This window comes from Euphorbia lathyris, chromosome 9 (assembly GCF_963576675.1).
Source record: "Euphorbia lathyris chromosome 9, ddEupLath1.1, whole genome shotgun sequence".
In the NCBI taxonomy this organism is placed as follows: domain Eukaryota; kingdom Viridiplantae; phylum Streptophyta; class Magnoliopsida; order Malpighiales; family Euphorbiaceae; genus Euphorbia; species Euphorbia lathyris.
The window spans coordinates 38,110,718-38,171,665 of record NC_088918.1 but is presented as its reverse complement, the minus strand read 5'-3'; the positions used below and the strand labels follow the sequence as shown (position 1 = coordinate 38,171,665).

The 60,948-nt window shown below is 32.9% G+C and overlaps 3 protein-coding genes across 6 annotated transcripts; 2 read left to right on the top strand and 1 right to left on the bottom strand.

Annotated features, from left to right (window-relative positions):
• The first annotated feature begins 4,556 nt into the window (after positions 1-4,556).
• On the top strand, positions 4,557-9,240 carry LOC136207205 (growth-regulating factor 4-like). The gene is made up of 4 exons (XM_065998514.1): positions 4,557-5,061; positions 5,937-6,291; positions 8,410-8,819; positions 8,915-9,240. The coding sequence occupies exons 1-4, from the start codon at positions 4,812-4,814 to the stop codon at positions 8,920-8,922; spliced, it is 1,023 nt and encodes a 340-aa protein (XP_065854586.1). The 5' UTR covers positions 4,557-4,811; the 3' UTR covers positions 8,923-9,240.
• An 8,861-nt stretch (positions 9,241-18,101) lies between these two features.
• Positions 18,102-30,654, top strand: LOC136205824 (GPCR-type G protein 1). Of its 4 annotated transcripts, none has more exons than XM_065996623.1 (15): positions 18,102-18,525; positions 18,869-18,969; positions 21,868-21,975; positions 22,490-22,610; positions 23,577-23,706; positions 24,793-24,871; positions 25,481-25,569; positions 26,281-26,373; positions 26,890-26,916; positions 27,039-27,125; positions 27,337-27,408; positions 27,792-27,922; positions 28,376-28,541; positions 28,933-28,985; positions 30,263-30,654. In XM_065996623.1, exons 1-13 carry the CDS (start codon positions 18,311-18,313, stop codon positions 28,527-28,529), a joined length of 1,407 nt encoding a protein of 468 aa, XP_065852695.1. In that variant the 5' UTR covers positions 18,102-18,310; the 3' UTR covers positions 28,530-28,541; positions 28,933-28,985; positions 30,263-30,654. The 4 variants fall into 4 exon arrangements, with proteins under 4 accessions (XP_065852695.1, XP_065852697.1, XP_065852698.1 ...); XM_065996625.1 differs by having other exon boundaries at positions 30,115-30,654; XM_065996626.1 differs by having other exon boundaries at positions 28,919-28,985.
• Positions 30,655-44,011: 13,357 nt separating this feature from the next.
• On the bottom strand, positions 44,012-46,232 carry LOC136206402 (F-box/kelch-repeat protein At5g60570-like). Its single transcript, XM_065997436.1, has 2 exons — positions 45,899-46,232; positions 44,012-45,621 (listed from the first exon to the last, which is right to left on the bottom strand). Exon 2 carries the CDS (start codon positions 45,613-45,615, stop codon positions 44,266-44,268), a length of 1,350 nt encoding a protein of 449 aa, XP_065853508.1. The 5' UTR covers positions 45,616-45,621; positions 45,899-46,232; the 3' UTR covers positions 44,012-44,265.
• Between the last annotated feature and the right edge of the window lie 14,716 nt (positions 46,233-60,948).

Below are 60,948 nucleotides of genomic sequence, written 5' to 3'. Positions count from 1 at the left end.
AGACAAGTTTTACATAGAATATTCTCTGTTGTGAAATGTCTTGCTAAACATAATCTTGCATTTCAAGGGTCCAATGAAAAATTATATCAAGATAACAATGGTAATTTTTTAGGATTGATTGAAATGATTGTTGAATTTGATATGATTATGCAAGACCATGTTAGACGCATTCAGGATCGAGGAATTCATTATCATTATCTTGGGCATAAAATTCAAAATGAATTTATTTCCCTTTTGTAAAAAAATGTTAGAAGTTCTATCATTAAGTTCATCAAAGAGGCAAAATATTTTTCCATAATTATTGAATGTACCCCTGATATAAGTCATCTAGAACAAATGACTCTTATAATTTGATGTGTGAATATGTCCAATAACCAAGTTAAAATTGAGGAGTTTTTTTGGAGTTTTTAAAAGTGGGTGATACATCAGGATTAGGACTTTTTAATGAATTGAAAGATGTTTTGCAATCTCTTGATCTTAATGTTGATAACGTGAGGGGTCAAGGTTATGATAATGGTTCTAGTATGAAAGGAAAATATCAAGGTGTTCAAAAGCGGTTTCTCGAAATAAAACCAAAAGCCTTATACATGCCTTGTGCTTGTCATAGTCTTAATCTTACTCTTGGTGATATGACACATTCTTGTGTTAGAGCTATTTCTTTTTTTTGGAGTTGTTCAACGAGTATATTCATTATTTTCAGGGTCTACAAAGAGATGGAAAATTTTACTTGATAATGTTCTTGGGTTAACTGTGAAATACTTGTCAAATACTCATTGGGAGAGTAGAATTTACAGTGTCAAAGCTATTAGATTTCAATGTCCCCAAATAAAATTAGCTTTGTGGGAATTATTTGATTCTTGTGAAAATGATGCAAAGTCAAAGAGTGAAGCAGAAAGTTTAGCTAATGCACTCTCTAGTTATGAGTTTTTGCTTAGTATGGTGATTTGGTATGAAATTTTATTTGATGTTAATGTGGTGAGCAAAAAATTGCAATCTAAGTCCATGTGCATAGACACTACCATACAACAAATAGAAAGAGTGATATCGTACTTCAAAAAGTATAAAAGTGAAGGATTTACAAATACTATTGATATTGCTAAAAGTCTTGCACTTGAAATGGATGTAGAGCCTACTTTTCCCACCAAGCGTCGTGTTATTAGGAAAAAATAATTTGGGGAGAACAATGAGAATGAAGTAGTTAACTCGCTTGAAGAGTCATTTAGAATTGATTATTTTGTGGTTGTGGTGGATATGACAATTAAATCGCTAAATGAAAGGTTTGAGCAATTGAAGACATTTGAAAACATATTTGGATTTTTATATGATTCGAATAAGTTAAAGTCATTGGATGATAGTGAGTTGAGAGGATGTTGTGCTCATTTTTACTCTACTTTTTCTCATGAAAATTTACGAGATGTTGATTTGGAGGATCTTTATTCTGAATTGAAAATGTTACAAATGACTCTGCCTACAGAATTGTTATCCGCCACTGAAATTCTTATGTTTGTCAAATCTGCAGATTGTTATCCTAATGTTTCAATTGCTTATAGAATTTTATTAACTATTCCTGTACTGAAAGAAGTTTTTCAAAGCTTAAATTAATAAAAACATACTTGAGATCATCAATGTCGCAGGAAAGGTTGAATGTTTTAGCAACTTTAGCTATTGAGAAGTATATGTTAGGAGCTATTGATGTTGATGCTACCATTAATGATTTTGCATCTCAAAATGCTAGAAGAACCCGCTTCTTATGAGAAATTATTTCTTGTTTTGCAAGTGAGACCGTAGGAGACGATGATTTTTAGAAGAACAAGCGATGATTTTTAGAAGAATTTTGTATAATAAACGATGACAATAGTAGAATAGTGATCCGAATGCAAAAAAAATTAATATTTAAAAATCGATTTTTGAAGGATTTTATTATGTATAAATTTTTTATTATTAAAAGGGCCCCGATTGCTTATTTTGCCTAGGGCCCCTAATTTCTCAAGACCGGCCCTGAAAAGTGTAGATATTTTTTTTTTTAACTTGGAGTAATTTTGAATCAAAATATATGGTTAAATTTTGGACTTACGTGATAAGAGTATCTCCAACAGTCTTTTAGTTTGACTCTTGAGTTAAAATTTGAGGAGATAGAATTAAATCCAAACTCCAACAGTATTTTAGTAACTTATCAAATTACTAAAAACTTCTTCATCTTCTCTATTATTGAGAAGCTCATAATGTCTTTTTATTTTATTTTTTATTAATAATTTATTATTGAGTATTCTCTCTCATTTCACTATACAGTACTTACTAATTTTAATGATAAAATAATAAATAAGGAGTGGATATGATGAGTATTGTTGGAGATGATTTGTCTTAGTCACTCATCAAATCACTAAAAGTCAATTGTTTATATTATTTTTAGAAAGTGAATTAATAGTCTCTTGAAGATGCTCTAAGGCTCTGTTCTTTATCGCTGAAAAAAACTGAACTGAACTGAACTGAACTGAATTGAATTGAATTGAATTGAATTGAATTGAATTGAACTGAACTGAACTGAATTGAATTGAACTGAACTGAACTGAATACTGCTGAATACTGAACTGAATACTGAACTTAACTGAATGCTACTGAACTTAACTGAATGCTACCGAACTTAACCGAACTTAACAATAATGATGATATTAGACTTTAAAATAATTTCATGATAATATTGGACATTAATGAACTTATAATAATAATAATGGTTCTAATAAATTTAATAATATCAATAATAAATAAATATATTATTAAAGATAAAACTAAATTGAATATCAAATAAAAGCCCGGGATGATAAAATCTTGGCTCGATAAAAGCCTATGAAATTAAATAAAAATAAGTCTAATTTAAATTAAAAATACAAATTACATACAAACACAAATTTATATATAATTTAAAGCCTATGAAATTAAATACAAATCTTCATATGAATACAAACTCTTAACTTTTTATTTTAATTAAGGGTTAAAGTGCAAAAATAACGTTTTGGGTCAGAAGTAATTTTACCTCTAACGTCTAAAATGGTGGAATTTTATCCCTAACATTGATAAATTTGAGAAATTTGAGAAATAATTCATAATATGGATGCAATTCCTAATTTTTAAATATGTATGCATACTTTAGTTTTATTTTTTTTATTAAACCATATATACTTTAATAAACTATCATTTCTTGACTTTTATCTAATTTATAGATAATGATAAACTATAAATAATAATAATAATAATAATAAATAATGATAAATTATAGATAAATAATAATAATAATAATAATAATAAATTATATATAAATAATTATAATATAATAAATAATGATAAATTACTGAATACTGAAACTGGATGCTGAAACTGAATGCTGAAACTGAATGCTGAACTGAACTGAATTGAATTGAACTGAACTGAACTGAATTAAACTGAACTGATTGTTACTGAAATTAAGTGATAAAGAACATAGCCTAACACCTTTAAAACATGAATTTTCCTTATATTTCGAGATAGAGATAGAGGATACAACGTGTCGACACATCTTTGGCCATTGGAAACCACCCATATCAAATCATCGACCTTCATTAATAGGGTGGTGATTGTACTTTCGACTGATGAATGAGTGTACGATTTTTTTAGCTCTAGTCTAAGTCAACAAGCATTGTCTAAGTTAACATGCATTATCTTGATTTGGGTAGATATTTTTTTTCCTAATACATGTGGATTATGTTTATCTTTTTTACTCTACATAGTCAAATTTTAAATGATGAAAGATTGTATTTTTTTTGCTCTAATCTAAATCAACCGACATCGTTTTACAGTTGTTTTTCTAGTCTAAGTCAATGGTGCCTTCTATGCTTACTTTGTTTTTGACAAAGTAAGTTTTACTTTGTTTTTTCTATCATTGGATGAGCTTACTTTGTCAAAGTTCATCACCATCTAATGGTGGAAAAAAACAAAATAAGGCTTACTTTGTTAAAAACAAAGTAAGCATACCCTAACTCCTAAGTCAATAGATATCGTTTTGATTTGGACATAGTTTTTTTTTCTAACTAATCTATACGAATTATGTTTATTTTTTTTACTCTAAATAGTTAAAGTTTCGACTTATGAAGGATTGTACGGTCTTCTCTTGCTCCTCTTGCTTTTGTTTAGATCAACATGCATTGTTTTTGTAGGGTTTTTCTCTCCATTTTGTTTGTTCTTAATCTAAGTCAGCAGGCATCGTTTTGATTTTTTTCCTAACAAATTGACAGGGATTATGTTTTTTATGTTTATTTTTTTTACTCTAAGTAGTAATGACTTCATTTCGTTATCTCAACCACTGCACATTGAAAATATTTTTAAAAAAAATCACCATTTCTCATATTAAGAGTGTATTTCCACTTTTCGAAAAAACATTAGTAGCACATTTATAGTTTATTGATGTAATAATAGAAAAATTCCAATAAAAAAATTCGGACAATAATTAGTTGAGGACAAAATTGATTAAATAAAATAAATGGGTCCTCCAATAAAATGAGACCAAAGTTGGGGTTTGAGGATCCCATCCCCTCTTTCAGAGACACTGCCCCCTTTCTCAACACACACACAGAGAGAGACTGTGACACACACGCACATACATATATACATCACTTGCTCTTCCTTTTAAATGTTTGAGACACAGCCTGATCTGTGTCCCATCTTCCTCTCCCTGTCCCTCTCCATGTTTAATCTTCATACTTACTTCTACTACTAATTCATACTACTACTTGTTTTTCACTACTTCTCCCGGTGGCGGCGGCGGCAGCGGCAGCGGGCAGATGAATACTGGCGGTGTCGGAGGGGGCGGTGGGGTTGGGGTTGGGGTTGGTGTTGGTGTTGGAGGAGGGATGGGGACAGGGGTTTTGGGGATGAAGTCTCCTTTCACTGTTTCTCAGTGGCAAGAACTGGAACACCAAGCTTTGATTTTTAAGTACATGATGGCAGGTCTGCCTGTTCCTCCTGATCTTGTGCTTCCTATTCAGAAAAGCTTCGAGTCCATTTCTCATAGATTTTTTCACCATCCAACTGGTATGCATCCAAACCTCTTTATATCGACATGTCTCTTTCTCTCTTTCACTATTCTTCGTGTTTCCAATCTTGATTGGATTTTCGTTCTTGCCTTGCTTGATTTGATTTGTGAATAGTTTTTAGTTTTTTTCTCTGTGTATGTGTTTCCTTTTACTGAGGAATAAAACCACGCCTTTTTTGTTTTTTTCTGATTACAATTTTGTTTAAAGAATAAATCTATCTTGTCCATGGAAAAGCTTTCTTTTCTTGGCCTGCATCTGTGTTCTTTTTAAGGCTGGGTACATTAAAGAACTGAAAAATTAGCGGTTTTTAAGTATAACTTTATTAAAAATAGGGATTGATAACACCCTTTTGCACTTGAAATTTGTTGGCTCCGGAAGATAGATGAGGGAGCCTGGTTTAACCATTCGTCGATCAATTAATTAAATCAACTTTTCAGGGACAAAGACTGGAGATTGCTATGCTTTATCAAAGATAAGGATCAGCTTTAGTTGTTTTATGGTATTGTGTCTTACCCGATACTTTTAGTCCATTCCAATTTGTTCAAAGAGGATAGGATTTTATTCTTTATTCCAAGAATTTAACTGTCATGTTTCTCTCTCCCTTTCTGTGCCTTCTTATCCTTGATCATATAAGATGCTTTCTGCTGATTTGATTCCTTTTCTTTAGCATTTATCTAGCCATCCATGTGTTATTGATATTCTCTTGATAATCAAGTGTCGTACCTGATTGTCATTCCTTTCTTAGAATAACGAACTATCAATTTTCTAACTCTTTCGGGTTTTATCTGTCACCGAATGCTGCATAGCATATTATCTCTGTAGTTGTTCTATATTTGCTTTACATAGTATCACATGTTTGGCACACTTTTGCAGTGGGTTATTGCTCCTTCTACGGAAAGAAGGTTGACCCGGAGCCAGGACGATGCAGGAGGACGGATGGGAAGAAGTGGAGATGCTCCAAAGATGCATATCCAGACTCCAAATATTGTGAGCGCCACATGCACCGTGGCCGCAACCGTTCAAGAAAGCCTGTGGAATCACAAACAATGTCACAGACATCATCCTCTGTGACATCGCTGACTGTTTCTGGAAGCAGCAGTGGGACTGGAAGTTTCCATAATCTTCCATTAAATGCCTATAGTAATCTCCAGAGCACTGCTTCTGGTACTAATCAGTCCCATTATAATATGGACTCAATTCCCTATGGAATTCCTAGCAAAGATTACAGGTATTGTTTCTTGTGTGAATGTATCTAAGAATCTGTGATTACAGGTTGTAACTTATTACTGGTCTAACTAGACCAGTTGATAACACATCTTGCTTCCTAAGTTTATAAACATTAATCGATATAATCACCATTAGTTAATTAAGAAAGAAGCCATAAACTTACAATTTAAGTAGATCCTTTATGATCTAGATTTTGAATATGTCTAGTTGTTGCATGCGTCACGACACTTTCCTTCATGATTGTGGGTGCAATTATGATGTAGAATTTGGATTGTGGAATTTTATCATTGGGCTACTATATATTTTACAAACAATTGCAAGGTTCTGGGCCCTAGTGTCTACAATGGGAACCAATTATGGCACAAGAGAATGTATGTTTTTCATTGTCATTTTTTCTCTTTTGGTCTGGCATTGTGCCTCCTGTTATCTCTAGAAATAATGCAGCAATTCTGACAGTCATTAGCAATTGTCTCCAGCATATCAGTGGTGTGGTAAAGCAATTAACTATTTTCGTTTGTGTCGGGAAAAACTGATGAGGGGGACAAAAGGGCAAGTCAACAAGGCTTTGGAGACAAGTTTCTGGAAGAACTGTCTGCAATTTTCAGGATAAAAGGAACTGCGGTATCCTGCCTGAGTTTTTCTTTCTGTAGAAAATTATGCATAATTTAGTTGTTATTCATTGATTCGTGGGCATTGTAGGCTGTGCACTGTTAAACAATTTGAAAAGGCTTATGGCTTGTTCTAGTTATATGGGACAAAACCCTTTTTTTGTGTGTTCTCAAACATGATGCAAATGCAGTAAATTTTTCCAAATTGAAGACTTGTGTTCTCTAAATAGAGAATGTATTCCTGGAACTTTTCAGTTATGTGTTACGTTCAAATTATGACAGTTGTCAACTTCTATTGTGTTTGCAGAGCATGTATTCTTAGTCTTCTGTCTAGTCTCTGAATATCTACTTTCCTACTTCACCTTTTTTTTGCTGTAAAACTTGTAGAATTTCTGACTACCACTCTGAATTGTCTTCAGTTGTGTATGCAAAGCTAGTGATATTGCCCTTTGCAGTTTACTGTTGAAGTAAAAAGTGAAAAAAATATTTGAGAAGGATTAGCTACCTAGAACATTTTGCAGAAAGTAGGATCAACTTTTTGTTCTGAATGTTTTAAAAATGATTGTGTATTCTTTAACATCTGTCTGCAACATATAATTGCTGTGTCAGCAATTAGTCTAGATATTTTTGCCTGTTATTCTTGACCCTTAACTGCTCTCTTTTTTAGCTAAGACCGTTATCTGCTCTTCTTTCTGCCATTTGTTACCTTTTTTTTTCATTAGAACTGCTTTTTTGAATTGGGAGATGCAGAACACTTGAACTGCTTTATTTGTGTCTGAGAATACTACACAGCTGAAACCTCTGTTGAGGACGCCTACAAAATTCCTACTCTTAGTATTAAGCTTCTCTCTCATTTTTCTTCTTTCCTTTTTTTAAGATCATAATGTCTGTAAATCTTGTGTGATGGGTAAGCAACAGAAACGTTAGGTATCAACCAGATAAAATTGTTTTGAATTTTGATTATTAACTTTTGACCTTATATTCTGATGTTTTCTTTTCTGGTTATTAACTTTTGATTTGTTTTCAAATATTGAAATTGTTCGTATAGAGAAATGAAATATTTAATGTTACTGTGGATAGTAATTTTTTCTGCTTCACAGTATATATATTTCTCCTCTGTGATAGATTCATACTTCTCCGATGGCACCTTTTTGTTGATTCATTTATTTGTGTGGAAGATATTCCATTGAAGTTTACTGTCTGAGTTGCCTCTGTCTGATTTCTTCACATTAATTAGAGGTTTGCTAAATTCTGTGAATTATGTATGCTTTAACACATGGTATACAGAAAAGTCAGAACTTGAAGTGGAATCATGATATGGTTTAGGACCAGAGTTAGCAATTTTAATGTTATCCAAATTGTCTCATTCTTCTGAGCCTGTTTACTGCCTTTTATTTACAATTCTCCAGCTGCATTCCATGCTCATTTCTTCGATTCAATGTCTCGTCTCTATTTGAATATATATTACAATGAATGTTTGATGAAAATTTCTGTCAATGATGGTGAAACAGGTATGTCCAAGGACTTAAGCCTGATATTGGGGAACATAGTTTCTTCTCTGAAGCTGGTTCAGGAAGCAACAGGGGTCTCCAGATGGACTCCCAGCTTGACAATGCGTGGCATGGAATGCAGACCAGAGTGTCATCATTCACTATAACGAAGTCCAGTGATAACTCGATATTGCAGAATGATTATCCGCAGCATTCGTTTTTCAGTGGCGAGTATGCTGCTGGGGAACCTGTGAAGCAGAGTGGTCAGTCTCTTCGACCATTCTTGGACGAGTGGCCTAAAAACCGGGACTCTTGGTCTAGCCTTGAAGAAGATAGATCCAACCCAACGTCGTTCTCTACAACCCGCCTTTCAATATCCACTCCTATGGCATCTTCTGACTTGTCCACACCGAGTTCTCGATCACCGCATGGTAAGTGCCGTGCCGAACAAAGATTAGATTTTTTTTTTTTAACGAAATGTCAAATCTTTGTTTCTGATTCCTGTCTGTGTGATATTGTGTTGCAGATAACTGAAGAGGGCAGGCTAAGAATCTGGATTTGTGAAATGTGTGGGATGTAGTTTGGTTTTGAGACATGATTAAAGTGTTGTGGATTATGTGCACAGATGTTTGTGTAATGCTATACATTGGGAAAGCTTAAACAAAATCTAGTTTTAGTTGTGGAATAAAAACAAACTCAGAAACCCAAGCCAGAACAGTGAGTGTGGATTGTATCAAGTCAGAGGGGGCAACAAATCTATTATTATTTCCTTTAATTTTTGGGGGGTTTTCCATATTTGTTTTGCTCCATGATTTTGATATACAGTAGTAGTAATTAATTAGAATGCTGGAACTTTTGGTTGCAAAATTAAGTTGGATGTGCATGTGTCTGCTCATGTTATTTTGTGTTCCCATAAACTTTCTATTCATTAAAGTTTCTAAATTGAATGAATGTAACTCACCCATTCATTTATTGATTACTTTTGTCCAACAAAAATATTTCACATTTTTTTTCAATTTATTTATGGCTTAAAACATTATTTAGTCCTGATCTATCCAAAATTGTGTTATTTGGTCATTGGTCTATTATTTTGTCATATTTGGCCTTTGACTTATCCCATTTGGTGAAATTTCATTCAATTTGTATGAATACTTAAAGGAATCGTTATCTCATTGATAAGTAACGATATTTTGACACTTAAACTTGAAACGTGATATTTCTTAAAGTTTTTTTTTTCCACATTATGTGAAAATAATTAATTAGATTAAAAAAACAAAAAAACAAATCCTAAACTAAAATCTATTAAGTTCAAGTGTCAAAATATCGTTACTTATTCAATGAGATCATGATTCGGTTAAGTTTGAATTCAAATTTGGTGAAAGTTCACCAATTTGGGATAGATCATGGACCAAATATGATCAAATAATAGGTTAGAGACCAAATGACAAAATTTTGGATAGATCAATGACCAAATAGTGCTTTAAGCCTTTATTTATTTATCGTTACAATCCATATATTTACTTTTTTTTTTAAAGTTTTCTAATATACTTTGGTAAAACAATTTTCCATATACTTAGGTCATGTTTTTTTATCACTTAATTTCAGTAACAATTAGTTCACTTCAGCATTCAGTTTCAGTATTCAGTAATTTATCATTATTTATTATATTATAATTATTTATCTATAATTTATCATTATTTATAAATTAGATAAAAGTCAAGAAATGATAGTTTATTAAAGTATATATCGTTTAATAAAAAAAATTACAAATTTACATTTAATTTCATAGGCTTTAAATTATATGTAAATTTGTGTTTGTATGTAATTTATATTTTTAATTTAAATTAGACTCATTTTTATTTAATTTCATAGGCTTTTATCGAGCCAAGATTTTATCAACCCGAGCTTTTATTTGATATTCAATTTAGTTTTATCTTTAATGATATATTTATTTATTATTGATATTATTAAATTTATTAGAACCATTATTATTATTATTAGTTTATTAATGTTTAATATTATCATTAAAATTATTTTAAAGTCTAATATCATCATTATTGTTAAGTTCGGTTAAGTTCGGTAGTATTCAGTTAAGTTCAGTAGCATTCAGTTAAATTTAGTTCAGTTCAATTCAGCGATAAAGAATAGAGCCTTCTTATTATTTTCAATAGGATAAATTGTCGAATTTTTACTGAATTTTTCAAACTAGGTTGAATATAAAAATGACGTGGAGAAGTTGTTTCGACTTGTGTGGAGAAGTTGTTAAATTGACTCTATTCATGAATTTATTTTGCAAATAAATGAATGCAAGAGTGATATGTTTCAATATTCTAGTACTATTTTGGAAAAGAGAAAAAAGAAAAAGAAAGATGAATGTCGGCGAGCGTGAGCATAGGGAAATGTGAGAGTGACGTCAAGAAGAAGTGGGGCTCGAAAGACAGCTAGAGGGAGGGGGTGTCACGTGGTTTGAGTGGGTTCAAACCGTACATATAGCGTAATTGGGTGCTAGTGTCCACGTCATACAGCTGTGTCTCCCCCGCAACCCCATGTCTCTCTTCCCTCCCTCTATTTCCTTCCTCTTCTTCTCCCATTTATGTTCTCTCTTTTCCATACAAAAATGTCTTTTTATTTTTTAAATTTAAAAATTGACTTAATATAAGGGAGGGATTTTTGAATAAATAATTCATTAGTCTCTCAATTTGTGCGTATTACACTAGTTAGTCTATCTGTTTTTAGAAACACGTTATAACGTCTTTGACTTGACAAGACTAACTAGGGGGTATTTGTTTACCTACTTTTCACTTCCTGTTTGTCTTTTCATTTTAAAAGGCAGAGTTTTAGGTGTTTGGTTAGACTCCTCCTCCTATTTGCATTTCCAAGTTGAAAAGCAGCATTAAGTGATTGGTTAGTGACCTCCTGTTTGTCTTTTACATCTGAAAAACAGTCTTTTACAAAAACAGAGAATCTCTGCTTTTTGGAAAAACAGCTTTTTCCAACAGCAAACCATAACAGTAAACAGCAATAACAAACAGTAGATAAAACAAACGGGTCCTTAGTCCCTTTTATATAAAATGACGCAATTAATATTCATATATGCTTAATTAAAAATCAAGTTTTATATAGTTTTATTTATTATATTAATACAATAATAATACAATTATATTATTATTTAGTATATTTTTAATTAAAAATAAATAATCAATTTTATAATAATTTACTATTTTAATTTAAATATATTATAATATCTATTTTATATGACATTTTTTATATATGCACCATCAAATTTCTAATTTATTAATTATTAATGGATTAAAACGAAACCTAAGCTAAATAGTCATTTGTAACCTAATCATGTAAAATTAAAATTTATAAAATCATTACTAATTAATTTTAATAATAGTATTTTAGTATGAAAATATTTTTTTATAATTTATCTGATTGTTTGGTTCAAATTTTGTTAAAAAGTTTTTAGATGGATCATTTTTCAATTAAAATTTTATACGTACACTAGAGCTCGAACTTTAGATCTCAAATTTAAATGACTTGAGGTCATTAACCACTAAAATCAATATTAATTCATTTAATATAAATAGTTAAATATTATATTATTTATTTTTAATATATTATTGAACATTATGAAATATTAAACTAATTTATGATAAATAGATAAATTTCTTATTTTGTTTATAATTATTTATTAAAATAATTTTAATATATTATTGATTATATATATATTAATGGTATACAAATTAGAAATACTGCATCAAAAAAAGTATCATATGAAAAATGGATTAACTATTATTCAAATTAAAATATTATATTGTTATAAATTTGCTTACATATCTATACTATATATAATAGTGGAAGCAAAGAGAAAATGAGAGAAGTGTTTTAGATGCTTATTTTATGAGTTGTCAAATATTTAAAAATCAACATTAAAAAGGATTTTAATTAATTAAAATTTTATATTTAATAAAATAATATAATTAACTTGATGATTTTCGAATGAGTTATGATAAATGAAAAGTCAAGTAACTTGAATGGGTGGGACTTGATGATTTTAATTCATTCAAGTGAGTTGAATGAATTAAAAAATAATAATAAATTTAATCATATAATAATTAGGGTAAGTGAAGATATTTTGTATTAATTAATTGTATTTAATAAGTATTATTATTACATCAACTGTTACAATTTATTGTACTATATAATGTAAGGAGTTTGTGATTTTTTTCTTCACAAATTTACATCTCCACAAACTTAAATCTTCAGGTACAACTATGATGAATTTTGTTAGAGTTATATGATCTTTTTTTTATGAATTGTTTTTTAATGAATTTATTTTCATGCAGTATGGCAATGTTGCAAATGAAGGGTTGTTTCAACCAAATTAATTACCTCTCTGTCGAAAAAGACACGTGGAGAATAAGAGTCAGAGTTATTAGGTCATGGGAAGCACTTATCACAAAAGATAACAATTCCATAATGAGTTTGGATATGATATTGCTAGATGAATAAGTATTTATGTAATATTTTTATATATTCATTAAAACTGAAAATCCATTTATATAATTTTTTGTTGCAAAAGGGTAGCATCATTCATGGAAGTATCCGTAAAGCTCAAATTGATAAATTTCGAAGCAAATTACTTATAGAGGGAAAATGATTAGAGTCACATTGTGGAGGGAAAGTAGCCATAAATTTTGATGGAATGTCAATTTCTACAAAAGATCAACCATTGGTTATTACTTTAACATCAATTATCGTGAAGAAGTATTTGGATAAGCATAATTACTAAATAGATACAAATATATTTATGTATGTAATAAATAAAATATTTTTTAATTGTAGGTCAATATACACCATCTTCGACTACATCAACCAAAATATATTTGAATTTCAACATTCCCAAAATCGAAGAAATTATGAACAAGTAAAATTATTTTGTATATTAATGATTTTGTCATTAACCAATTAACTAAAGTGTTTTTTTTTTATTATTTATAGGAATGTCAGAACAAAAGAATCAATTCGAATCATACCCAATGAAGACAACAATGAGGATTTGGAGAAAATGATATTTAAAATAGATAATTGTGACATTAAAAAGTTATTAAAAGAAAGTAGATTAAATATTTAAGAATTGCAAGATTTTTTAGAAAAAACATTACGTAAAAATGGAAAATGACATTGCAAACATGTCAATATGGACAATAGATTACAACTTCAACGACTTTTAAACACTATTATCAAACAATTATAAAGGTATCTTTATAAATTTAAATTATTTTAAAAACAATATTAATATCATTATATATGTAAATGATATAAAATTAAAAAATTATTTACTGTACAAAAAATTTAGCCACCCTCGCAACGTGCGGGCACAATACTAGTTTTAATTAAAATACATTAAATAATATTATAATATTATTACTAATATTACTTTTCATACTTAAATTAATAAAAATATATAAAACTTAATTAAAAAATATTTATACAAATTAATTAATGGTAGAAAGATAAACTTATCATTTATATAAAATTCATGGATGGAAGGACCAATTAATTAATTTTGTCAAAACTTAAAGACTTTATAGTATATTCCTATAAAAAAACTTTATAGTATATTTTTAAAAATAGATAGACTAACTATTATAATATGTATATTAAGTATATGTTTTTATAAAAAAAACCAATAGATTAGTATATAATTTTTAAATTTTTAAATTTTTAAATTTTTAAATAAATAGTTAATTTTCTAAAATAAAAGTTAATGGTTTCGGTTTTATTCAAAATCTAATAATCGGTTAATCGACTCAAATATACACACATATATAGGTGAATTATACAGTTGCTTTTTTTCCGTGAAAATACGGTTACTTTGTTTTGATATAAAGCGATCATATTTATTTTAAAAAACCAATGTTTATGATAAAAGCCAGCCGGAAGCCCATCAATACCCGGGCATTGATGGGCTTCCGGCTGGCTTTTATCATAAACATTGGGGAACAGTGAAGGATGGGGTTTGCAATTTTGTCGAGGGGGTGTTTAGAGGTTCTGAGGATATTAAGCCGGTTAATCAAACCCTCCTTGTTCTGATACCTAAAGTGGAGAATCCTTCTTCTTTCTTACAAATGAGGCTGATTAGTCTGTGCAATGTTCTTTATAAGACGATCACTAAAATTGTGGCTAATAGACTCCGTTGTATTCTCCCTGATATTATCAGCAAGAATCAAGGTAGCTTTGTGCCTGGTAGACAGATGATGGATAATATCGTTATTGTGCAGGAAATGGTTCATTCGATGAAAGTTAAAATGGGGAAGCGTGGTATTGTGACTTTAAAACTTGATATGGAGAAGCATATGATCGGCTTAACTGGAGTTTTCTTCTTGAGAGTCTGAAGCTTGCTGGGATCCCGGAGGATTGGTGGATGTTAATTGAGGTATGTATTACTTCTTCAGTGTTTCAAGTTATGATCAATGGGGATATATCGGATGATTTTGTTCCTTCCCGGGGCATTCGTCAGGGTGACCCTATGAGCCATTTCTTGTTCGTTATTGCTATGGAGAGGTTGACTCACCTTATACATGAGGCTGTGGCTATTGGGAGTTTCCATCGTGTGTCCATTAACAAGTTTTTCCCCCCTGTGACGCACTTGTTACGGATGATGTGATTATTTTTGTCGAAGGGAGTGAGGAGTAAATTGGTGTGATTATGGATATTCTCAATTGCTTTTGCTCTGCTTCAGGGCAAAAACTTAACATCTCGATACATGTTGTTGTGTAATTGACTACTAAATTAGTGAACCTAAAATATATTGTAACAAGTAAATCAATATATAATATATTAGTCATTTTAGATTGAATATATATTAACTGGTTTAAGAAAAAAAATTAAAATTATAAAAAAACAATCATATAATAAAAATAAAAACAATCATATAATAAAAATAAAGAGAAAAGAAATTTATATAATAATAATAATAAACATATTTTTCTTATTACGAAGGAAATGAGGAATAAAAAAAATGAGAATCAAAACATACAAATTCAGGGATTAAACTTCCACCCTAGCAAACAACTTCACTATATCTTTACTATGTAGCCTAGCACTATATTTTGTTATAAATCCAAGTCTACATACTTTTAACGACAACAATCTTAATAATTATCAAATTCGAAACAAATTCTGATCAGAAGTCTCCGTAAATCGGAGGCTCTAGGCGGCCGCCTATACGGCCTGCCCCTATAGCCGGCCCTCGACATGACTTTCTAAGGTATTTATTTTGAATAGAAATTTTTATAAATCCTTCTTTATAGGTTTCTATCCTATATCTCGACTCCCCGTATTAACAAGCACCATGAGTTTAATTCACCTAGAAAATGGCATACTAGATGCCTTTTATGCTTACTTTGTTCTTGATAAAGTAAGTTTTACTTTGTTTTTTCTAGGCCTAATGCATACCCAGCCCCCTAAAGTTGTCCGTTTTGTTCATTTAACCCCCTCACCTTACGGGACAACCCTTTAACCCCCTAAACTCCAAAAAAACGCTACTTTTAACCCCATATCGTCCGACGTGGCATTGACCTAGTCAACGTTTGTGTCTCAAACACAGGAGGCGCGTAGGAGGATTTTGTTCTTGCCTCCAACGGTAAAAAAAATACATACCCAGCCCCCTAAAGTTGTCCATTTTGTTCATTTAACCCCCCACCTCACGGGACAACCCTTTAACCCCCTAAACTCCAAAAAAACGCTACTTTTAACCCCATATGGGAAAGTCCTTAATATTAAGGACTTTCCCATATGGGGTTAAAAGTAGCGTTTTTTTGAAGTTTAGGGGGTTAAAATGTTAGACAAACGATTACGTCTGTCTTAAAAATGTTAGATGTGATTAACCAAAAAACAAAACGAACACAGAAAAATATATGAACAATAAAACTGAAAATTAAAAGAGAGGAGTTAGACAAATCTGAGGCCTGTATTAGCAGTTTCCTTAAGACAGATGTCGTCGCTATTGACGATCGTCTCCCAGGATACAACAGATTACGCAAGCGAACTCAAACCGTGTGTAGCCTAGTTATCACCGGAGTAGGAAAACAAGAAGAATGTGAACAGACAAAGAGTGTTTTGGAAAAACTTCAACAACAGCTTTTAGCTGCTTGTGAATTTTGACAATCCATTCTATATAAATAGAATATGTCATTTCACGAACAAACACGACTGTACACGGACAGACACGACTGTTTACGTACGAACACGACTGTTCACGAAGGACACGACTGTTCATGAAAGGAGATGTTTGTTGGTATTAAAATTAACAAATAATTTTATTCAAAATTTTCCAACAAAAGGGTTGTCCCGTAAGGTGAGGGGGTTAAATGAACAAAACGGACAACTTTAGAGGGCTGGGTAATGCGGGATACACACGTGTCACGCGCGTGACACACACGGACAACATTATATCTCGGCAGTCTAAAATATGGGGTTAAAAGTAGCATTTTTTTTTTGGAGTTTAGGGGGTTAAAGGGTTGTCTCTAAGTTGAGGGGGTTAAATGAACAAAACGGACAACTTTAGGGGGCTGGGTATGCATTAGGCCTTTTTTCTACCATTAGATGAGTTTATTTTGTCAAAGTTCATCACCATCCAATGGTGGAAAAAACAAAGTAATGTTTACTTTGTCAAAAACAAAGTAAGCATAGTCTAACCCTAAATTTAATAGTACTGTGTGTATATTAATGGGAAATATCCTTACTTTCTTTAGACCCCTTTAAACATGAAAACCGGATATAAAAGGTTTTGAAATCTACTGTTTTACTAACATAAAATAAAAGTCTCTTAATCAATTACTGCAACAATAGGCAACCCTCCTTTGTAAAAATGACAGAAATAATATTATAAGCAACTTTAATTTTTGAACTTTTTGGTTTTGAAATATTATATGTGTTGCTCGGTTAGAAGAGATAAACTGATTGTTTAGAGATAGAAAACTTCAAAAAAGATGATTCAAAACATAAAAAAACCGTGGTTTGTGGAAGTTACAGTTCTAAATAAAACTTTTTAATTTTATAGTTGTCAACTTTATAAGGCTTTTATATTAAAGTTTATGAATTTTACAGGAGTTAAATGCACTGGTGTGTGAATTTATATGATTGTCTCAAAATAGTCACTTAACTTTAATTTATTTCAATAAAATCACTCAATTTTAGGTTTTATCTCAATTAGGTCACTTCGGTGATTTCAATGGTTAAAATGGATCTAAATGATATCATGGATGACATGTGAGCGTGATTTAACTTAAATGTCTAACCGAAATGATACATGACAGCCACATGTTGGTTATTTTTATGAACAAAACTAATTTTTTTTTTCCATAAAAATAACCAGCACGTGGCTGTCAAATAGCGCATAAATGAATGTCATATGTCGTTTTGACTACATATCTAAGTTGACTCATGCTGATGTGTCACTCATGTCATAGTTCCGATCCATTTTAATCACTAAAATCGTCGGATTAACCTAATTGAGACAAAACTCAAAGTTGAGTGATTTTATTGAAACAATTTGAAGTTGAGTGACTATTTTGAGACAAACATATAAGTTCAGTGACCAACGGTGCATTTAACCCATTTTTATAGCCGTATTTTGAAGTTTAGAGGCTATAAAGAATGTAATACAAAGTGAGAGGCCATGAATGTAATTTACCCATAAATCAATCGAAGCAGCCGTCTCGTTTCATTTCAGCCAGTTTTCGTTCCATACCCAGATTAGGTAGATCAGGGAGAGACATGCCCGAAATATAGAAGCGTGTTTCTCTGCAGTGCACTACATATTCACTGAATAACTGCAGATTTTAGATCCAAAACACTAACAGTTAACTGACTGATAAGCACAGATAAAAGAGAAACTACAGCAAGGGAGATGGGGTGGGGAATGGCTATTTACGAGGGGGTGGTGATGGTCGGGTCGCTTTGTCTCTTAGGTTGGGCTGGGCTGTGGTTCTTGAACAGGAGATTATACAAAGAGTATGAAGAAAAGAGAGTACTAGTGCAGATCATATTCAGCGTCGTCTTTGCTTTCTCTTGCAATCTCCTACAGCTAGTCCTTTTCGAGATTATTCCTCTTCTCTCTAAAGAGTAAGTAACTATTTCTTTATAAATTGAGCGCTCTTTGTTTGCTTAGGCAATGGATAATCAAGATACATGTAGATAGAATTAGGGGAAATCAGAGCTGTAAAGCTAGTTTCTGGAGCTAAAGCAACTCTTCTGTTTGTTATTGAAATGAGTGAAAACAAGGTGGTACTTACAGAAGTTCTGTTTGTTTTCTAGGAAAAGAAAGAAAAAAATTGGACTCAAAAGAGTAGAAGATTTTTTTTTTAAATGGTTATACTCAATGGACATTCTGAAGAAAATGCTGTACGGTAGAGTTGATTTACTGATCTCAGATAGTTAATTTTGTTGCTTTATTTTCTTACTGTAGGTCAAGATGGATAAATTGGAAGTTGGATCTGTTTTGTTTGATATCCTTGTTGGTGTTCATGTTGCCTTATTATCATTGCTACCTAATGCTTTGTAGCAACGGTATGTTGATTTAATTTTCATGTTCTCATTTATTTGAATGTTATTTTTGCAAGTTCAGTTCAATTATTTTTTATGTCTTTCATTATTCCCTCTTACAAAAATTCATTATTGGGCGGTGCAGTCTTTGCTCTAGTGAATGTTATTTTATATGCATTCTTTATCACATGTATATCAACTTCAAGGGAACTCTCTTACTGAGCACACATGATAGTATTCCCCTTGCTTGTCTCTGTTCACTCTTATTTCTGCATTCTTAATATTACAAGAGAAATAGCTTCTATAGCTGATCAATCTAGTATAAGTTGAAGCAGTTTTCCAACATCAATCAGACATTAAGCAAATTTGAAGAGAAGGAGAAAGATTCCAAGCTATCCTTAATACACCCTGAAATTTCCATCACCATTTCCTGTACACTCACATCTTTACCTTGAAAAACAAGACGTTTCTCGACTTCCAAACCACATACGCAATGGGGTCGTGTGTAATTTTGCCGCATGTACCTCCAAAAGTCAGCAGTTGCTGCATCAGTTTCTCTAATATCCACCTCAGTGAATAACCCAACCTAACTATACCCCTCACCCAAGGGTCAGACCAAAATGAAAACTTTTTCCCATCACCTAACTTGTAAACAAAATGATGCGGAGCATTTCCTCAAGGGTTCGAGTCGCGGCAAAAGGAATCGTCGAATCGGGCGAGACACGAGGCGAGATCGGGCGCGTGGGGCAAATGGCCAAAATGGGCCAGATTTGCCCCCACACGGCGTGTGACATGTCCCACACGCCGTGTGGGGCTGCTCCTGCCCAAAGCTTCTAAGTTAGGAGCTGGGCGAGTGGCTCCATCTCTGGCAACAAAACGTTTCTTTTCTGCGACAGCAAATTCACTTTCAACGACGGAATGCTGATTTTTAGCGACGACGAATCAGCTTTTCAGCCCAAGAAGAAGACACACAAGGCTAGGGGACAAGGGGACCAAGACTGCCACAATTACTTACATCTCTTAATTACAATTATGCCATTTTAACCTTATTGTTTGTCCTTTTTGTTCTAATTCCCTAAATGCCATTTTGGCATTCCCTTCCTATTCTACCCCTCTCACTCTCTATTATTTGTAACCCTAGCTAGGTATTTTAGTCTTTGTCTTTGTATTTGAGAGAGCTATATAAGCCTCACTCTTTGTAAGGAAATACAACTTTTATCAATACAAATTATCATCTTCTTAATTGAAGCTTTTGTTAAGGTTTTCTAACCTTCAACAATGGGGAATGTCTATTTCCTATGGTTTTAGTCCGTAAAACCTGGGATTAACTCCTTCTAGTTTAGCTAGAGAAGAACTTCTTTGTTAGTTTACAATCAAAACTAACTCGTCCCGAAACTGATCCGCATCATAAAACTCTCACTGAAATCATCTCTTATCTTCAATATGTTCCTCCAACTCCAACAACTGGCCTCCAGAGGTTTTGTAATGCCCTAAAAACTCAACTTCTTAAGCTTATTAAAAATAACCCAAGAAGCCCAAAGAGTTTGTTTCTGACAAAGAATGTCCTATATATATATTTTCCTATGGGTTAATTAAACCTATAGCCACTCAACTTTGCCCTTACTAAGGTGATGGTCACTCAACTTCAAAACCGGACATAAAAATCACTCAACTTTTCGATTTACTAACATAAAAGTCTGTTGACCTTTGACCACTCCAATAGCAGGCAACCCTCCATTGTAAAGCTGATGGAAATGATATTCTGAGAAACTTTAATTCTTGAATTTTTGGGTTTTGAAGCCATTTAGGTGTTTTTTGGATAAGGGATAGAAAGTGGTTGTTTAGAGAGCGAAATCTCCGAAAATGGTGATTTGAAAAATCGAAAACGTGGTTCCATGTGAATTGTGGTTCTAAACAACTTTAGTTCTTGGAATTTTCTATTTTGAGGCCGTCAACAATCATTTTGAGGTTGTTTACTTTCATAAGGGACTTTTATGGTAGTAAACGTCAAAGTTGAGTGGCCATCATGTTAGTAAGGGCAAAGTTAAGTGGTCATGACTGTAATTTTCCCATATTCCTATAGCAGCCTTATTCCAAACACTAAGCTCTTTCACTCCCAAACCGTCTTCATTCTTAGGTTTAGAAACATTTTCCCAAGCCACAACAGCACTTTTGAGCCCGTTGCTCCCGTGTCAACAAAAAGCATCTATATTTTCTGTCAATTTCCTGAACAACTGAAGCAGGCAGAATAAAGATGGATGTCCAATGCACATGCATACTTTGAATCGCAAAATTGACTAATTGAACCCTCCCTGCTTAGGAAAGTAATTTAACCTCCCAGGAGTCGATTTTAGCTGTGATTTTAGTTATCAGAGGACCGTAATCAGCTTTAGTAAACCTAGTAGAGATCAAGGGAACCCCCAAGTATGACCATAATTTGAGAAATAGTAAATATTCCTGTTAATTCTATTTACATGATGAGTGTTTTTAGTGTATGTGTCTAAATCACAGTCCAGAAACATTCTGCCATTGGGTACTCGGCTTCTGTATATGTCAGTTACTTTTGAATTACTTCCGAAATTCAGAAAAATCTTCTATAACTGAATAGTTCATCTATCTTCTCTTTTACATCTGCAATATGTTTGGTTTATTTTTTACCTTTTCAATTCTAATGAACAGCAAGTTATGTTAAAACCTGTTGTCATTTGGCTTGCAGTTTCATTGTCATTCAGTAGGGATATCTTTGTGTTGATGCATGGGAGATGTTTCTCTCCTTTAGATGAGTAACTATTATTTGCATATACTTGCTGTTTTACTAGTATGAGTAAGTAATTTCACCAGTCGTTTTATCATGATTGAGAAGTTATTGGGTTATTGTTTAACTGTCCTTGTCTAATTTACACAAATTGGGCTTCTCATCAGGTGTAAGGAAGGAACGGGCTGCACTTGGAGCCATCTTATTCTTGTCGGCATTTCTTTATGCTTTTTGGCGCATGGGCATCCACTTCCCTATGCCTTCACCTGATAAAGGTTTGTACTTTTTCCATGTGTTCATAGCTGGTTCTCAATACAGGTTGTTTTATTTTTACAGATCAGAAACTAAATTATCTAATTCTATTTTGGTGGTTTATAAATTTTGATGGGAGGATGAACTCTTCTAGTTCTATTTACATAACCAAATCCTTGTAGCCTATATATCAGGACAAGGTTGAGCGTATTTATATATGGAACACCTAGTCATTGTTAGCATTGGTTTGCCTTGTGGCTGCTATGTTAAATATTTAAATACGATTTGATTTATTGGTCAGTCAAATATTAGCTCTTTATTTCCCATCTTTATATGCTGTATAGTCCAATATGAATTTTGAACAATTTTCTTCATAATGCATATAAGCAGTGTACTTATACATGCCGTGTATGTTAGGCGGTTTCCTTCTATAATTGATTTATTGTTTATGCAAACCTTTCATGATCATTATTTTGGCCTCTTAAGAATTCCATAGTGACTTCGTATTGTTTATCTACTTCCAATTTTCCATTATAGGTTTCTTCACCATGCCTCAGCTGGTCAGTAGAATTGGAGTGATCGGTGTTACTGTCATGGCTGTGTTGTCAGGATTTGGAGCTGTAAATTTGCCATACAGTTATTTATCTCTCTTTATTAGGTATGTACTATTGATTATTGTTGTCATTCTATGAGACTGCCTTTTTTTCCCCTATCCTGTTGTTTTTTCTTTTTTAATTTGATTGTATGTATTTTGGCATTTCTTTTCATTCACTCCTTAGCTCAATGGTTGACTTTGAAGGAGTCGTTTTAATATATTTTAGTAGTAATTCATGAGGGGATGAAATAATGGCTATAACTTGGGAATTTTTAACTTGAGTATATCACAGTTTGACGATGGTTGAGTAGTGGAGTGATCTATAGGGATGGGTTTCCACTCCATACACACACCCTTGCACATGTGCACGGCAAGCTCCAATTTTGAGTAACATGATGAAAGTTTAAAATGCTGTGGGATGGAAAGCTGATAAAGGAAACCTGGGGGTTCAAGAAACATTTTGACCTATGATCAGCCAAAAATCATATGTAAAGATTGATCATGAAAAAAAATGATATCTTCCTTTGCTGAAAATATATGGGGAGCTGGTAGAGGTTCTTGATTAGAAAATAAGAGAATTAAGTAATATCATTATGAAGCAAAAATAGGCATTGATTATTGGACGTTGATTGCCAGTGAATTACAGAAGTGAAAAATGGTAAAAGCCAATGAGCAGAAATTAATTATGCAAATTCCTTTCACTAATATGGTACTGAATTTTCTTAAATTTACCACCCTGTGTATTAGCATGTAAAAAAATAAGGCTTTTAGTTTCAAGTGTTTGCTCCTCACCCTCACCTCCCTAGTCCCACCAAAGACTTGGGTATTTTAAGGCTACTCCTTTCTGCTTGTGGCAAGATCACATAAGATTTTTTTTTTCATGCATATCATGATTTTTACTACTACTGTGGTATTGACTAAATTTTTATGGTTTTAGATGAGCAAAGGTAGATGCTTGCCCTCTGATTTGTTGCTGGTAGGATAAAGTGATTACTAACTTCTTGCAAATTCATATTTTTTGCATGGCAGAGAAATTGAGGAATCGGAGATCAAGGCTTTAGAAAGACAATTAATGCAATCAATTGAAACTTGTATTTCCAAGAAAAAGAAAATTATTCTTTCTCAAAAGGAGATGGAACGGAAACAGGGATCAGAGGAGGTTTCTTATCTTACTATCTTCACTTATTTTTACTCTTGTGCTGTTGCTGCATCTTTGATTTGCAATATTTGATGGCAAACTCTTCACATTTTCATTCAACTTGTCTATGCTTTTCTTTGAAATCTTTGGTTTTTGCTGCATCTTTTTAGTCTGTGAATTTGATTTACTCTATTTAATGTCGGGCAATTGTCAAAAGCAGTATTTACCACAATGCATGGAATTGTGCTCCTGATGTACATATGTGATATCTATCACATATATACTTTTACGACAGAAGTGGGTCAGAGAAGTATAATCTATAAACTGAAAGTTCCTTTTTGTGGAGGCTTTGCATTAGAGATAGCAAGTCTATTGGCACGATAATTGCTTTTTAATGCTTAAACTAGCTGATTTTTTTCTCTCTGTTACATGAAGCTTCTTCTTCTTTGCTTTATTGAAGGCGAACATGATGCTTCTTATGATCTATCACTCCTACTACTTGAATCCTCCCCTTCTTTCACGTTAGTGCTTCCTTAGATATGCATAATGTCTGATTCTGTCAACCCTTTCTGGACTTCTCCTCAAAGGGTGGTTCCCTCCATCCTCCTATGAATCCATTCATCTTTATTCTAAGTTTTCTCCTTTTTCCTGTATCTCCATCATTCCCAGCATCAGAATTATTATTTTTTATAATATTAACATTTTTCCATCTAATGCCAAAAGTTGAACAAGAAAATAAAACCACCAGCGATTCAATTCAACAATGATTTACTTTATGGGAAACATAAAGATGCATTATCTCATAAAAATCCTGAGATCTCAGTCCTGATTTTCAAAAATGTCTTTGAATAATCTAAGAACCATTAATCCTTTACAAAGATGTTAATTTTTGTTACTGTTTCCTGGTATTAATTTATAGGATAGGATTCTTCTGCATCTGTAGAAACATTAACATGGTTCAATTGAATGCATATTTAGGTTTAAGATGTAAATTCAACTTATCTTCTCAAAACTTTTCATCCACTGAACATTTCGGGGTTGCTATCTATGATTAGTGTAGTGAATCTCAATTCATAGATACTACTAACTCAAGAGTGTGCAATGCAGAATTTAAACGCTAGATCATTCTTTAAGCGGATAGTTGGAACAGTGGTACGAACAGTTCAAGATGATCAAAAAGAGCAAGGTCACTATTATTACCTTTACTTTGGCAAATATATGTTTTTTACAATTTTGTTTTTGAATTTGATAGTTCGTCATACCCTTTTTCTTCCCAATTTATTTTGCTGTTAACTTTTGGTGCTATGTGAATAAATATTGTTGCCATTTCTGGGTCTTCTTTTGTTTCAAAAATTCTACCCCATATGTGGTTTTCCATTAACAGGGTGTTTCAACATGTATACGTATTTAATCTAAAAAAGTTTATGTGCGAAGGCATCTGAGTTACATATTAGGCTTCATTCTCAAGCTTGTTAAATAAATTTTAACAGTGTTTTGATTCTACCCCATATCTGTTTTCCCATTAACAGGGTGTTTCAACATGTTCACGTATTTAATCATTTTTTAATGTGCAAAGGCATCTGAGTTATATATTAGCCTTCATCTTCAAGCTTGCTGAATAAATTTTAACATTGTTTTGATTTATGCATTATTTTTAACATGTAATTTTGTCATTTAGTGCTGCATCACTTGATATTACTCAACATTACATGTGGTTTCTTTTTTGTCGTGCATCTGTTACAGGTTCCTGTTGTCTTTCTTTGGTTCTTTGATATCTTCCCTTTCTCTTCTGCAGATATAAAAAACATGGAAGGTGAGGTGCAAGCTTTAGAAGAGCTTTCAAAGCAGCTTTTCTTGGAAATATATGAGCTTCGCCAAGCTAAGGTAGCATAATACTGTTGCTATTTATTAACTCTATTTCCATTACCTTCAAGAGCTAGGGTGCAAAAAAGGAAGTATATTATTCAATATTTTGAAGGCTTGTTGCAGACTTAATTTGCATGTGTGGAATAATTAAGACTTTTGATAATAATGCATAAATGCTGTGATCTTAAGTATCTTGAATTCATTGTAATACATGTCAGCGATACGAGTCTGAGTGATTGAAATTATGAAACATGCTACCCTCCTTGGAATGGGAAAATTTTATTCTTCTGCTCCATGTTTGACAATCTGCGTTTCCTATCTAGAGGGGGGAGTTGGTTCAGTTTTATGGTTGAATTGTGCATCTCTGTCTCTGTCCATTTCCTTTTCATTGAGTATCATGTGATACTTTCTGTGTTAAGAATATGATTCGCTAGTATAGAGTTCCACTGAACGTCCAGTAAATCTTAGTTCTTCTAAAGTCATTTGAATAATATCTCTTTTCAGTCTGTTGAATAAGATATTAGGGTCATACTAATAATGCTCCTTGTGGCAGTGTATTTTTTCTAGTCCATTTCTTTTGACTTCTTGCACTTGTTAAGTACATGTATTTTTCTGTGCATTATTCATTTCATGCTAAAATGATAATAGTGTGTCTGTATGTGTTTAGTGCTGCACTGATGTTAGTTTTGATTCTTGTTAACCAGCTCTCAGTTTTGTTCTTACTTGCAGGAGGCAGCTGCTTTTTCTCGAACCTGGAGGGGGCACATGCAGAATCTACTCGGCTATGCATGTTCTATCTATTGTGTGTACAAAATGGTTAAGGTATGGTTCTCACTGGCTTGATGATTGTTCAAAATATTCTTAAATAAAATTCTTTCACAATACATAGTCATTGCATGATATATTAAGGTATGGTTCTCACTGGGATTGATGAGAGTTCAAAATATTCTGAAATAAAATTCTTCACAATACATTGTCATTGCATGGTAATATTATTTGAGTGATTGTTTTTCATGGAATGAGAAAACTTTACTGGATTACCCCTTTTGCAACTGCAATGTTTTTTTCGTTTACCTCTCAACATCTTTCCCAGACAGAAAAAGGTCTGATTCGTTGGTAAATTTTTGTGTTCCTTCTGGTTTTCCCTTGCCATCTACTTAGAGAATCTAAATTCCTGCCTTTTTGTTGAATCAAAATACAATCTAGTTATTGCTTGCAGACCATTTTGCTAAGGCAATGGCGTAATGCAAATTACTTTAGTTTTTTTACACTGGTGCTTTGATTTCTTTTGAATTTTAAGTGAGCAAGAAGTGATTAATTGTGTGCTTGTTTATGCAGTCTTTACAAAGCATTATTTTCAAGCAGGTAATTTCTGTCCCTCAGTGATTCCTTGTGATATGCCTGATTTTGTGTTTCTTACCGTTTCAGATCCTTGAATCATTTGTGCTGTCATTTGTTTCCGTTTTTGAGATAATGCTGTTTTCCAGGCTGGCTCAGTAGATCCTGTGACAATGACTATTAGCATATTCTTCCGGTTCTTTGACATAGGAATAGATGCTGCATTACTGTCACAGGTCAGTTAGATAAAATTTTAATTTAGACCTCAAATTTTGTGAAGTTTTCTTGCAAGAAAGATGGATAATGTTTACTTGTATTTTGGGAGAAAATATTCTGAAATCCAATACCAATTGGAGTTCTTTGGGTCTTTGTTTTTCGTATTCCTTAATGTTGTAAGGAATATTTCTTAGCCAAGGTCATTGTCTTACATTTGCTTTTGTTGTACAGTACATTTCATTGTTATTCATTGGAGTGTTGGTCGTTATTTCAGTTCGGGGGTTCTTAACAAATCTAATGAAGGTAATTGTGGCTTCTTATTAGTTTGCTCAATTTATTTGCTGGGGAGTTATGATCATTGCTCTCTGTTGTTTGTCATGCTTATTTTATATAAGAACTCGAACTGTAATAGTTATGAGCCTTGTTTATCAAACTGGACAAGTTAGAAATCTCTAAAAGAACTTAAGACTAACCGCTTGCTGAGTTTGTGATAAAAAAAAGGTTTGCTGTATGATTGGATTTAAGTCAGCATTAGTCCCAATTAGTTCAGTTTAACTATTCTATATGCATGCACCTCTCGTTGTCTCCATTTTAACTTGGTCACTTGCTCTAAGATCTGTTCCTGGATAGACTAAATTGAACCTATTTATATTAATAATTGACTTGCATGTGTTTCGCTGTGGTAGTTTTTCTTTGCAGTTTCTAGAGTAGGAAGTGGATCTTCAAGTAATGTTGTACTTTTTCTATCCGAGATTATGGGAATGTACTTCCTCTCTTCCATTCTTTTGATAAGGAAAAGTTTAGCAAATGAATACAGGTATGATAAACTATTCATGACTAAATCATTTTTCGTTTTTAAATTTCTGATTCTAGACTTGTACATGTTTAATTAGGTTTACAGTTTATAATGAGCACTTTAAGCCCAGTAGGATTTGTATATGAAAATATAGTTTTCATTTGGCTACCTAGTTGCAAATGTAGTTTCTAGCAATTGCTTCTGAAGGCCCATTTCCCTTTTTTCTATTTCTGGTTTGATAACAGCAGCTATATGGTTTCTAAGACAAAATTCACAAGACTATTTGAATAAAGAGGAGATTCCTCTCTTAGTCATACAGATCAACACACCAGAACACTAGGATTGACAAATAGGACAACGTTACTGTTTGTTAATTGTTCATTGCATCATACAAAGGGTTAGGATCTGATTTCCACACTATTATACAGCTCGCGAAGTATTCTTCATTTTATCTGAGATGGTATTTCTTGACAGGATGATCATAACAGATGTGTTGGGTGGAGATATTCAGTTCGACTTTTATCACCGGTGGTTCGATGCCATCTTTGCAGCAAGTGCTTTCCTTTCTTTGCTTTTGCTTTCGGCACACTATACATCACGACAGTCTGATAAACACCCAATCGATTGATATACTCATTGTGTAAGTTCTGTCAATGCAATTCTTGTTTCCTCGGTCAATTATAGTATTCTAAAGCGGAACTATTACACAACAAGTTCCTTTGTCTTTAATCAGCTTGATAGTACAGAAATTTGTGGACAGGATACAGTGAAGTCTATAATCTATTTGTTTTGTTCTGGTTATCAATTGATGTATTACTTAGTTAACCAATACTTTTAGTATGCTTGAAAGCAATTCTTTTAGTATTCCCGAAAGCAATACTTTTAGTCTAAGCCTTCGAGTTAAAATATCACCTAAAGTTCCTTTTCTTCGAGATACCTAAAATTTCTACACTGGTCCATGATGTGCTTTTACCTCTGTGGTTGTTGTGTTGCTGCAAACTATTTACCATGTTATAGCATATGTGGAACAGGGACCATACTTGTGAGATTCTGATTACCCTTCCAACTTCCAAGGCAAAAAGAGGTACTTCTTCATATTCTTTCTATTTTTTCTAGATTTTTTTCCTTGCTATATTTTAGAGTCAAGTAGGAATTTATAAGCTTAGGCATTTCTCTTGCATATAAGGCACCTTTAGGGAGTGGAGTTGTGCTTAAAGAAAAATTAATATTGGAAGCAAAAGTGGCATAAATAGGACAGAAAGGCAAAAGATAGGGCATGATGAAAAATCCCTCATTTCAAGAAAACAAAGGCATTCGCTATGAAAATGAGAACTGGGCATTACCAAAAGGGCTTGCCATTTCGGATCTCTGCACATTAACTTAACTCCGAATAAAAGTCCCAAGGAATAGCCCAAGTCCATGAAGAAATGCAGACCGCATTCTTCCAAAGCCATTCTCTTAATAACAGATTGACCCCTAAAATTTTAAACAACTGATATCGAAGTTGCCTAGTCCAATGTTAGGCCACCACATACTAATCTAAGCATAAGAGCTGCAAGGCCACTTACAGATGTCAAGTTCTACATACTTTATACTCCAGATATCCAAATCTAAGCATAAAAGGGGGATCAAAAGGCCACCTGCAGTTGTCAAGTGCAACCTTTATACTTTAGATATCCAAATTTAACCATAAAAGAGGACACAGATGGAGTTGGTGTTGAGATATCTCATATTGACTAGATAATGACCCGAATACCAATAATAAATTTAGGTGATTCTCTCTTATAAAATACTTTTTGAGAGTGAGTTGGGGCACATTTTTGTTAATAACTTAAATATAGCTAAACTCCTACAGCCTTTAAATAACTAAAACTATCGGTCATATATATGTAAGAATTATTATGGTATAGAATTCTTTGTCCCAAACCAATTTGGCTGCATCAACTGAACAAGCTTGATCTTGCAGCAGATTTAGCTCTCTATGGATAAATAGAATTAAGATAAATTCAACAAATGAGTTTTAATATATCCTGTTTTGGTTGACTTAGATTGTAATCAGTATGAATATAATAGGCAACAACAACAGAATTTGCACGACTTGGTTAGATTGATACACTATCATGCTATTTTTTATATTTGAAATGCAACACCATATTGATAATTATCTGTATGGTGAGATTGTTGATTTTTACCCTCTTAAACTTACTGGTTAGGTTCCAGTGGTTTTCAACATCGAAAGTTCAGATGAACAACCTAGCTGATTCTCGATATCTCATCTATCCACAAACAGAAAACACCCCACTCCATTTTGCTCAAATTTCTTTTGTGGTCCAAAATTATATATTTTGTGGGTTATTGCAGATAGAGGAAATAACCGAAAGATAGAATGAGAAATATGAATGAAGACAAGGACTTTCTGCAAACAGCAGAGCAAACAAGGAGTGTAGGAATATACAATATAGAGATTGATGTTATTTTTGTGAATAGTTTGTGTGCGATGATAGTTTAAGTAATTGAAGTGATGATGTTTACTAGGACACACTATTCCATTAATTCATTAGTGATAGTTACTAGCGATATCAACATGATTTTGATTTGTTTTCATCCGATGCCTTGCGTTGGGCTGTCCGGTTGCCACTTATAATTGGAATCCAAAATCCTTTTTCCAACGTAATTCATTTATTGGTTAACTTCTTTTGTATCAATTTTATCAGGTTTCGTGTTGTAATTAATATAAGAGTTTGTTTTTATTTCGTGCATCTTTTTAAAAAATTGTTGATATAATAATAATGATGATGTATGACGATGTTGATGACTCAAGCTAATCTCTCTATAATGTAGGAGATTGATGAGATATGAATTAAGGATAAATTTGAAGTATAATTTGACTTTTTAACTCGACATTTAGGATCAAATTTAACTTAAAATGATGCGTGTTTATAAATGATTGATAGTTATTTGATATATGTTACTTTTTCATTAGGATACATGTCATTTTGGACTTATTTGACTCTAGATGTTAAGTTGAGAGACCAAACTGATATTCTAATTTGATTTTGGACTAAATTGATTTTACTAAAGAACTTTTAGAGGCTAAATTGATCCTAATTTTGATGAAATCTATACCAAAGTTTTGTACTTCTTTTCATTTTTCATTCAAAAAAGTGAAATTCTCTCAACCACGAAGAACAAAACGAAGAAAAATCATGCCTCCAAAACAAGGAAAAATAATTGAACATCTAAGTTTCGTATTTATCAATACCAATAATCTGAAATTTAACGAATTTAACTTAAAACGAAATTTTTTTTCCGTTGAATTTGCACTAAACGGGTAGTCCATACGGTCCGGTCCATGGACCGATAGCATGAACTACCCTATTTCACCTAGGCAAAACTAGGGGTGCACACAAAAATCCGGAAAACCGAAAAACTGAAAAACCAAACCGAAAATAAGGTTAACCGAAACCGATGGATTAGTGTACGGTTTTTAATTTTAAAAATAGTGGTTAATGGTTACGGTTACGGTTTTTGTATTTCAAAAACCGTGGTTAACCGAAACCGACCGAATATCAATAAAATATTAAAAATATATAAAAAATCAATTATATTAATAATATTAATCCACTCTATTCCACCGATTATATTATACAATCCATCCATTATTAATTTATGGCAAAAAGCATCCTGAGGCCCCTGATCTTTCATTGTTTGGTGCATTAAGCCCTCGATCTTTTATTTAGACACATTGAGCCCCTGATCTTTCACCATTTGATGCATTAAGTCCTCAATCTTTCATTTAGACACATTGAGCCCTTGATCTTTCATATATGAGTGTATTAGGTCCTTCCATAAATCAATTAATATATAGGTTTATTAAGGGCATGTTTGGTGTGACAACAAATGATGTTCTAAAAATAACAAATTCTAAAATAAAAAATATATTATACAAATAGATATGTTAGGTTAAAAATAAAAAAAAAATAGATAAAAGGACCACAAGGTTAATATTGGTAAAAGATAGGGATCTTAAAATGTGTTTTTCAAAATAAGGGGACTAAACAGTGCGTTAGATAAAAACTAGGGGACTAATAAATTATTTACCCTTGATAAAATTACCCTTCTTATTTCCACAAAATGTGCTTCAATTTTAACATTATTTTTATTTTTAGAACATAATTATCGAAAAACAAGGTTTTATTGTGTTCAATAAATTTTTTATTTTAGAATTTGTTATTTTTAGAACATCATTTGTTGTCACACCAAACATGCCCTTAATAAACCTATATATTAATTGATTTATGGAATGAACTAATACACCCATATATGAAAGATCAAGGGCTCAATGTGTGTAAATGAAAGATCGAGGGCTTAATGCACCAAATGGTGAAAGATTAGGGGCTCAATGTATCTAAATAAAAGATCGAGGGCTTAATGCATCAAACAATGAAAGATCAGGGGCCTTAGGATGCTTTTTGCCTTAATCCATTAACTATTATATCATACGTTGAAATGGAGTTTATAGAAATTTTAATTTACATGAGGCAAAAAAATTAGGTTTCATGATCATTATTCTTTTATAGTTTTAATTTTTGGGATAGAAAGTTCTGTATATGTCTCTACTTAGATAGAATAAAACCTTACCACATTATGTGATTTGATATTTTCAGTTCATATTTATGAGTCAGTTTATTAAACTTTGATTTGGTTGGTAGTTAATGTCATAGACTTTAAAATGCATCAGTTTATTTTATTTGGCAATAAATTTTAATTTGAATTCTTTTATTATTTTTATGTTTAGTTACTAATGGTTAGAAACCGAAATAAAAAGGTTAACCGACCGAATAATTGGTTAACCGATTAGTGGTTAACCGAATTTAGTGGACTAGTGTATGGTTAGTGTATTTAAAAAACCGATAAAATGATTAACCGACCGAATTAACCTTAATGGACTGGTTAACCGACCATGTGCACCCCTAGGCAAAACGGGTAGCCCACCCTATTTTGCCTAGGCAAAACGGGCAAAATAGGGTGGGCTACCCGTTTTGCCCAGGCAAAATAGGGTAGTCTACCCGTTTTGCTTTAGAAAAAATGGGTTTATTTATTTATTTTTTTAATTATAGATAAATTATGTATTGATTGGAAATAAAAAATACGTATTGAAGTGTCCAATTAATTTTTATTTAGTAAATTATATTTATTTACCTTTTAGAACGTAAATTTAATTATACGTAAATTATAATAAATATTAATTATAGATAAATTATGTATTGATTGGAAATAAAAAATACGTATTGAAGTGTCCAATTAATTTTTATTTGGTAAATTATATTTATTTACCTTTTAGAACGTAAATTTAATTATACGTAAATTATGTATTGACTGGATAGAAAAAACGTATATATAAATTATTGATTGGAAATAAAAAATATGTAAATTATGTATTGCACGCGTTAATACGTAATTTATCTATAATTAATATTTATTATAATTAAAATAAATAAATAAATAAATCTATTTTCCCTAAAGGAAAACGGGTAGCCTACCCGTTTTTCCTAGGCAAAATAGGGTAGCCTACCCGTTTTGCCTAGGTGAAATAGGGTGGTTCATGCTATCGGTCCATGGACCGGACCGTATGGGCTACCCGTTTAGTGCAAATTCAACGAAAAAAAAAATTTCGTTTTAAGTTAAATTCGTTAAATTTTAGATTATTGGTAAATACGAAACTTAGATGTTCAATTATTTTTCCTTGTTTTGGAGGCATGATTTTTCTTCGTTTTGTTCTTCGTGGTTGAGAGAATTTCACTTTTTTGAATGAAAAATGAAAAGGGCAAACAAAAATGTCAAACAGGAGGCGACGGTAAGGAAAATAGGGGCGACGAATAGCAAAACCCTTAAAATATTATAAGCATTTAATAGGGTAATATATTTATATTTATTATTGTATTATTTACATTTATTATTACATTGAAGTTTTAAATATAACAAAATCTATTAATGTAAATATTGGAAGTATACAATTGTATTTAATTTATTCAAAGTTCAATGCAATAATATATACAAATATTAGAAATACACATAAATATACTACCCCATTAAATGCTTATATACAGTCCTAAGGACTGTATATATCATAGCCCTTTAAATAATTAGTTATTTATTATTATATTATATTGATCATAATAATTATCATTATTTTTAATAATAATATCTAGATTATTATAAGAAAATATTATTATTTTTTAACACTATTTTTTAATATAATATATAAAAAACAAAAAGTACACATTAAAAAATAAATACTTCACAAAATAAATATATTTATAACAATAAAATACTCATGTTTTATATTAAAAAACTTATCGAATGCATGTATCACGTTTAAAGAGAAAGGAAAACCCTCAACCCATACTTCACATCCATAAGATGTCGGTGGCGGAGATGCGTATGTTGAGATGGATGTGTGGTCATACGAGAAAGGATCGGGTGAGTAATGAAATAATTAGGACAAAAATAGGGGTTACATCTATTGAGAATAAAATGAGAGAAAACCGACTAAGGTGGTTTGGCCATATGAGACGTAGAGCGCTTGATGCGTCGATTAGGAGGACCGAAGAGTGGCAAAAGGATGTAGTGGTGAGGGGTAGGGGAAGACCTAAGCAAACTTGGAGGAAGGTGATCGAACGTGATATAGGACGGAGTGAAGGGAGCGAATTTATGTCGCTGACACGACTTGATTTCACGGTTTTATATGATGGTTCATGTTAGCCGATCTCGAATCATTTCGGGACTAAGGCTTTATTGTTGTTGTTGTTGTATAACAATAAAATACTCATGTTTTATATTAAAAAAACTTATCGAATGCATGTATCACGTTTAAAGATAGGGTCATAGGTAAACTCTCAACCAACAGGCTAAGAGTTTCGTTATTGACAGAATTATCCTTCTTATTTCCACAAAATATGTTTATTCTTTAACATTATTTATATTTCTACAACATAATTACCGGAAAAACAAGGTTTTGGTGGGTTCAATAATTTTTTTATTTTTTATATAGATTATTTTTATTAATTTGTGTAACACATTTTTTATTTTATAATAGGATAAGGTGCAAAAATACCTCCAACATTTATAGCTATGAGCAATTTTACCCTTAACGTCTAAAATGGTGCAATTATACCCCTAATTTTCGCAGCCAAAAGCAATTTTACCCATAACATTGATAATTTGGATCAATTTGAGAAATAATTTATCAAACTGTCTTCTTGATCAGGAATATTGTCATCTACACTTCACATGTGCACTATTTTATCATCGTTAGTAACAGTGTCACACCCAACCCTAAACGACCTCAATCGGCATCGGGCGTGAAATAGAAAGATCATAATCAATACTTAGAAGTCTCCAATCATCCAAATATCATTATATTACAATTAAATACCAAAGTTCTAACCATAATTCTAACTATAAGCAACAACTTCCGATCCTTGCCTAATCGGTCGGTAACCTTCTCACTATCATGTACTTTCTCACCTAAAAACATTAAAACATTTAAAAAGGTGAGACAAAAATCTCAGTAAGAAACTATCAGCTATAAAAACCAACTTTACTTCACATAGCTACATATATATACCTTTATAAAGGGATTTAATCAAAACCTTATAAAATATACTCAAAACTTAACGTTCATATAACTTTACTAATATAAGGTATCTTACGTAAAACTTTATATCAAAATCAATCATAACTGAAAACATAATCCAAATGAATTTAAAACATTGAATCCATCCTCGAGTTTCTCCCCTTAAGTATCAATACATAACCACATATATAATCGAGACGTCTCTTAACATTGCCTATCCCATATGGTCTTACCCAATACTTCGCTGCCATACCCAATAGGTCTTAAGACTGTGTACACAGGTCATGTCCCTCACTGAACATGATCTTCAAATATAAAACCACCGATCCGGATAACTCTCGATGGATATAAAATCATTAAATCATAACGTGCTCAAATTTCCTTTCACAATCAAATTGCAAACTATTTCATAATCATAAATCATTTGGCTTCAATTAGCCCTTTGTATCATAAAAATCATATTTGGACTTCAATCCCAAAATAATAACAATAATAACCGCAACAGCTTTCTCAATCCAAAAACAATTCGTAAGAAATCATCAAATTCATTTTATTCAATATATATATACATTGAAGCCAAAAACATATATGTATATATGTAAATCAACCAAATTAAGCCTTAAATCAACGTAATCAAGTAAAATCTGAAATTCACATAGAAGTATAGTCAATAGCTTCATTTGAACCATAATTTCATACTCCCTCCATTTCAAAATAATTGTCACTTTTGATCAAATTTTTCCATTTCATATTATTTGTCAGGTTTAGTTTCCAATGCAACTTTTTCCTATTTTACCCCTATTAATGAGCTTAATATTAATTACACTTTTTGCTATTTTAAGTTTTCAATGTATGGAGGGAGTAATAAAAAACAAAATCATGAAAAACCTCAATTTTACAAAATTCCTGCATCACCCTAACATATCAATTTCTGAAAACTCTTTGATTATATATATATCTATATACATAAAACTCAAAATATAGTTGATGGTTACTTACCTTGGTCACTAATTGAACAAAATACACCTGATCGATTCGCCGCTAAATTCTATCTAAGACGTTTCCCTCCAAACACTTCCGAAACTCAAAAACTCTTCGGTTAGGACTTAGATCTATGCATAAGGATGCTATGGTTTCAATTTCGAGTGATTCGGACGGTCGAATCTCCGTAAATCAAAGAAACGGTGGAGAAACGGTCCAAAAACGATAAAAATGACGAAGAAGATAAAAGAAAAAGAAACGAAAAAGAAAAAAAAATCCATCATCCTCATCTCCCACCTCTTATTCCAAATCTGGTAAATATCCAGTTTGGTCCTTCATCTTTATATAATCTTTTAAAAATTACTCTAAACCAAATAAAAATCATATACCTAATAATTATAATATATACTAATATCAAAATATAAATTTTAGAAATTTAGACACGGACGTGACAATTCTCCCCACCTTAAGAAATTTCGTCCTCGAAATCCACGTTCTCTAATCTAAATTTTCTTTCTCAACTAATCTCTAAGATCACAAAATTATTTCACATTATCAAGATTCCTCAAAATCATCATAAGACCACAATCCTTCCATTAACTTCATCATTTATCCATATCCACATCACTGTACCTCTCAATTTCAACCTAGTTAATTTCATTACCAATAAATCCACAATAAAACTTCAAATATCATATATTCAATTTTATATGATATAATATTAACTTCATCATTTATCCATATCCACATCACTGTATCTCTCAATTTCAACCTAGTTAATTTCATCACCAATAAATCCACAATAAAACTTCAAATATCATATATTCAATTTTATATGATATGATATTAACTTCATCATTTATCCATATCCACATCACTGTACCTCTCAATTTCAACCTAGTTAATTTCATCACCAATAAATCCACAATAAAACTTCAAATATCATATATTCAATTTTATATGATATGATACACTTTATATTCGTATTTTCCTAATATACACAAAATCTCACTTTAATAAAGTGAACTCACAATTGATTCCATCAATTGCATATATAGCAAATATCTTTCACCTATCTCCAAGTTCTATACACTTCAAAAATATCACTTTTGAAACGCTAATTTGTGTGATATTATATTTTTCCTATAGCACCAAATAAAAATCATATACCTAATAATTATAATATATACTAATATCAAAATATAAATTTTAGAAATTTAGACACGGACGTGACAAACAGATCACACCAATATGATTAGACGTGAATTTTTTTTAAGAAAATAAAAAAATATATTGTCTTTTGTATGAGTTTGACAAAAAAATTCCAATATTTCATCAAATTTTTAAATATTAATTTTCAATTGTAGTATTAAATCATAAAAAAAATATATAAAATCTCTTTTTTAGAACTACTGGTATGTGCAATTGGTGTATAATAAGAAATAATATATTTATGTTTTCTAATAATATCTGAAATCGGCCTAACTTACCAATGTTAGGAGTAAAATTGTTCTTAACTGCCAGCGTTATAGATAAATTGCACTATTTTAGACATTAAGAGTAAAATTATTCATAGTTGTAAACGTTATGAACATTTTTTCACATTTTTCCTTTTATAATTTCATCGTTGATTAATTTAAAACATGTCTATTTTAGACATTTTAAATCTGAACAACAACAGTTCAATATAATTTTACCAAACACTAGTAATTAAGCAACTAAAAACAAACAGCTAATAGCTTACTGCAACTGCAAACAGCTAACAGCGCAACAACTATGAGATAACAATTGAACCAAACAGACCCTATATCACATAGACATCAATACAACTTACTTAAAAAATTATATCAAGAGACAACAAATGAAAGGAATATGACGACCAAATTAAATAGTTTTCATTTGAAATAAATAAAAATTACACTTAATAAATTTTAAGAATTGAAGATAGAAGTGAATATATGAAGATGTTATAATTTAACTTATTATCATTTATGGTATATATAAAACTGTTATAAAAAATTAATTACTAAACCACTAATTTACTAATGTAGAAATGTCTTTCTATTTTCCTTCAAAAAATACAACTTGATACATTGTTTCATCGGGGAAAAAAAATTCCTACATAAAAATGACTAATAAAAACTCTTGAAATACTAACAATTTTGTACAAAGAACAATATAATGGTTAATAACTATAAAGGCCAGTGTTGCAAAAGCAACATTCTCAATATTAATGTTCCATAATTAATGTACATTTTAGGATTTTGAACATCAATTTTTATTTTTATTTACCTTTATTTTGAGTTCATATCTAGCATAATCCAAAATGCTTCAAGAATAAACATCTTATCAAATGTATTAGATGCTTACAATCTTTTTGTCTAAAGGATTGGACAAAAAAATTTAACATCTTCTTCATAATAATAATGCAGAATCAATGACTAAAAAATGAGAAAGGAACTTAATAGAATATCCAGAGTATAGTGATCTGGGCATGTTTAGAGGGTTGATGACTTGGACAAGTGAAACAGTGTGGTAATAAGATACTATACTAAATCGTCCCTAGTCTGTTGGTTATCGTGGGAACGATATTCAACTAGACTAGTATGTGTTTGGATTGTGATGGTGTTTCATCAGTCACAAACATTAGATGTCGAGTCAGAGGGATAAGAGCTTATGAAATAGTAAGCGTTGGACAGATCCGCCAAATGAGAACACCACGTGGAACCTAGTCATGAGTGTGTCTCATTGTAACACTTACTGTGAAGTCCTTAGATCAGTGTTCACTATGGGGCCTAGATGACTTACAATTCACTTTCATTAATCTCCTAATGGGCTTGTAACAAGGTGCCAAGTATGGGTTTAGTCAGGTATGTTGTATGTCATGCTTAGAAACCACGAGTGAAGTAAGGGATTGTTTCTCTTCCATTGGAGAGAGGATATCATTGGGCACTTGATTGGTGAGACTGAGAAGTGTACGACCGTATCCAAGTGAGGCTGCAGTGCCACAACTCATTTGACTCCTATTAGTTCATCAGGAAATCGGGACATGCTCAATAAGCTTTTGAGGGTGACTGGTCCATGCCTCAGTTGAGCATTGATATCCGGTTAGTAGGGGTCACATAAGATTACTATTAGATTATGGTTAGTTATGTACACGAGATAACTATTCAATCTGGATTGATATATCAACATGCTAAAGTCGATGTATGAAACATGGACCGAATGATGGATTCGAGTCCACTACCATATTAGAATGAGCCTACGGGGTGCAGGTTCAGGGGAATCAACGATGGTCGTATTAGGTATAACTTAGATAAGTTATGTGCATCGAGTTATATGTTTTGAGATGATTTGATTGGATAAAATCAAACTCGAGATCAAACACAAACACATCAATCCGATTCAGAGATAGAGAGAAGGCCTAATTAGACCAGGCTAGTGGTAATAACACTATAAATAGAGGCTAGAAACATTGTATTAGAATGCCAATTTCAGTTATTATTAATTTCAGCATAAAATAGTTCTTAGTTTTGTTCGTTTTACATTCAAGTAAGTTCAGATTCGTTTTGTATTCAATCAACCAAGGTACATTCGTTCCTTAGTTGTAAGATTTCAATATTGGTTTGTTCTTCATCTCAAGTTTATCAATTTACTTATTAAAGTTGAATTCTCTTCATCTCGTATTCTATCTCATATTGAATCTTAAAAACGTATTTGTAAACATGGGCTCGCCTTCCTTACATCTTACCCCCAAACTGTGTATTAGCTTCATCATGAGCTAAATCACCATTTGGCTGAGATTAAAGGTGAACTGTGTTTAGCGAATATGGTTTAAATAAAGTTAACGTTTAAAGTGTGTTGTGAAAAGAAAATAACTAAAAGATTAAGTCAGGAATAATTGTCTTTCTATGCTAAGAAACCTAATCAAGTAATTAGTATAGGAGTTGAATTGTGAAACCTAATCAAATAATCAATTCAATCAAACAAAACCTAACTTTGCCTATACCCTACCTAATCAGATAGTGCGGCTTTGTAGCTTAAGTCACAACTTAACTTTAGCTTTCATTAATATTCATGCTTTCTAGTAACTTATAGATTTTGCCTAATCAAGCATCAGTCTAAAGAATTAGGAATAAAGTTAATAATCTTAGGCTGAGGTTATTATTTCTTAAGGAAAGTTACCCGTCTTTATAGTTTTATCTTTGTCACATCACTACATAACTTGATACCATAGGAGCTAGACATAGGGATCCTGATATCTCAGCCTCTCACTCATTCATAGAACAACCAATCTTAAATCATACCCTTTTACTTCCAATTTAGAATTAGAAAAACAAAACAACAAGCTTCTTAACCAATTCATTAGTTAACATAGGGTTTTAGTCGAGTAAGGAATAGAAAACTAGTCTCTGTGGGATCGATATTGTTCTTAGAAACATTTACTATAATAATAGAGTTTACTTGCTCTTAGGAGTAGATACGTTTTATCGCTATCACACCTCACCCCGACATTATGCCAATGATTAGACCTTATGTCCAATTGAACTTATTTTTCACCACTTAATAAGTAAATGCATCTCTGGCCTAGTAAACATTTTTAAACAACATGCCTAATTCCCACAAGGGTTCTTCGTAGTCAGGTCCATAGTGCACTCTCTTTTTCTTCCTCCTTTTATGTTGACCTCCTTCGCCTTCCTATCTTCATCAGATGCAAAACTATCTACATTAGAACTGTCTATATACTCTTTATTAGGCCTTATGTCCAATTGAACTCATTTTTCACGACATAATAGGCAAATGCATCTCAGAATAAGAGTTCTTCACAGTCAGGATCACAGTGCACTCTCTTTTTCTTCTTCTTTCTATGTTGATCTCCTTCGCCTTCCTGATCTTCATTAGATACACATTAGAGTTGTCAATATACTCTTCATTAGACCTTATGTCCAATTGAACTCCTTTTTCAAATCATAATAGGCAAATTCATCTCTCAAGTGCTAAACATTTTTAAACACCATGCCCAATTCGCACAAGGGTTTTTCATAGTTAGAATCATAGTGCACTCTCTTTTTCTTCCTCGTTCTATGTTGATCTCCTTCGAGTTCCTGATCTTCATCAGATGCAAAACTATCCATATTAGAGTTATCTATACACTCTTCATTAGGCCTTATGTCCAATTGAACTATTTTTTCATAACATAATAGGCAAATACATCTTTGAACTGGTAAACATTTTTAAACACCATGTCCAGCACAAGGGTTTTAAGGATCATGGTGCACTCTTTTTTTCTTCCTCCTTCTACGTTGATCTCCTTTGCCTTTCCGGTCTTCATCAGATGCAAAACTTATCCACATTAGATATGTCTACATACTGGCCACACTGCGCTATTTTTCACATTATCAGGTTCATAGGTTCCAATTTTCCCATCTACATTGCCTATTCTTTTTCAATTCAATGTGTTGTTGGCAAATGACTCAACATAAATATCAATTATATCTCCTTCCTTTCTTACCATCCAGCAAGGCCATAAGAACTTCATCATTAGTGTACTTTCTAAAAATAATATAAATAATTGACTCTTAGTCAACATGTCATGTCCAACAATACTCCTCATATTCACTCTTTATTTATTATTTTATCATTAAAATTATTAATTATTGTCATATTTACCAATAGTGAGAGGAAAGAGACTCCTCAATAAATAAATTATTAATAAAAAATGAATTAAAAAAACATGAGGTGGAAAGAGGCTGTTCTTAGTAATTTGAGTAGTCACTAAGAAATTGTTGGAGCTGATTTTTAACGCTCTCTTCTCGATACAAAGGGATAATAATGTATACTTGGAGTTTAATAAAACTTGGTATTTCTTGACCTAACAGAACCACATGCAATTGATTTACCCACAAAATACCCATATTATTATCCATTATCACGAAAATATCCTAAAGTTAAACTAGTAAGAGTTTCCACTTTTTAATTCTTAAAACACAAAGAGAATATATGCATACCTGAAGCAGAGCAAGAACTCACTCCAAATTTTCCTAAAGTGAACAAATCAATCGACAATGTCTCATTTGTTGTTCTTCAAATCAACGACATTCAGTTTTTCAATAATTGTTAAGAGTACTACCCACATGAAATTTCGTAGAAGAAATCCCCAAAAGAAAGAAAAGTTTGATGCTTGAATATGGATTGGTCAAGCTGAGTTTTTTAGTTCTGAATTTCAGAGAGAAAGAAACGAAGAGTGAAGTCCTTTTATCAGACATTCATAGTTTAATATGACATGGACAATTTTGCCATCATCATATCCGACATGGCAGGCAAGTGCAATAGACGCAACTCTGGCTATCTCAAGAAGGGGTTAGAGCGGTTAGTAGCTACACTTTTGCATACTCAAGGACACGGGACAGGCATTCATAGTTTAATATGACATGGGTGATTTTGGCATCGTCATATCCGACATGGCAGGCACGTGCAATAGACGCAACTCCATCTGTCTCAAGAAGGGGTTAGAGCGGTTAGTAACTACACTTTTGCACTTTTAAGGGGGCAGGACGGACATTTTAAAAGTTCGGGGGCACTAACTAGACTTTTTGGGAAAATTTGAGAGGGTCATTTGTTTTCATGTGATGTCTATTATAGAGACATATTTCACCTTGCATCTTTTTTTCTTCCATTTATGATTATTATTTGTATTGATAAAAAAACAAAAAACATTCATCATTCCAGCAAACAAACAAACAAAACACAGCCTAAAAAAAACAAAACCCATCAAGAGGAACCACACATGAGATGACATGATGAAAAAAGTAGGAATAACAAAAAGCCACAGAAAAGTAGGAATAACCATAAGAATAATACAAACTTACCAAAATGACAATAAATAAAGTACTGAACAGTAACAATTTATTTACCATTTGAAAATAATGGTGCTATAGTCAGTAACATCTAATTTATTTAGATGGATTCCATTCCACAACCCTTTACAGAGAATAAATAAATTACAGAAAGGTAAGAATAAAGGTTAATGGAATCTGATACTTATTTTTAAAAAGCTTAATAGATAAGGCTGCCTGAGTAGACCACAGCTTCACAAAACAACAAAAGACAAAGCATACAATACAATACAGCTGGGGAATATAATTGTAGCAGAGGTATTGTCAACTCTAACTGCAGGCAACAGCCACATCATGACACTTAATTCTGCTTTTCACCCAAATTTCTACTTTCATTTTCTGAGATTTAGTCCTTCAGCTTTGGCCCTTAATGGACAAAATCATTTCTCAACAAAATCAAAGTTTTGTCCATTTAAGGAATACGCCAAGAGTGATGATCATTTGGCCAACAAGGACTATATTTTAATAAAAAAAATCAAATTTCTGGATCAAAAGTGGAAAATTTGGCAATTTGAAGCATAATACAAGAACATAACATTTGATTCCTACAGAAGCAGTGATAAGTTTTCATCATTATCAACCTGAAGATCAGCATTCAACAAGAATATACAAAAATCATTATTCACGGAAAATGCTAATCTACAGTGATGAACAACGTATTGGAGCTTATGATAAACCATTACAAATTCTCAATGTTATTGTGAGGTCAATTATGATCATCATCTAAATGACATAAAAAAAAATAAGCACTGAAAGTACAAACAGAACAATGTAAACTTTAAATAAAATTTTGATAACACACACTCGCTAACAGAAGTTTGTTCGAGAGAAAAGTGCGTACCAAAGCATTAGCATCCCATTACTGCACAGTTGTATACAAAGGAACCTGCTCGCTCCTTGATGGCAAGAACGTTCCATTCATGCGCATCCATAGCAGTGTCTTGGGGATTCCAAGAATGGAGTACAACAACTTCACCTTCTGGACCTCTATGTCCGCCAATCACTAATAAATGATCACCACATGCTTTAAATGCTAATCCCCAACCATGAGAAGAGTCTGCCCTCACAGGCAATCTTTTCACAACCCTCCATGAATTATTAATCTTGTCATATTTCTTGACCTCATTCGTCGCTTGATCAGCAGAGTACAATTGATTATTTACAATAGCAACCAAAGGAGGAGAACGCATGGCAGGATGACCCACACTCGAAACATTGTACATGTTCGGTATCCTCCTCCATACCCTTGTCTCAAGGTTATACTCCTCACCGCAGCTTAAACATTCTGTTTGGCTACACATACCACCAATCACATAAAACTTTCCGTCCATAAAGAAGCCTGAACACAGCTTACGTGGCGAATTCATATCTGGCAAAGATTGCCAGGAACCCAGTTCGGAATTGTATAGCTCAGCAGATCTTAGAATGCGTCCGTTCTTGTCACTTCCCCCAGCAACAATGGCAATTTCTCCAAGGCTGCTTGAACCAAACAAACATCGGGGTAAGTCCATAGGAGGGCATCTGGACCAATCATGAGAAAGTAAGCTATACATCCAAATAGCAAATCCGGACAACTCACGACCGAAAACAAGTAGCTGAGTCCCAACTGCAAGGGACTCCTTGTCTGCACAAGTAAAGCAGTCATCACAGGGCATCCTAGGTAATCTCATCCATCTTTGCCTCACAGGATCAAATGCTTCCCATGGCATCAAAATACAAGCTAAATAAATCCAGTGTTCAATAACACCAAGCTGTCGCCTCAATCTATACAGATACCCACTTCCAATCAATGTTTTGAATTTTCTATTCACACAAGCGAGATTTGGGTAATCTGATCTGCAGCTCCAAGCCAAAATATCTAGCGCAGTGTCTTCATCAAGACCGGGCAAGAAACTGTCATCTGATGCTCGTGTTTCATGATTTTCTCCATTCCTAACCCTGATTGCATCTTTCATTTCCTTTATCTGTATCTGCTCCAAATCAAGCAATCCTCTTCCAACATCTTGCAGATTAACATTCCTTGACAAAAGAAAGAATGCCAATGATTGCAAATCTTGCTGGGACAACCTCGATTCTTCCTCAAAATACATGCTCACCTCGGATTCTTCACAATTCTGCAAACCTACTGTTACTACTGAACCACAACCAGCTCCTTCCGCCTTAATTTTAGGCTCCTTAACTACATCTCTGAATACCATTGTAAACTGACAACCAACAAAACCAGAACAAAAACAAAAACAAAAACAAAAACCCCCAAAATCATTAACCCACAAAGAATAGAGATGTGCAATCAAAGGTAACAACTGATAAATCTAGCAAGTAACAATTTCCCCGCAAGCACACACAAGACAATAGAATCTATACAATACAATACAGATCCCCCTGAACTGAAATCTAGCAAGTAATTCAGTAGCATGAAAGAAAAAAAAAAGATCCAAAAGTATATAGAAAGAAAAAACGCAGCAATTGGACAAAAAATACCTTGAATCGCTGGAAACCGGCAAGAGATCAGATGAGTGGAAGAAAGAAAGAAAGAGGAGTGGAGCTTTTCTCTCTCTATCTCTCTATTGAAATAGGTAAAAAGCTTAAAGTAGCTTGAAATTTCAACCCTTTATAGGTGTCTGTCCCTAAATCCAAAGTGTTAGTGTTAATTTATTCTTATCTTTTATCTTTCCCTGCTAAGAGATGGAAAGAAAGGTTCTTTTTTGCTATCTAAACAAAATGGGTTCTGAATCGCAGACTGAGACTACGAATAATCATTTGTTTTTAAGGGGAAAAAGAAAAAGAAAAACATGGGATGAGAGTCATAGGTTTTGACTGCATGTGTGCTGTGCTGTGAAGTGAATCTATCTGCCTTCTACCGTTTTCTCAATTCTTTTGTTTTTAACAGTTTTTATTTTCCCTTTGACTGGTCTCTCTCTCTGCTTCAAGTGATCTGCACGTGCTTACTGCCCCCTTTTTTTACCATTTCAGTTTTTTCTTTTCTTACCATTTTAGTTTTAAAATTTAAAATAACAACATATTCTTTTAATATTACTAATTAACTAAATGATAGGACATTGAAGCTTGCTCCATCAACTTGTGTTTGGAACCACACTTCCACGGTTAAATTAGTAAGAAAATAATATGGAGAGAGAGATGGAACAGACACCGTTTAAAGATGTTATGGCCATGTTTGGTAAAGAGCGTTTTAGGATAAAAAGAGCAGTTTTGACCAACTTTAGAGGTTTGACCACTGAAACCGCTAATTGGAGTGTTTGGTGGAGAGAGTTTTGGGATGAAAACGCTAATTTAGAAAAAGCTCTTAAAATGAGCTTTTTCAATTAGCGTTTTGCAATATTAAAATTAATGGACTTCTTTAATCCTAATAGATAGACTCCCTTTTCTCCTGCGCCAAAATTAATGCCCTTATTCGTCTTTTTGCACAAACCGCTATTATCAATCAGCTAATTTTTACCAAACATGTCTACACAAACAGCTAATCAAATCAGCTAGTCAAATCAGCTAATGTAATCAGCTAATAGCTAACAGCTAACAGCTAATTCCCAAACAGGGCCATAGTTTTTTTATATAGACTCTAGATGGATAATACCCATGAGTTTTACTATGTTCTTCGAATCAGGTACTTGAGGTTACTCGATTCGATCCTTTTGAGGAATAGGCTCATCGTGGAGGCAGGTGGGCTTTAAGTGGATCAATCCATTATAAATATGGGATCTAAATGCCTCGTTACTAAATATATTTTTAAAAAATTATTAACTAAATATAACAGTTTAATATGTTACATATATACTTAGTTCAAAACTTCAAATATCACCGTGAACTTTCAAAAGTTTTAAATAATCCTCTATTCTTATAATTGCATTCGATAGTCTCATATTCTTATCAAATTGCATTCAATAACCTCATTTTTTTTATCTAATTGCATTCAATAATCCTCTATTTTTTGTTCAATTGCATTTAACAACTCCAAAACTTCAACTTGCCTAATTATTTATTTGACACGTGGCGAGTACTTTGGCACGTGTCGGAATATGTCTTCCACTTTCTATATCCAACAAATTTTATTAAGAAATAAGGAATCATTAAATGCAATTGGATAAAAATAAAGATTATCAAATGCAATTGGACAAAAATATAACTCCTTTAAAACTTCTAAAGGTTCAGTTAACAGTTAAAGTTTTATATCGAGACAAGGCAATAGATATATTATGATAAATATATACAATTTGTAGCTGGTATTTATTTAGTAGTTGATAGATAAAAAAAAAGTTCACTAAAATTTTATTAGTTGATATAGCTTTTATTTATTGAGTAAACTTCATAAAAAAAAAATGCATATAGTATCGCACTTTCACAAAAAAAAAAAAAAAAACAAAAAAACAAAAAAAAACATTAAAAGATTAATATCCATTTTAAGAAAGTAAGAAAGTAATGTGCACAAAGAGGGAGCACACCCCATTTACGGATGTTACATAGTTCATTTATATAGACTCTAGATGGAGGCCGAAGCTCGTAATGCCTCTGAGTCTTACTATGTTCTCTGAATCGGGTATTTGAGGTTACCCGATTCGATCCTTTATAGATCTGGGATCTAAATGTCTCATTAATAAATATACTTTCGAAAAATTATTAATTAAATATAATAGTTTAATACATTTGCCACACATATATTTAGTTCAAAACTTCAACTATCCCAATGAACTTTCAAAAGTTCTAAATAATCATCTATTCTATAATTGCATTCGATAGTTTCATATTCTTATCAAGTGCATTCAATAACCTTGTTTTTTTTTCAATTGCATTCAGTAATCCTCTATTTTTGTTTAATTGTATTTAAGAACCCCAAAACTTCAACTTACCTAATTATTTATTTGGCACGTGTTGGAATATGTTTCACTTTCTGCATCCAACAAATTTTATTAAGAAATAGAGAATCATTGAATGCAATTAGACAAAAATATAAGTCCTTTAAAACTTTTAAAGGTTCACATAACAGTTAAAGTTTTATATCCAAACAATGTAATAAATATATTACGATAAATATATACAATTCGTAGCTGGTATTTATTTAGTAGTTGATAGATAAAAAAATGTTCAATAAAATTTTATTGGTTGATATAGCTTTTATTTATTGGGTAAACTTCATAAAAAAAATACATGTAGTATCGCGCTTTCACCAAAAAAAAAAAAACATTAAAAAAATAATATCCATAAGTGTAACTATTAATCTTCATTATTCCTTTAATGTTGCAACTCTCCATTTCTTTAATGTTTGTAACTCAATCATTTATGTTCATAAGCCTATAAATATAGGTTCTTTTATATAATACTTACAAGCAGAAATATAAAAAATACAATTACTTTCTCTTTATTGTTCTTATTCCATTTCATACTATCTTTCTTATTTAATAACACGTTATCAACACGAGTTTGCTTGTTCGGTTAATTTCAACACGAAATTGTTCAACCAATTAATTTTGGCACGAACTTTCTCATTCGATTAATCTCTACTCGAATTTATTCATCCATTTAGTCTCAGATAATTTATTATTTGTATTATATTTTAGTCATGTTAAATCTTACAAATGTGAATGTCTGGTTGTTAAAGATTCACCTATTATTTGGAAATTTTTGAAAGAAATATATGATCACTGGATGTTGGTTCTATTATCAGCTAGTTATGACAAGATGCAATTAAGATCACAAGATTTTAAATCAGTAAAAGAACACAATGCAGCTCTTTTTAAGATTACATCTCAATTAAAATCGAGTAGAGATGATGTTACCGATGAAATTATGTTAGAGAAAACTTTCTCTATATTTCATGCCTCGAATGTGCTCCTACGACAACAATATCGAGAAAATGGTTTTAAAAAGTACTATGAGTTAATCTCATGTTTACTTGTAGTTGAATAAAATAATGAGATGTTGATAAAAAAAACCATGTGTCTTGTCCTACTGGATTTGCTCCATTGCCGGGAGCAAATGCAGCAATGCACGGCCATAATCGTGGTCGTGGTAAAAATCGTAGAAAGGGACAAGGACAAGGACGAAAATGAACTAATTACCGTCATCGTAGTGGTAGTAATAATAATAATAATATTTCTCACCACCAGAAGTGGAACAATCACGGGGATAAAGGAAAAACTAAAGTCGTCCATGATCACTCTTCAAACACTATAGAAAGCACATGTTATCAATGTGGCATAAAAGGTCATTGATCATGTACATGTCGTACGATTGATTACCTTATCAAACTTTATCAAGCCTCCATTAAAAAAAAGGGAAAACGTGGAAACAAATTTAATTGACCAGGATGATGATGTTGAGGCAAACCTGGTACATGATAATGACGATGATTTTGGAAACTTTACAGATATTACTCACTTAGATGCTTCAGATTTTTTCAAAGAGCCATGAAAAGAAAACTAAAATAAAAAAGAAGTGATCTTTATACTTATTATCTTATTTCCTTATTTTATATATTATTTATATTTGTTACTTTTATTAAGTGTGTTACTTTTATTAAGTACGTTAGTTTATTTTCCTATTTCTCTCAAATAAGTCTTTAAGTATTTATCTATTTTCTAATAATAATACTTTATTTTTATATCTTCAATAAAAGAATGGACGGTCTTTAATTGGACATGTTGTAACGCCATGCTTAATACCATGTAGATATTGTCCGTCCTGTCCCAATTCCAACACATTGGGTCTCACGGCTTTAAAACGCGTCTACATGTATTGGATTCTCATCTTACTAATAAGCCCCAGTCACTCTCTATCCCTTTCCGATGTGGGATTCAGTTTATTCCTGCCTCCACCGATTCTCATCTTACTAATAAGCCTAAGTCACTCTCTCTCCCTTTTCGATGTGGGATTCAGTTCATTCCTTCTCTCGTCGCCATCCCTTAGGGCGGCTCCGTGTGTAGGAAAATAGACAAGCCTAGACATAGCGGAATAATAAATTTTATCTATTTTATCTATTTCCCTTTTCCAAGATCTGTTAATTGTTATTTCATATAAAGAGGGATAGATAGTAATACCTTTAGTGATGAACTATCTACCGTTGCAAACGAAGTGCCCACAACTTGGTATTATCAACTCGTGAACCACGAACGTTTGATTCAACACAAAACAAAAGATAGTCAGTGATCAACTTTCAATGAATAGCAATCGCAATGATTGTCTCTAACAGAAATCGATACGAGATCAAAGAGGGAGTAAGAAATAAAGTAAATTAGCCGAGACGAAAGACATAACGATTCCTCCTCTCCCTTTTTGTGTTGGTCGAATTTTAGGGGTTAGGGAGTCTATTTATAGACTTTTCTTAACCCTAATCCCAGTTGTGTTAGGTAATTAAATAATTGGAATCTTATTCGGAATAGGATTCCTAATTAGATAATTAAATAAACACTTTACTATTATCTAAATAATAACTAATTACATCTAGATAATTATTATTAATCAAATTAATAATTAATTAATATTAGGGATAATTAATTAGAGTTTCAATCACATAAAAACTTCTAATTAATATTATCAGATAATCTTTTAATTTAATTGATAACCATAATCAAATTATAATTATTAATCAAATTAATTTATCCCTAAATTAATACAAATTTCGGCCCATATGTGTATGTCCCACTAATTACATTTTCGTCCTCCGATTCCAAGTCCCATATGCGACCCATTAGGTTCTTTATTGCCACTAGCCGTATATATCATTTGAAATTATTCATTACGATTAATTCCAACATATATATAACGGAATACCGTCGAGAGCTGTTACTAGCAGAACCTATGATATTCCCCCAGAGCAATTAAGAAGTCAGGTTGATAACTGACATTAACCTTTCTGTATTAGGTACAGTATAATACGATCCTTCATCAACTATATCCTGTCGGTCAATTCCTTATAACCATGGAATGTGTCAAGGTTACATATAACGAAGAGTCCGGTTTTACTTGTACAGGTTGAATTCACTCTGAAAGATAAGTTAAGTGAAATGTTTATTTCTACTCTTAACTGTATCACCTTGCAAGGATTTCAGTCAATTCACCACAAGCGGCCCTTTGGATATATCTCCCATTTATCGAGAGTGACGAATGCTCAATCTGACATTAACCATTCTGTAATTACTTCGCGTGATACCCAACCCTGCTCTCACACACCCTAGGCTCTCACCTATTGGATCGTGCTTGCACAGAATCAAAGTATCAGACTCCGCAATCCAGAATTACTAATTAATGAATGTTTGAGTTCGAGGATTAGTTATACCTACTAATACCGATGAGATGAACAGTTGACACATTAGATAAATCACTCCATTCTGTTATCTCAAGTCGGGTCCCAATCCTAATGAACTCCTTCATCAGATCCATGTAACTGTCTAGATATTAGAATATCTAAAGCTTGTGAGATCAGCTTTCTGTCTCGACAGAAAACACTGTTACATGCAAGTCTCAACAGTAATATGCCAATCCCTATAACATATTACTTGACTTGGGTTTACTTTATGTCTATCAGTCTATTATAAAGTATAGTCTCACTTCATGCTTGTATGAACACTTTATAACTACTTGAATAAACTTAGGATTACTTCCTTTGCGAAAGATTTGTGCCTTTATATATAGTTACATATTAATGCTATATATCTGATTAAACAAATGACCAAATAAACAATTTATTCATTAATATTAATATCCAAAACAATTGTATTTAGGACACTAAATTCCAACATTCTCCCACTTGGATTAAAGCCAATTGTTTCTAAAACTAATACAAGAAGAACTAAGATGTTTATCGTGAGCTCTTTGTGGTAACGACTTGGTCAACGGATCTGCAACGTTGTCCTCAGTGAGCACCTTTTCTATTCTCACATCTCCTCTGGCTATGATCTCCCTAATGAGATGATATCGCTTGAGATAATGTTTGGATGCATTATGAGACCGTGGTTCCTTTGCTTGTGCAATAGCTCCATTGTTATCACAGTACAGAGTAATGAGATTTACAATGTCAGGCACCACTCCTAGTTCTGTTATGAACTTTCTAATCCAAACAGCCTCCTTTGCCGCTTCTGCAGATGCGATGTACTCTGATTCAGTCGACGAGAAAGCAACACTTCCTTGTTTGGAACTCTTCCAACTAACTGAACCTCCATTCAGGATAAACTGGTATCCTGATTGGGATTTGTAATCATTTTCATCAGTCAGATGACTAGCATATGAATATCCTTCAATTTTCAATTCTCCTTGTCCATATACGAGGAACATGTCTTTAGTTCTTCTAAGATACTTAAGAATGTTCTTGACAGCAATCCAATGATCAAATCCTGGATTTCCTTGATATCGGCTCGTCATACTTAATGTGAATACCACATCAGGTCTAGTGCAAAGCATAGCATACATGATCGAACCAACCGCGCTAGAGTAAGGAATTACAGCCATGCGATTCTTGTCACTGTCCGTTTTAGGACACTGACCATTTGATAACTTGACACCATGGACCATTGGTAAGTTACCTCTTTTCAATTCATGCATGTCAAAACGTTTTAGCACTTTGTCAATAAATGTAGATTGGGATAGTCCGAGCAGTCTCCTTGATCTATCGCGATAGATCTTGATCCCTAAGATGTAGGCTACTTCTCCCAAGTCTTTCATGGAGAAATTACCCGATAACCAAACTTTTACTGTTTGCAACATTGCCACATTGTTTCCCATAAGTAGTATATCATCAATATATAGTACCAAGAAAACGACTGAGCTCCCACTTGTCTTCTTGTAAACACAAGCCTCTTTTGAGTTTTGTTCGAAACCAAATTGTTTTATGGTTTCATCAAAACGCTTGTTCCAGCTCCTAGATGCTTGCTTGAGTCCATAAATGGACCTTTGAAGTTTGCAAACCTTGGTTGCATCCTTCGATGTGAAACCTTCAGGTTGCATCATGTATACATCCTCAAGTAGGTTTCCATTTAGGAAAGCTGTTTTCACATCCATTTGCCAAATCTCATAATCAAAATGAGCGGCAATTGCAAACAATATTCTGATGGATTTGAACATGGCTACTAGAGAGAAAGTCTCGTCATAGTCAATACCTTGTTTTGGACGATATCCTTTCACTACTAACCTAGCTTTGTAGGTACTAACCTTTCCATCCATATCAGTCTTCTTCTTGAAGATCCACCTGCACCCAATGGGTTTTATCCCTTTGGGTGGATCAACCAAAGTCCACACTTGGTTAGTATACATGGAGTCCATTTCAGAATTCATGGCTTCAAGCCATGCTTTACATTCTGGACTAGCAAGAGCTTCTTCGTAGGTTTTAGGTTCATCGTCTAACACGGGAACCAGTTCGTTATCTCCCACTAAAAAACCATATCTAACTGGGAGTTCATGAATTCTTTGAGACCTACGTGTAGGATATGACACTTGTGTTTCATCTAGTGAAACGGGTTCGGGTTCAACTTCTTCTGCGTTTTTAACATGTGATTCCTCTTGAACTTCTTCAAGTTCAATCGCGCTTCCATTCTGTGTTTCTTCCAGAAACTCTTTCTCTAGAAACATTGCGTGTTTGGATACTATTACCTTTTGGTCATCTGGATGATAAAAGTAATATCCCATAGTTTCCTTTGGGTATCCAATGAAGAAACACTTGTCAGATTTGGGATCTAATTTATCTGACACAATACGTTTGACGTATGCTGAACATCCCCATATTCTTATAAAAGAGAAGATGGGTTTTCTGCCAACGAACAGTTCGAATGGTGTGGAACTGGCGGATTTGGTTGGAACTCGGTTTAAGGTAAATAGGGCAGTTTCTAAGGCATAGCCCCAGAATGATTTTGGAAGAGCAGTGGTGCTCATTATGGATCGTACCATATCTAGTAAGGTGCGATTTCTCCTTTCTGATACACCATTGTGTTGTGGTGTATAAGGAGGTGTCCATTGTGAGCATATTCCACATTTAGATAACTCATAAATTCTTCAGAAAGATATTCTCCACCTCGATTAGATCGAAGTATTTTGATAGTCTTTCCTGTTTGATTCTCAACTTCATTCTTAAAGCATTTGAATTTCTCAAAAGCTTCTGACTTGTGTTTCCTCAAATAGATATAACCATATCTAGTATGATCATCTATGAAACTAATGAAGTATCTGAATCCTCCTCTTGCTTGGACTGACATAGGACCATATACATCTGAATGTATTAATCCTAGAGTGTCTGATACACGCTGACCTTAATTGCTAAAGGGTGTCTTTGTCATTTTTTCTTTTAAATATGACTCACATGTTCCCATCGATTCACAATCAATTGAGTCTATAAGCCCATCTTGATGTAGCTTAAGCATGCGTCTTTGGTTTATATGGCCTAAACGACAATGCCACAAGTAAGTTGAGTTATCTAATCTAAGTCTTTTGGTATCAATTGTGAAAGCAGAAACTTTATCATTCAAAATATAAATCCCATTGAATGATATTCCTAAAAAATAGAAAACTTTGTTTCTATAAAATCCACAACCATTGTTCTTAATTGAAACATGAAAGCCATCATCAATTAGACAGCTAATAGAAATAATGTTGTGAGACATCTCTGGAACATACAAACAGTTCCTTAATTCTATTACAAGCCCAGAGGGCAAACTCAAAACATAATCCCCAATTGCGAGGGCGGTAACTCTTGCTCCATTTCCTACTCGCAAGTTTATGTCTCCTTTCTTTAATTCTCTAGTCTGCTTTAGCTCCTGCATATTCATACAAATATGAGATCCACATCCGGTATCTAATACCCAAGATTCATACTGTGAAATTGAGTTAATTTCAATATAAAACACACCAGAAGTTGAAGCACCGTCCTTTCCCTTCTTGAGAGAAGCTAGGTACTCCTTACAATTTCTCCTCCAATGCCCATCTTTACCACAGAAGTGGCATTCCCCTTTGGGCTTCTTGACTTGCTTTCCTTTGGCTTGGGCTGGCTTGCCTCCCTTGTTCTTCTTGGGATATTTTGGATTGGGAAAATTCCCCTTCCTCTTCTTTGATCCCTCAATCACAAGAGCGGGTACCACTTTATCTTTCTTCACATTTGTCTCAACTGTCTTGAGCATATTGGCGAGCTCTTCAAGAGAGGTCTTTAAGTCATTCATTTGGTAGTTCATGGTGAACTGTGAATAACTTTCTGGGAGGGATGTAAGAAGTAAGTCGACACTTAGCTCATGATCCATCGTGAAGCCAGTACTAGAAAGTTTGGTGATATAGCCAATCATCTTGACACAATGTGTCATAACAAATGTGCCCTCTTGCATCTTGTAGCGAAACAGCAGTTTTGATATCTCAAAACGTTCACAGCGAGTCTATTTCCCGAACAGCTCTTTTAAGTGCATGACAATAAAATAGGCATCCATTTCCTCATATTGCCTTTGCAGATCTGGTGTCATCGATGCAAGTATGATGCACCCAGCGTGTTCATCATCGGATTTATGCTTCTGATAGGCATCAATCTCTTCAATGGGTGCATCATCAGCCGGAAGAGCGGGTATCGATGTATCGAGTACATACCCTATCTTTTCGAACTTCAAAACAATTTTGAGGTTACGAAACCAATCGGCGAAGTTTGAACCATTCAACTTGTTATCGGTAAGGATATTTCTTAGATCAGTTTTCGACATGATTGTTTTTAGCGTAAAATTAACCTGCGAGTGAGAAAAGTGACGGATGTTATTCATTTGTTTAATTCACTTACAATTTAAATACGTTGGACTTTTATGTTTTTAAATTGCTCCCACTATTTTACCAAATTAATAACCCTCTATATTAATTCGAAGGATATTCACAATTCCTTTAGTGAGCTAGAATCCTAACTCCTGAAATTTCACCTTGAGTTTACTCAACAAACTAGTTTTATTCATTAGGTAGATTCATGTAATCAATCACATCAAAACATGTGATTTTTAGGTTGTTGGGTTACTAACCATATTAGTAACTGATATGTGTCGTTTGTCAATCCCAACCATATTGCCCATTAGGTTAGAACAACATGATTTTACTCATCCAATTATTCTATCCTAATTTAAGCATCACCCCATATTCGTGAAAAATAATTTTTCGATAATTCAGGTGTTACCATAAGACCCCGAGCTTGAGTTTACTCAACAACCCAAAGGCCCTCAGTACTGCCGGCTGAATTATAATATTAGGGAGGGGCAACCGATTTTAATAACTTGCTTATTTACTTAACTTTTGATTAGTGAGGGATTGATTTAAGTCTCATAATCTAACCTAGTCTTGATTTGCTTTATCATACATCAGACATTCATACATTCAACATTGACAATTATGGACATATCTCTAAGTTTATTCCATTGAGTCAGAAACGGAATAAAGGGTCACCCTAGGGAAATACTAACTATTACATATTTCTCTTTGGGTCCTCCGTCTTCTCCTTGGCGCCTTGAATTACAACAATATTCAATTTCAAGGAAAACTTCAATTTACTTGAAGGGATTTGGATGAGAAGAGAAATACAATAGAGAGTAAGAGAAGGCAGGACACGCATGTCCTATTTAAATACCAAAAGACTAAATAACTATTAAAGATGGTCTAATATGTCCATAATGCCAAACATGCATAGACTCAATTAAATTAAATTTAATTGGTTGATTACACAAACTATTTATGTAATTATTAAGTTAATCAAATTAACAACTTAAATTAATTTTCATCCAATTTCAATTATGCATATCCTAATTAATTCGAATAATTTATTTAATGCTTTGAATTACTTATATCAAATATTTAGGTAAAACAAACTTTTAAATAAAATGATTTTGATAATCAAAACAAATTATTATATTCTGAACCATATATATATATATATATATAAAACGGGTTATTTTAAAACAATTTTAAAACCTGGTACCAACAATCGGGCCCGACCCTTTGGCATAGCTGCTGCCGTAGGGCAGCAGCTAGCGGACAGACACTGCTGCCGTAAAGGCAGCGGCGTCCGCCGCTACTGGTTGCAGCCGCAAGGCAGCAACCAGCCGCAAATAGCGGTTCGGGGTTGCCGCCTCGCGGCAGTGACCCCGAACTACTATCAATATATATATATATATATATTAAATATAAATATATATAATTGTTCTAAAACAGTTTCAAAACAATTTTCAGAATATTAAAACAGTTTTATCTTTTAGATTTAATAAAACAAAACATTTTAATTATCTAACTATAAAACTTTTAGATTTTATTTAAAACCGATTATCAACCGAAATAATCAGGAACTATGCATAATCAGTTTTAATTAACAAGTAATCAAAACTTATTTATCGTTAGGTTAATTGAACTAATCGATTAATTAATTTAACCTAACAATAGATCTATTCAATCTGATTGAAAAACTCTTTTATTTACATATATGAAATAACAGATTAACATAGGCTCTGATACCAATGTAGGAAAATAGACAAGCCTAGATATAGCGGAATAATAAATTTTATCTATTTTATCTATTTCCCTTTTCCAAGATCTGTTAATTGTTATTTCATATAAAGAGGGATAGATAGTAATACCTTTAGTGATGAACTATCTACCGTTGCAAACGAAGTGCCCACAACTTGGTATTATCAACTCGTGAACCACGAACGTTTGATTCAACACAAAACAAAAGATAGTCAGTGATCAACTTTCAATGAATAGCAATCGCAATGATTGTCTCTAACAGAAATCGATACGAGATCAAAGAGGGAGTAAGAAATAAAGTAAATTAGCCGAGACGAAAGACATAACGATTCCTCCTCTCCCTTTTTGTGTTGGTCGAATTTTAGGGGTTAGGGAGTCTATTTATAGACTTTTCTTAACCCTAATCCCAGTTGTGTTAGGTAATTAAATAATTGGAATCTTATTCGGAATAGGATTCCTAATTAGATAATTAAATAAACACTTTACTATTATCTAAATAATAACTAATTACATCTAGATAATTATTATTAATCAAATTAATAATTAATTAATATTAGGGATAATTAATTAGAGTTTCAATCACATAAAAACTTCTAATTAATATTATCAGATAATCTTTTAATTTAATTGATAACCATAATCAAATTATAATTATTAATCAAATTAATTTATCCCTAAATTAATACAAATTTCGGCCCATATGTGTATGTCCCACTAATTACATTTTCGTCCTCCGATTCCAAGTCCCATATGCGACCCATTAGGTTCTTTATTGCCACTAGCCGTATATATCATTTGAAATTATTCATTACGATTAATTCCAACATATATATAACGGAATACCGTCGAGAGCTGTTACTAGCAGAACCTATGATATTCCCCCAGAGCAATTAAGAAGTCAGGTTGATAACTGACATTAACCTTTCTGTATTAGGTACAGTATAATACGATCCTTCATCAACTATATCCTGTCGGTCAATTCCTTATAACCATGGAATGTGTCAAGGTTACATATAACGAAGAGTCCGGTTTTACTTGTACAGGTTGAATTCACTCTGAAAGATAAGTTAAGTGAAATGTTTATTTCTACTCTTAACTGTATCACCTTGCAAGGATTTCAGTCAATTCACCACAAGCGGCCCTTTGGATATATCTCCCATTTATCGAGAGTGACGAATGCTCAATCTGACATTAACCATTCTGTAATTACTTCGCGTGATACCCAACCCTGCTCTCACACACCCTAGGCTCTCACCTATTGGATCGTGCTTGCACAGAATCAAAGTATCAGACTCCGCAATCCAGAATTACTAATTAATGAATGTTTGAGTTCGAGGATTAGTTATACCTACTAATACCGATGAGATGAACAGTTGACACATTAGATAAATCACTCCATTCTGTTATCTCAAGTTAGGTCCCAATCCTAATGAACTCCTTCATCAGATCCATGTAACTGTTTAGATATCAGAATATCTAAAGCTTGTGAGATCAGCTTTCTGTCTCGACAGAAAACACTGTTACATGCAAGTCTCAACAACAATATGCCAATCCCTATAACATATTACTTGACTTGGGTTTACTTTAAGTCTATCAGTCTATTATAAAGTATAGTCTCACTTCATGCTTGTATGAACACTTTATAACTACTTGAATAAACTTAGGATTACTTCCTTTGCGAAAGATTTGTGCCTTTATATATAGTTACATATTAATGCTATATATCTGATTAAACAAATGACCAAATAAACAATTTATTCATTAATATTAATATCCAAAACAATTGTATTTAGGACACTAAATTCCAACATTCTCCCACTTGGACTAAAGCCAATTGTTTCTGAAACTAATACCAGAAGAACTAAGATGTTTATCGTGAGCTCTTTGTGGTAACGGCTTGGTCAACGGATCTGCAACGTTGTCCTCAGTGGGCACCTTTTCTATTCTCACATCTCCTCTGGCTATAATCTCCCTAATGAGATGATATCGTTTGAGATAATGTTTGGATGCATTATAAGACCGTGGTTCCTTTGCTTGTGCAATGGCTCTATTGTTATCACAGTACAGAGTAATGGGATTTACAATGTCAGGCACCACTCCTAGTTCTGTTATGAACTTTCTAATCCAAACAGCCTCCTTTGCCGCTTCTGCAGCTATGATGTACTCTGATTCAGTCGACGAGAAAGCAACACTTCCTTGTTTGGAACTCTTCCAACTAACTGAACCTCCATTCAGGATAAACTGGTATCCTGATTGGGATTTGTAATCATTTTCATCAGTCAGATGACTAGCATCTGAATATCCTTCAATTTTCAATTCTCCTTGTCCATATACGAGCAACATATCTTTAGTTCTTCTAAGATACTTAAGAATGTTCTTGACAGCAATCTAGAGTTCAAATCCTGGATTCCCTTGATATCGACTCGTCATACTTAATGTGAATACCACATCAGGTCTAGTGCAAAGCATAGCATACATGATCGAACCAACAGCGCTAGAGTAAGGAATTACAGCCATGCGATTCTTGTCATTGTCCGTTTTAGGACACTGACAATTTGATAACTTGACACCATGGACCATTGGTAAGTTACCTCTTTTCGATTCATGCATGTCAAAACGTTTTAGCACTTTGTCAATATATGTAGATTGGGATAGTCCGAGCAGTCTCATTGAGCTATTGATAGGGGCGTTTTGTCCCTATCTTTTAGCGTGATTTACGGTTTAGTTTTAGATGAAATAAATAAGTTTAATTGGAAAAATAGTTAGTTTTAAAAAAATAATGAAATAAAAATAAATTCTGTACTTTCGGTTAATTTTCCTTATTTTTGATTAATTTAGAAAATAAAACGTCAAGCTAACTCGGCTCTCGAGAATTGTATTTCAGGTACGAGCATGGAGTGAAAATCTACCGACATACGCGGGGCGTATCACCCTTCACGCGGGACGTGGAACACTTGGTCAGAAATAATTGTTCAATCCACAGGCACCACGTGGGATCTAGTCACCAATACGCGGGGCGTATCAACCACCACGCGAGGCGTGTGACATATGTCAGAAATGATTAGCCT

Coding starts and splice junctions, on each gene's coding strand:
- LOC136206402 (XM_065997436.1), bottom strand. CDS start 45,615: ATGGTATTCAGAGATGTAGTTAAGGAGCCTAAAATTAAGGCGGAAGGA.
- LOC136205824 (XM_065996623.1), top strand. CDS start 18,311: ATGGGGTGGGGAATGGCTATTTACGAGGGGGTGGTGATGGTCGGGTCG. Junction 26,917..27,038: donor AAAGCATTATTTTCAAGCAG/GTAATTTCTGTC, acceptor GCTGTTTTCCAG/GCTGGCTCAGTAGATCCTGT. Junction 27,126..27,336: donor ATGCTGCATTACTGTCACAG/GTCAGTTAGATA, acceptor TTTGTTGTACAG/TACATTTCATTGTTATTCAT.
- LOC136207205 (XM_065998514.1), top strand. CDS start 4,812: ATGAATACTGGCGGTGTCGGAGGGGGCGGTGGGGTTGGGGTTGGGGTT. Junction 5,062..5,936: donor ATTTTTTCACCATCCAACTG/GTATGCATCCAA, acceptor ACACTTTTGCAG/TGGGTTATTGCTCCTTCTAC. Junction 6,292..8,409: donor ATTCCTAGCAAAGATTACAG/GTATTGTTTCTT, acceptor ATGGTGAAACAG/GTATGTCCAAGGACTTAAGC.